The sequence below is a fragment of the Cupressus sempervirens genome, chromosome 1, assembly GCF_028749045.1.
Source record: "Cupressus sempervirens isolate cs-2001-9-10 chromosome 1, ASM2874904v1, whole genome shotgun sequence".
Taxonomy (NCBI): domain Eukaryota; kingdom Viridiplantae; phylum Streptophyta; class Pinopsida; order Cupressales; family Cupressaceae; genus Cupressus; species Cupressus sempervirens.
In genome coordinates this window covers 428,693,557-428,765,645 of record NC_143118.1, presented here as the reverse complement: position 1 = coordinate 428,765,645, position 72,089 = coordinate 428,693,557, and the positions used below count along the sequence as shown (strand labels likewise).

Below are 72,089 nucleotides of genomic sequence, written 5' to 3'. Positions count from 1 at the left end.
CTATGGCACAAGAGGTTATGTCATGTTAATTTTGATAACTTGGTCAATATCAGTAACATAAAGAAAGTTAGAGGTTTTCCTAAGTTGAAGAAACCTATCAATACAATGTGCAAATAATTTCAATTAGGCAAAATGACAAAGTCAAGCTTTAAGAGTAAAGCTCATACCTCTAAAGAAATACTAGAGATTGTTCATACTAACTTGTGTGGACCAATTGATGTGTAAAACTAAAAAGGAGATAAGTACATTATGTTATTTGTTGATGATTATTGTAAAATGATGACATTCATATTTTTGAAATAAAAATTTGATGCTTTTCAAATGTTTAATTGGCACTTAGCAAGAGTTGAGAAAGAAACAGGTAAGAGTCTAAAATGTTTGAGATTAGATAGAGGAGGCAAATTCACATCAAATGAGTTTGAGATGTTCTATAATGATAGAGGAATCAAAAGATAGACATCTGACCCCAGAACCCCTCCACAAAATGAGATTGCTAAAAGAAGAAATAGGTCTATAATGGATTATGCCAAACACCCATGATGGAAAAGAATGCTGCTTTGAAATACTGGAGAGAAGTTGTAAGTACAACTATCTATACCTCAAACCATGTGCAAGTCAAGAAAGGTACTCATTTAACACCTTTTGAAGTATGGTATGGACACACCCAATGTAAAATATTTTAAGGTATTTACAAGAAAATTTTACATTCTTGAAGATTTTAAGAATGATAAACTTGATGCAAAAAGTGAAGAAGGTATATTCCTTAGATATTCCACAAGAAGTAAAGGTTATAAGTGTTTGAATACTAACACTAAAAAAATTGTGAAAAGTCCAAATGTGAACTTTGATGAATATACAAAAGTACATAAGGTTGAACCTATGAAAGAATTAGAAGAATACAAATCATTTATATACTTTTATGTAGGTATGCCTATTGAAGAAGATGCTATAAATCAAGCTCAAAACCAATAGTAAGTTTTAGTGACTTCTGAGTCACATCGTGTGAATGTCAAGTTACATTCAAGAACCAAGCTACATTCAGATGCCAAGTTATAGAATGAAGTGGGTGCACATTCTAATTTTTTAGTGTATAGGAAAGAGATGCTAAGATACTTGATAAAGATGTACATAGTGATTTTGAAGCTGAAAGACAAAATGAAGAAACAAGAGCTGAGCCAAGATTGTCAAAATATGTCAAAAGACATCATCCTATTGCTCAAATCATTGGAGATAAAGATGCTAGGCCAATGACAAGAAATAGATTGAGAAGAAAAATATGTTTGTTGAGCATAAAGGAGCCCAAATTAGTAAAAGATGCATTAGAAGTTGTGGACTTGAGTAAAGCCATGGAAGAAGGGATTGAACAAATAGAGACAAACAATACATGGAGTCTAGTTCCTAGACCAAAAGACAAAAATGTGATTGACACCAAGTGGGTATTTAGAAAAAAGCTAGATGAAAATGATGAAGTCACAAGGAATAAAGCAAGATTAGTTTGCAAAGGATATGCACAAGAAGAAGGAATTGACTATGGAGAGACTTTTTCCCCTATTGCAAGATTGGAAGGAGTAAGAACTTTGCTTTCTTATTGTACATAAAATGGTTTCAAAGTTTATCAAATGGATGTTAAATTTGCATTTTTGAATGAAATATTAGAGGAAGAAGTTTACATAGAACAACCAAATTTTTTTTTTTGATGCTAACAATAAGAACATGGTATGTAGACTACATAAAGCTCTCTATGGTTTGAAACAAACACCAAGAGCATGGTATGAAAGACTTCATAATTATCTTGTAAAGATTGGTTTTGAAAGGACTGATGATAACAACAATTTTTACATGAAGATAGAAAAAGGTAGAGGTATTTTGTTATCTGAAATATTTGTTGATGATATCATATTTTGAGGTCAAGATGCTTTATGAAAGGATTTTGCAAATCAGATGAAGTAAGAATTTGAAATGTCTATGTTTGGTGAGATCAAATTTTTTGTAGGTTTACTATTATACCAGATGAAGTATGGTATATACATTACTCAGTTAAAGTATGTCAAAGAAATACTAAAGACTTTTGGATTGAAGGATTTTAAACTAGTAAGTACACCTATGGTGATATGATACAAGTTGTCAAAGAATGATGATTCAGTTGAGGTGAATCAAACATTGTACAGGTTTATGATTGAAAAATTAAAATATGTAGTACATAGAAAACTTGACATTGCATTATCTGTAGGGATAGTTGCAATATTCTCTGCTAATCCCAGGGAGAATCACTTAATGGTTCTGAAGAGAATAATGAGATATTTGAAAGGAACATAAGAGTTTGGTCTACACTACAAGAAGAATAAAAAATTTGAATTAAGAGCCAACACTGATGCTGAATGGGTTGGAAACATTGATGGAAGAAAAAGCACCAGTGAAAGAGAATTTTTCTTAGGCAAGAGACTAGTTACATGGACTAGTAAGAAACAAAACTACACCTCACACTCTACTATTGAAGCTAAATATGTTGCTACTACTATAAATTGTACAAACATTGTGTGGATCAAACAGCTACTCAAAGGAATGAAGTAAGAGGTCATAGAACTAGTGATACTTTATTGTGATAATACAAGTGCCATCAATATATCAAAGAATCTAGTGATGCACACAAAGACTAAGCACATTGCAATCAAGTATCATTACTTGAGAGAATTAGTTCAAGATAAAGAGGTGAAGATGGAATATGTTTACACAAAGGAGAAAATTACTAATATCTTCACAAAATAATTACCTAAGAATTCTCATGAGTATCTAAGAGGTAAATTAGGGGTGATACCCCTATCAAAGGCTATTTAAGTAACATAAGGACTGCCTTGCATCAAACAAGCTAATGTTTATATGATACAAATTGGTGCAGAGGATCTTACTTTAGGACTTGCCTAAAGTAATCAAAGAGTTGAAACTTCAAATTAGTCACAAGAAAGGCAACATATAGGGAGAAATTGAAGAAATTGAAAATGCCTGTATCTGCATGTTAAGGTGACAATTTTTTGGCATATGTCTTTGGCATTGTTGTCAAAGAGGGAGAAAGTACATTACACTAATCATCATTAGAGGGAGATAATATTGCTGATCAATAGTATTAAAAAAAAGGGGAGAGATTTACTAATTAGAGGGAGAAAGCATATCAGAGGAAGATGTCAAGAGATTGTTGTCAAAGAGCTAAAGAGTATTACTGATCTTAGAGGGAGATAATTGTTGATGTTGATGATTAGAAGAGAACATATGTATAATGAGGGAGATAGAGAAGAATATAAGAAAGAGGGAGAAATCCTAATCTACCTAGTAAGAAGGACATACAAGAAGGATCTCAGATGGAGTTATAAGAAAGAGTTTTGTAACCTAATCAAAAGATGGAAGTTGTTGATAGAGGGAGAGATTTGAATACAAGGAATTATTTTCTTTTAGGTATTGTCTTACTATTTTAATCGAGTCAGTTTGGTCAAACAAGATGTTCATCATTTGATTGACTTAGTTGATTAGTTTGGTTTTCCATCAATGCCAAAGTGGGATATTGTTGAGAATGGATTGAAGAAGCTAGTCAAAGAGGGAGATTGTTGAGCAAGATTGTTGTAGAAGACTATGTGTCTCAGTAATTGTTTTGTTGCTATTTTTTGGTAAAAAAAATGTTTATAAGATTTAGTTACTATCACTTATTTGATTGATGAAGAGGATTTGATCAAACAATGTAACAACAACACCTAGAGGAAAGGTTGAGTTATGATTATGTAATAACGTACAAGAATTAGTTAAGACAGTGTGGACATGATGTATTGATAATCTGCTTAAGGTTACAAATGTTGGCTATACTAAGAAAGGTTAGAAGAATGAGTTAAACAAAGTTTTTCTGCCAAGCTTGACTAAGTGGATAGTAGGTGCTAAGCAAAGTCAGTGCAAGCTGAGTAGAAAGTTAGTTGGAGCTGAATAAAAGAAAATTCTAGTGGATGTCAATCAAAATAGTTGATGCTGAGTAAAGTTTAGTTAATGCTAAGCACTAGTAAACTTCAGTTGATGTCGAGTGATTTAATAGTGGATGCTGAGTAACACAATATGTGCCGAGCATCAAAAGGTTGATAATGTCAAGTTGCTGCATATTTTAAAGATTGTGGATTCAATGAATCTGAGCCCAAAAGTTTGTTTTTTAAGATTTTGTGAATGTGATGGAAGATAAGGATGATGAGATGGTGGCACAAAATTCAAGGTGAACCATTTTGAGGTGAATTCAAAATGGATTCTAGGAGAAGTTTCTAGAAGAGATATCGAATATGGGGTAGATACATTGTATGCTACCTAATCCATCCAAACCCTAAATTGGCTGATGAAGAATGAGTGGAAAAATATCTAAATTTCCTATTTATAGGAATGGTTGGTCATGAAGCAAGGTTTTCATGTGTGAGAACCTAAAGAAGACAAGGAGTCAAAAGGGTTTTGTTTCATCAAGTGACCTAAGAGAAGAGTTTGCAAAGGCATGTTAAGGAAGAAGGCTTAAGGAGATGAATGCTTGAAGGGTGAATAAGCTATCAAAGCTACAAAAGTACTAAGGCCAAGTAGAATGGAGAACTAAACAAAGATCTATAATCTAAAAGAGAAGTTCTAAGTTGTATCAGATCAAATCCTTACTATCACTCTCTAACAATTGTATCAATCTGGGGTAAATCCTTTGGATTAAGATTGACCTAATAGTCATTTATAAATCCTTTAATGAAGTGATATTCCAAGTGAAAGGTCTAAAGCCCTCTAACAAGGCTCACTCCTAATAGGATGATTGAAATCCTTTAATAGGGTCACATTTAACTGTGTGTATTTGTTGGGCATTCATTTTGCATGAGGTCAATGATAGGAATCCATAGTGTAATTCCTCTCTTGAAAAGCAAATCTTTTAAGGATCCACTCCAAGGTTCAGTGTTTGTCTTGTGACGTACCAAAATCCACTCAGTAGAAGATGAATGTGAATGTTCACGAGGAGGCCTTTGCTGGTTCCAAAAACTCTTTTACCTTGGAATCAAGTAAAATTTGTTCAATGTCTCAAAATATCACACCAAAAGAACAATATTTTGTATTTTCTATTTTTCAATGAATGCAACTCTAACAATGCAGCTACTATGAGGTCCTATTCTAACAGGGGGGTTAGCAAAGAAAATAATGAAACTGAAAGAAAATAACATGAAATCAAATAACTTGAAATTGAAATTCCTAAACGGACATAAGCTACAAAACACAACACACTGCGAGTTAAACCTTTTAAGAAATCAATAGGAAACTAATGAAAATAGGAGCAGCGCTTCCTAGAATCCACTGATGTAATCGTCGGTGAAAATCTATAACAAATTGAATGATGTTTCACTCTTTATCAAATCGTAAGGCCACGAAAGTGTGCTCATGCGAGACAAAAAGCTATTTAGACACAATCGGGTGATCTCTTCTCAAGCTCGTTATGTCAATGAAATTCATATATTTGTAGCAAACACCAAAACTAAAAGATCACACAACTAGAAACAACGCAATAAACCTTTGGCTCAATCAAAATCTCATAAATAAATCCACAAAACAATGACACATTCAGGAAAGAATAACTACAATCTGAATGCTAGCACCAAAAGCATAATTTTATTGCATAATAATGGCAGGCATTTTTACATTTTACAATGGGGTATTTATAAGAAATCATCTCCTTAATTTGTGTTGAGAGTGAGAGATATCTTAATGTAATAAAATGCTTTAAAAAAAATTAAAATAAACTAAGTATATACAAACTGACAATCTAATTGGTGCTTAGAGGGACTCCATTCATATTTTATTCATTAATTGGATGCATGAGCCCTTTACATGTCGAAAACAATGAAAGAATGAGAAAGAAAGTAGGAGGAAGCCTTCAATTGAAGTGGAAGTGCATGGAGACACCAAAAATAGAAGTTGGCCCTTTACTAGGCATGTTTTGAAGTTAACTTGCCATCAGAATGTGCTCCTAATGCATGGAAAGTGATATTTTTGAAACTGGTAGTCAAGTGTCGGCGCACCTCTGAATTGCAGAGCTACATGGAAATGTGGAGCTGCGGAGCTCAATTCGCCAAAAAATCAAAGTTCTCAATTTTGAAAATGCTTTCTAGGTTTTGTTCAAATGAGGTTTTAGATCACTTTTTGTATACACTCCATGCCCCTTTCTAATGATTTACACCCTCTTTATAGCCAATTACTTTCATAAACTTGCACTCCCTCTGCTTCTTCAATCAAAAAATCTCAAGGCACCTACATTCAATCTTGCCCCCAATAACTGCATAAGATGAGGAACCTGATTTGCTTTATGTGTCAAACATCTATATCTTTGACCTTTGTCTTCTCTCCACCTGTCAAATCCTTCCCGACGAGAAACCAAGTGATCCAGATTATCCAAGATGATCAAATGTTTGCAACTTTTTCATATTTTTCCACAAATTTTCTAGGCATTTTTAAATGACCTTTTTGGAGGTCTTTTGCTCAAAATTTCAAGTTGAAACCTTTCTTGGTCCCTAAAATTGGGCTACCAAAGGCTCACTGTTTTAGGGATTGAAATTAGATCTTTAGTTCTTCTTTCCAATGATGTAAGCGATTTTGAATTTTGAGGCTCGAGTCAAAAGTTATGACCTCGACAAGTTGAGGATGCCATTTTTACCTACAAATGAAGCAAACATTAGTCCATAGAGTTAACAATGCATAGTAAAGATACACTAGCCATTCAAACAAAATTGGAGATGAATCCTGAAATCTGGCTAAGTCTAAAATCTTGAAGCCCTGAAATTTGGCTAAGCCTGGATTCCTGAAGCCTTGAAATTTGGCTAAGTCTAGAATCTTGAAGCCCTGAAATTTGGCTAAGTCTAGATTTTTGAAGCCCTGAAATTTCCTAAAATCTTTACCTTATCTTCGGGAGGTCTGAAACCTATCTCAAAAGATTTGTCGCATATATTAAAATATATCTTAAGTATTCCTTATACTTAAATGATATATTTTAAACCCCCTTTTATGGCTATTCAAACAAAACTGGAGGTGAAAGGGCAGCTTGGCAAGAGTACATGGTGTTTGGGAGCATGGCAGCGCAAACACTTACAAACTGGGCAGGCACGGCATGGCATGACGCGACCCCTTTTATGGCTATTCAGACAAAACTAGAGGTGAGTGTGTAGCTTGGCAAGAGTACATGGTTTTTGGGAGCGCGATGGCATGAACACTTACAAACTAGGTGCGGCACGGCATGGCGCGAGGCGCGGTGTGGCGCGGCGCACGCGAGTGCAAGGTAGTGTGCGCTAGCATGAGGCACGACGTGGTGCGACGCGTGCAAGCATGAGGCAGTGCGTGTGAGGTGCGGTGCGAGTGCGCATGAGCATGCAGGTGAGGGTGTGGTGTGTGAGTGCATAGGTGCATGGCATGTGGCATTGCGAGCACGCAACATAGTGCGTGGGTTGCACAAGCACGTGACGCTTTTTTTTCAACTCTCCTTTTTCTTTTTTGATTTTTTATGATTTTTCAATTTTTATTTTTTTGTGATTTTTTCAATTTTTTTAATTTTTTTTGTGATTTTTAAAAATTTTTAATTTTTTTGTGATTTTTGAACTCAACTTTAAAATCCTTCTCCTGACTCGAATTGTGAGTCTGAGAGTCAAAAAAAAAAGGGGGTCCCCATTCCTAGTGAGGAATGGGGCATGTGTTGTGGACACCACAACAGTATTCTAACCTTTAATAGGGTTGGCCTTTCACAAGGTATCACTTTAGAAGAGTGAAATGAGTAGCATGTTTTTGGTGGTTTTTCCCAGATTGGGTTTCCACATAAATCATTATGTCAAGTGCGTTGATGAATCTGTTATATTTCATGCTTTACATTTCTACAAGTTGATTTGATAGTAACCTACAAGTTTTAAGTGATTGCATAATCTTATGGATGCATGCATGAGTACAAATGTTTTATGAGTTCACTAAGCTGTGAAAATATTTATTTATACATTTGGACCTTGGATAATTGATTCAACCCCCCAAAGTTATTCTAAAGAATTTCAAAACCATAAGATATAACAAAGAAGTTGATTTTGAAAATCACTATAGAGAAAAGCTTATGCTTTATGTACCATTTTCCATTGATGAGAACTTGTTGAAACATAATTACAAGACATGGCAAGATGCTTTCATTGCCAATGAACAAATAGTATAAAGTAATGAAACAAAGTATACATATAGTGTAAATGAGACTTGGGGAGATGTGGACGATGCTATTAATGATGTGAACATTGCAAATGGAAATGGCCAAGACATAAATGACATAAAGAATTGGAATCATGCAATGAAAGAAGAGTACAACTTACAACTAGATTTGGAGACAATATGCCCAAAGCTATGCACAAGGAAGCTCACAAGGTAATTTGAACTTTTGTCACACCCACACTTGCTTAACAACATAGAATACTATAGCCTTTGGAGGAAGCTTAAAAAGAACAACAAGCCATAGTAAAGGACATATTACTAAGGAAAGAATATATAGATACAACAACAATACATATGTTCGTAATGAAAGGTGCAGGAACTAGGAAGACCTTTACTACAAAGGCAATATACCAAGGGCTCCTTCATATATACAAAAACATAATTGGAAGTGAAATAGAAAAAATTAAGGGCCTATTACTTGCATATATAGGCAAAGAAACCCATAATCTAGGAGGCACAACTTTGTACTCTACACTACTCATTCCATTTAACAAATTTATTGCCAATCCACTAAGTTCTGAAAGATCGAACATGTTAACAAAACAATATAGTCAATTCTGTATCATTACCATTGATGAGGTCTCATTGGTTGGAGTAGGGTTGCTATGTTGCATAGATAAAAGATTTCATGATATAATGCAAGTGCCTACTAGATATTTTGGTGGTCTAGACATCATTTTCTATGGTGACTTTTACCAAGTAGAACCTATACATGACTGCCTAGTATTCCAAACTCTAACAAATAAAAATGACCTATTATATTACAACTTGTGGAAGCTAAACATAAAATGCTACAATCTACATACAATAGTCAAACAAAAATACCACATCTTTACCAATATTCTAAATTGAATACATATTGGATCTCAAACAATTGATGACATAGCATTCTTGAATGGACAATGCTTACGCCCACCACCCATTGACCCAACATTTCTATTTTTGTTTTACAGAAGAAAGGATAGTGACATACACAACCAAAAGGATATTATCCTCTATCCCTAGAGAACTACTCACAACTACTACAACTGATAAGCATGCTTTCTCTGTTGCAATAGACCATTTGCACCAAAAAACAATAGCTTTGGCCAAACAAATACAATTAAAACATGACACTAACATCAAATTCTGTGCTAGAAACTATGACATTTAATATGGGATTATCAATGGAGTTGATGGAAAGTGTAAAGTATAATCAAAAGACACTAACCTAGACATTATTTGGCTACATTTCAATGACCCATGCATTGGTAGATCCCAAGCTAGCTGATTGACAAATCTTAACCAAACATACATAAACAATGGTTGGGTGCCAATTCTTCATCTTACAAAACCACTCCAAAAGAAAAATGCTATCTACAAAACCACTATTAGAAAATAATTTCCTTTACAATTGGCATGCACAAGGACTCACTATGCACAACCTTACATTCAACCCTCTAGAAGTGCACCACCATGGCCTAACATACACAACCCTATCTCGAGCAACAACCATTGACACACTATTCTTGCTCAACCCTCTCAGAAAAAAAAATTCAAGGTGAAATAAAAAGTGACAGAAGAAATGACATGTCTGACAAAATATGTTGCTTGGCAACTTAATAGCTCCCATAGGGCTATTGACAATATACCCTCTATTACAATATCTACACTCAATACTCATTTTTCCCAGCCACATGTACAGGACATCCTACATGATGAAAATCTAATGTCATCAACCATTATCTATCTACAAGAAACCTATCTAAAGATGTTACTAGTCAACAATCCATTTCCAAAATATAATTATTTCATGACACACCAAGTCCATGGCATAATGACATGCATTGATTAGATAGTACATGTGTTAAGTTCTACACCACTACATGTTGACAATGTAGAGGCCCCTATCATCTCCTTACTCCTAAACAACCAAACAATATTCCTTTGTAATATCTATGCCAGACCAACTGCTACACTCACAAATACCATTACAGCTATCAACAAAGTAATGACACTTGTTTCCATCCAAAGCCTTATCTACATTGTTGGAGACTTCAACATTGACATCTTTACAAAGTCAAAAGGCACTAATTTTTTACAAAATATTATGCATTCATACAATTTGTACTTGTTGCAAGAAAAACTAGGCACTTTTCCATGTACAATAATAGACCACTTTTGGATAAACACTTACTCATTTGCACCTGTAGTTCAAAGAGTAGAAGCATACTGGATAGATCATGATATTCTAGTGAATTCCATTCCTACCATTCTCTATCCACCATATGTAGTAAGAAAAATCAAATTGTCTAGCACACTTATGCTTTTCACAATTCACACAGTGCACATTGGCATAGGCCCAAACACAAACAACTTTTCATTTATGTATGATCATTCCAATTGCATTTTCACTTGCAAAATCTAATGAATAAAGAAAAACAATTGTATACTCTTGGTAATCATGAGTGGAACATTAGATACATCATTCATATTGGTGTCCTCAAAGTCATACCTTGAAGAAGACATGGACTAGTTAAGTATGAAGAGTACATTGTCACCTCCTACATAAATCTATCACTCTCACACTTGTTTTCATAAATCAACTTCTACCTCAACTCCTTAATTAGTATTCTAACATATTCCCTCTATTCTATTGTAGCCAACTAGGCAACACTGAGCAAGACAAACACTGTCTTTAGAGCACATATACAGGAAGGAGATAGGCAAAACAAAGGTATACCTACCAAAGTCCATATCTATAACTTATGCAATTCATATCCATTCCAGCTAGCTTATGAAAAACTAAATCATGAATCCTAACCTTTTCTTAACTTAACTTGTTTTGATGCTACTATGTTTTCTTTTCCTACATGGATAGGAGCTCCAAAACCATCATGTCAATGCCACATGGTTTTCATCTTGCACTGAAATTAGCATCTAAATATAAAGTAAATGAATCTTACTAAAAACTAGCATACCTATATATATTGTAAATTTATGTTCCACATAATGTTTTTTATCATTTATCTCTATTGTCTACTATCCTCTACACAATAATACTCAAGCTTTGTCTTTGATCTATAGATGCACAACAAAGAAGGATACAAATAGTCAAGCAAGTAGCCCCCCACAAGAGCCCCATCTAAAATGGTAACAAAAAAATTATAAAAGTGTCTCTTATTAATCTCTTTCCTTCCTATCATAGTACCATTATGTTGTTTCTTTGCTGCTCACCATTGTCCATACTAATTTGAAATTTTACATTGTCTTGTTCCCCTCATTTTGTAGTCGCACTAAATACAAGGAAACTAATTCCCATACAAATAGGGATTCAACTAACTTTACTAAAACCTCATAAGAGATCAGAGTTTTGATGTCCACTTCAAGTTTCATTCAATCTCTACAAACTCTATTTCTTATACTTTTATGTTCTCTCATGTCATAGACAATTAAACATGGAAACCCTACACAATGAGCCTATTAGACCATTTCCACTAAAAAACTACATGGAGAAATGATATTAATTTAAAACATTTTCAACCTATCTTAATCACAAAATTATTTTCCCATTTTATATAGTCATTATTGCTTTCTCCATTCTACTTTCTATCTAAAAAATAACTCCATAGGAAGAGGTCACACACCACATCCCTTTGAGCTGAAGAACCAATGAACAATACAAAGAAAGTCTATTTATTCTCTCTTCAACCTCACCAATATTACAGTTTGTTTCCTCTGCAATTCCCTACCTTTAAAAATATTCTCACATGCTTACTTTCCCTCTTCTATGGAGTTTTCTTAAGACTATGCACATCAACAGCCAGAAGAGTGTTGCTCCACAACTTGTTGCTCAATAGTAAGATAGTTATATTATATTGCCCCTTGTAGATTTCTATCACATTCAACAAACTTTATTGTTCTCCACACCTATGCTCTGTAGTAGCACTAAGAAGCTGGAAACCAAAAGCCTACATAGTGTGGCACCCCAACCTCCACCCAAATGGTATGCCATTTTAGACTCCATTAGCAATACAAACATGTAACATAGTCAACTACCTTCATTTCTTATAGTTTACTGACTTCTATTTTGACAGGGACCTATCAAACATATGACCATGCATCCAACACCCTATACCACACACCGAAGACAACCACACAGAACAAAGGTGTGTATTCAAGAAATGATGAATTATCATCTTAAAGAGATAGTACTTTTTGTGCACCAATTTTTTAAAATACATTGGTGTATTCCTATTTAACATATGCACAAAGAGATAGTGAACTTTCACATACTTATAGGTTTGTCCATATTAGTTTTTTGGCCTTTTAAAATCATTGAATATAGTTGGTAAATATCTAGTTCTGCAACTTTTGTATAAACCTATGAGCTTAGACATTACATGTTTAATATCTATGCCTCAAATATTGATTTAATGTTGCTAAGACAATTCCATGAATTTATGAATGCTAAATATGATAAAATCTGTTAAACATGTATATGTACTTATCTGTCAATCCTTTGATTTTATTACATTTTGATGTTGTTCAATTTGATTCTTATTATTTTGGAGTCTCACCAATGAACTTAAGTTTATGTGAAATATTTTTTAAAAGACATTGAATTACATTAAATCTGCAGCAATTTCGCACAAAGTGAAATCACAAAACTAGGAAAACTAGGAATTTGCATACTTAAATTTTCCCAAGTCTATAACAAGAAGTACTTAAATTTTCCCAAGTCTATAATAGGAAGAGTTGGACTGAAATTCCATTAAAATGACTTATAAATTTCATTGAAATATTCTTAAAGCATTTCTACTAATGAGACCCTTCTTTAGACACATAAAGGATAGGGTGTAATTATTACCAAATCATATTTTATACTTTTCCCATTCATATTAAATCTGCTCCAAGTCATCTTATATATATATTTATTTAATTTACACCTAAGGCATAAATGATTGATGGTAATGTTAAATTTTTTAATCTATCCTTGCATTTCCACTTGAAGGTAAACCTATAACAACTTTATAGCCTATTATACTATCCCTAATGAAGGAAATATTGTTTCCATAAAGTGGGACAGCTTGAAGAAAACATGAAAACTTTGCTATTGTGTAGCCAATGTGGTTTCCCTAGTAGTAGAATTATATGCTCGAGTCAATAATTTTTTATTGGCTTTACAGTAAATTATTTTGACATCAAGTTGACTCTATCATGTTTGATACTCATAAAATGTTTGAAATTATAATAACTAGAACAATTTTAATGTAATATGCCTACATTAGTTTTTAATATATGTTTTCATTTTAATTTTGGTGGACCTTAAGCTCTGCTTAAGATTGTTCATTGTTCTAGCTATCCTCCAAGAGGTCAATTTAGAAGACAATGTTTGTTCATTTCCTCTTAAAACTCTTTTTGAAAGTGTAGGTTGGTACTTCTACTTTCATGATGCCAATTACTATAAATCTAGTTTCAAATTCAATGCAATGCTAACACCAACATAAATTTCCTTCCTCTCCTTGTCCTCTTGCAGCTTGACCTGAGGATCTCACTAAGCTCAATCTAGGATCTTTGTTGAAACTGGGTTGGCTTAGTTTTTGAAGATGAAGTCTTGGTGATCTATGGACCAACAATAAACAAAAACCCAAATACATAGAGTAGAGAAAAACTCATCCATGCTGATCTTGTTGATGCAAATGGCCAAATGACAATTACAATGAACATTAGTAATGCTTTGATAGACAATTTCTTTCCACTATTAATAGTTCACTCCAGCATTCAAATTACTAAGTTTACCGTGCAAAGAAAATCACAATTTGAATGAGGAGATGTGACCTTCTCTCTTGTCTTGACAAGAAAAAACAACCTCACCAATATAAAACCTATTTGCAAGCACCAGCGATTGACATCTGACATGACAATTGCTTGCCTGCAAGACCTTGAATCTCTCTATCATGTAGGCTCCTTTGGTTCTATTTCCACAAGCTACCATAGTAACAAAGGACACCTAGAGGTACATGTCAAAGATGGTGATTCTTTATATGACATGGCCACAATAAATTTCTACCTATCTATTTATTCAAATTTATTTCCAACCTCTAACTATGGAATAACTACTTCTTACCTTGCTTCTATTCACTAACTTCTACATTTCTAGGTTCACATAGCAAGCACCTATATTAATTTGTGGGCTTCTCTGATTTTCCTAATCTCAACATCAAACATGCCCCTAGTCTTCTTAAAAAAAATTGTATGTAATTTTGCACAAGGTTCACCAATCATCTGACCATCACAGTCTTCATTCATCAAACAACTTAATGATGAATGGACCAAAAACCACCTCAAAAGTCTTGGTAGATCCAATTTGTAGGTAAGTACAAAATCCACATTCTTTTCAACTCCAACTACCTTTAGACTTCTACATAAAATACTCATTTGGAACATTGCAGTACATGTCACCACCCCTTGATATTTGACAACTATGTCGAGCTTGACTCTGTCGACTGTACGTGCTATCTAAAACCAATAAAGCCTACATGTCACCACAATTTGTTATGCACATTGCATAGATAAGAAGGAAACATTGACTGCACTTTACATGATGATCTCCTAAACAAACCCTTTCCAAATATTGCCACCATAACATATGAGGAGTACTAAAAAAACATTCAAAAAATGCTCTATGCTTTACAAAAGCTACAACTCTATGGCACATTCATACTAGCTATCAACAACACTATTGTTAAGATTTTTAAGTAGTGACTTGCACCTGCAATAATGCATTAACTTGTACTTGGAAAACACCCTTCTTCCTACAATTCACAACTATGACTTTTGTATTTTTCTGATAAATTTGTTGCTCAAGACATTTCACCTTTAGTTTTGTATAGCACAATAAACACTAGTTTTGTGTATTGTCACTAAAAATAATATGTATATTTAGCTAATATTTAAAAACATTGCATGTTGCTTATCATAGACACAAATCCATGACTTATTTTGAATTGTTCTTGCATTTTTCTATATATTACAACTTGTACTTATTAATTTAGTCCTAGGTTAGTTTGGTGGACTCTTCATAGTCCTTTTGGGCTTCACTTTGGTTGTCTTAAAAAAAATATTTGATTTAATGGTGGTTTTAACATGGGGATTCAATTCTAGCACCTCTTTCATTATATTTGTAGTCTCTATAATGTTGGTTTTAAGAGAATGAAAGTACATGTAGTCGTGGAAGCCATGAATGGAAGGAGAAGGATGCTAGACGGTCAAGTGAGTAGAGCATAGGGAATATCTTGGATGTCCCTATCAAACTAGATCATGTACGTAAATTTGTATCACCAACCAAGCTCTACACCCAAAATATCCATGTTTGTGAATGTGTTCCATAGTATACCTTACAAGAAAATCTATGGGTCACTAACACATTTTAGCATATAAAGAACAAGCATTTACTAGTCATTTAAAAATCCAAGCTTTAACAGATAGTATTACCAAGATCTTTCCCCATTTATAGTGGTAGGGATGTAGAGGAAAAACTAGTTTATAAATATTAAGCACAATGTAGATGGATGGATTGTCCTTGAGTCATGTTCGCTCCCAACCTAGGAATCTATTCTCCTTTTCATTATTATCGAGTCCATGCTATACAAGTTCTTATGAAGAAAAATAGCATACAAGACCATGCAACCCTACTTTTTGAGGGAACTTGCACTCCACTGCATGGAGGCACCCATTGATCTATAAACATAACATGCCCTTGTCCTCTACAAACTCAACACAAAAGTAATTTAGTTTGGTCAATCAAAGGAAAAAGAAATAATGGGCTGGGAAATCATATGCACCAGAGTTTTTCTCAATGGAGAGATGGTTCCCCACCATTCTATAGTGGGGAATTGAGTTTGTTCAGCCAAAGGCCAAAGAAATAATGGGCTAGGTAGTCATATGAACTAGATGCCTGAGTAGGGGGATTCTCTATGCAACATGTCAATTATTGATAGTTGAATCTTCCAATTGCAATAATAAGTGGGCTTTAGGGCCTACCCTACTATTCTAAGCCCCCTACTATTTGGCTAGGGAGGGTATGTTATGTATAGAATCACCTATGTATGTGTGTGCCCCCTAGAAAAGAATGGGCTATATCCCCTATAGAATTGTAGGCCTATGTGGCCTAATAAAATGATGGGCTATTCAATTGTGGGGTAGGGTATCCTATTGCTACTATTCTAAAAGGGGTAGGTCATGCCTATAGCCAAGAATGGGTAGGCACTCCCCCATTTGACCATTATTTTAATAGGGTAGGGCACCTCAAAATGATAGGTGGGCAGGCCCTTCCCTTATAATAGTAGGGGGTATGCAAGGGATTCCCTAGAAAATGGTGGGGTCCTATAAAATTGTAAGGGGCCATGGGCAATGACATCATCACCTAGTATAGGGGTAGGGCCCCTATCTCATACTTTGATCAAGATTTGTTCACTACACATGGGTGGGGGGGCCCTATGCATGCAAAGTCAATCGTATTCTACACATAAAACTCACTATCAGTGAAAACTCTATATGGAAAGGTTAAATAGAAATGGGTGGCCCTAGGGGGTGGTAGTCCCATTTGCCCCCAGTCTCTGAATGGTTGGAAATTTCCCTTTAGATAGTAGAGGAACAGAGAATAGGAATTCTTCATTATTACTCACTCATAAGAGTGACTATAGAAAGAAAGTACTCAAATAGGTAGTATGAAATACCAACATATACTTCATGATTTTCCACTTCTCACTTAATTAGTTGTCTCTTATACCCTCTACATGGGAACCAATTAGTTATTGTTTAGTCTTTAGAAAATGCATTCAAATAAAGTGAACACCTACTAGGTATGTTATGTACAGAATCTGTCCCCACAATAAAATCTCCCGAAACAATCCCCCGGGTAGGTAGGAAGAGATAACTGAGATGACCCTTTATAGTTCCATAGTAGGGGCCATTAGGGAGATTGGTTCATCAATTAATCAGTAACCTTTCAAGGCCTTCCTTACTCACCCTCCTAACATCAGGTGAGCCATCCATCATGGGTGTAGAAAGTAGTTTTAGGAATATCCTTGGCCCCTTTAAATAGTAGGGTAGGGCATTCATGTAAATTTGGTGATAATTGGAGTTGAGATCTAATTTTGGGACTTACTCTCTCTAGATGGATGGGGGAGATAGGGATGTAGTGGACAAGACTTCCCTAACTATATAGATGGAGGGAATAGAAATGTAATAAAGAGGTAAGCACATGTAAATAATTAAAGTCGTATATTTGTCTAGTTTAGCTTTTACCAGGCTATTAATTCCTTACTATTTTAATAGGCACCAACTAGGTCTATAGTCTTACCATTTACTAAAGGATGGGGTGATTTCATAGGTTAGCACCTTTGAAAGGCCAAGTGACAACCCCTTGTAGATGTATATGTATTTGAAGACTAGCATTAGCATTACATGGAACATCAATGTAGATATATTATTTTCCCCCTTCCCTCTCTCTAATAAGTGCAATGGATATGGTGCATTTCTAGGAGTGAAAGAAAATACTTAGTTCACTTAATAGCTAGATCTCTAGGGAGGAATGGAATTGACCATAAGCTTCTATACATAATTGATTAAGCGATGAAGGCACGAGGGGGTAATAGCTTTGATCAATTCATTCTAAAACTATTGTGGAAAATATAAGCCTCAGGTCCACCACATGATTGATCATTTAGAATAGTAGGGTTCACTGATGTAGCCCTCTGCATCAACACATTCTGATTTCATGGCCCATCACCTATCATTCTCCTAAAGGGAAGTTCCTAAGATTATATATGTAACAAGGACCCTACTATTCTATGGCATGATGCTAGACCATCCTTTGCACACACATATCTTTGATAGGTTTTTGCCAGCCAATGTCAAGTAGCTCTCCCTCAACCCCTTTGCCATAGAACAATAATATGAAGGGGGGCACACCTTACTTGCCCACCCATTCCTACAATAATATGCACCCATAAAATTATAGGGGGTAGGGGCCATAGAATTGTAGGGGGCCTTAGAATAGTAGGGAAATTTAGTGTGCCCCTACAATTGTATGGGTTCTCCACTACCATAGAATTGTAGGGGCCCACCTACCCATAGGGCCACCCAATTGAATAGTCGAGGGCTAATTAGCTACTTGCTTACTTCCTTTGTGTCACCCCATATATTTGACAAATGCTAGGCCTCTTCATTCTCAACACTAGAACAACTAGGGATGCATGTGTAAGGACAAGTCCTTGCCCAACTCTATATCTCTACTCACCCCCCCATTGTTTGAGATAGGCCTAAGGCTTACTAAGAATAGTAAGGGCTAAGTTCTAGAGTAGGGGCCCCTCTCCACAAGCCATATTACCTCCCACATGAAATACAATCAAGTGGCCCTTTATTTCCACCCATCCCTTGTTGAATAGGGTGTATGTAATCATTAGTTGTAGGCCCATAAAACCTATTTGGCAGAATTGATAAGTTGAAGGAATTATCATAGATAGTTTTTGAATAATAGAATAGGGTAAGTTCTTCATTTTGGCTTGGCCTATACATCTAATTGTTGGGGTTTTTACATATGTAACATGCCCAATCCTATCTCCCCCCACCACCACATTATAGTTGTTCACCCAAAAGTAGAATTATCAAGTCCCCCCCTGCTATCTTCCTCCCAATCCACCCTACAAGCATGGTGGGTGGGTGGGCCCACTCACCCATGTTACATATAGAATTGCTAATGGCCAACAACTATAGTCCCCCCTTCTCATTTCCCACCCAACCCCTACACTAGTTGTTTCTCACCCAACCTGCATCTTGATTCTCTACGTAACATGTCAGCCATATCTCAGTGAGTCACCCTACTATTCTATGGGAAAAAATTTCTTGAACTCATTGCCAAATGATCGAGTGGGGATAAATACTTCTAAACTTGGGCAATAAGGAAAATCCAAAGGGGGACTCACTCATTGGTATACTATTCCTTATGAATATTTGGCAGTATTCATTTCCATTTAAGAGGAAATAGAAATGCTTAGAAGCCCTACTATTCTATGGGTGGTTGGCTACCTCCCTTATTACTTGATTGACAGATTCATAGTCAAGACCTACTCCTAAGCTAGTCAGCCAAGCATTGACAAGAAGAAGGTCCTACTATGCTTTCATTCAATCCTAAGTAGTATCATATGACAAAAAAAAGATATACCATGATGCTTTTTGTCTGAACAGATATTTCCCTACCCTTCCACTAAATAGTGGGGTGGGGTGGGGGTGGGGTGGGGTGGGGTGGGCCCCTTTGCCTATCATTGTGGGGTGGGGTATATATATGTAATATGCTCTACAATTCTATTGAGCAAAGGAATAGTGTGATGGAGGCCTGCTTATAGTTACCCATAGCCCTAAGGGTGGGTAGATGGAGTTGTCAATTCATATATAAGAGACTACATAATAATATAATAATAGGGGAAAAATAATGGGTAGGCAAGGCAATGCCTATCTAGGCAACTAGGGAAACTTGAATGCAGAACTGAGTTTTTAGTGATAGGTAGGCATGAAAAAGGGAGGACATCTATTCCATTCTTTCTCAATAGATTGCTAGTCAAAAAAAGACAAATCCTCATTTACTTACCATGGCCTAAGGGCCTAAATGCCCTACTATTTGCCAAGGCCCTATCCCTATCCTATAAAATTCACTTATTATTTTATTATGCCTGCCTAGCCCTTTATTATTGTAGCCTATAGAAATAATGGGGGCATATTGTTGCCCATGAAAAAATAGGGGCCCGTCATCTGGGAAAGGGGTTACTGCTAGAGATCAATGGATGTTTGCCACTTGGTTGGCTAGACCTTAACTGAGGGGTGTATACCTGTATCTTCTAGTAGTATTAATGAATGGGGTGGAGAAGAGAGGATCACAGGCCCTACAATTCTAATGGGGTTGATGCCTGTCACCTTTGTGTGTGTAGATGCACAAGGTTAGCTTGAACAGATCTTTGCATGCATTTAGTATTTGCATGAATACACTATAGTTCATAGCCTAGAGATCACCAAACAAAGATAGGTCCCAAGCACCTTTACTTTAGTAGATAGTAGGTGTATCCAATCAGTTGGATAACCATCAAATACAATGAAGACAAGGGCTAGGTAAATGGTGCTATAGCACTCATCATGTTTATATAAGGTCATTGTGGAAAAACCATTATTGGTATATTGGCATTATTGGACCATAAAATTCTAGGAAACAACATGAGGGCACTACTACTTGGTCTTAGGAGCAAAGCTACCTCACCAATATAAACCAAAAATGTGGATGTAGATCAATTGAGGGGCACATACTAGTATAATTTTGAAGGGCTAGTTTGCAATTTTCATTTATTTAGTGTTCATGAATGTTCATGGTTCACCTTTTAATGATCTCAAGGGTAAAATTATTGTTTCCTCTATCGCTGGTGGATCAACAATCTAAATAGAGTCAATTGTTTCTAGATCTACTACTATAGGACCAAATATGATTGGATATGTCTATAAAATGATAGGGGATCTAAAACTACTAGTATTGGTGGGCTAGCACTAATATTCAATCTCAAACTGCTAGTTGTGCTACTATATCTATTGAGTATGAATTTTGATCTGTAGGGGTTTCTTCTCTCCCTTTGGACCTACTATTCTATGGGGGGGGTAGAGCTCGCTAATGATAAGGATAGTAAATTTGGAGGACATTGGGTGGCTATGGTTTAGAATTCTTTATTGGTTATCCTCCCATTACTATTTTTTTCTAAAGATTGTTGCGGTCCATTCAGAGTGTAGTATTTTCTAAATTATGGTCATGCATCTTCAATAGTGTTTAGTTGATATAGCACTTGTTTATTGTCCTCCATTAGGTGGAGGTAGGAGTTTCAAATAATCAATATAGAGTGGGTCAATTAACTATTCTAGATGTGCATTGTGCGGGGCTAGCATAATGCTTAGTCACAAATCAAGATGCCTAGGTTTACCTTGAGTAAACCAGTTGCCTATAGAATAGTAGGGCTAAACCAATAGTTGACCTACTACCATTTACTTTTTAAGCATAGGCAATAGCCATGAAGATAGAGGCTAAGGGTAGAAGGGATGTTAGGAAAGATGGCAATGGGGAAGCTACTACAACTACTAAATAAACTGACTTCGTCCTAGCCCTTGGTTCTTAGGTGGATCTACAACTAAGGGTGGATTCTAGAACTTGATCTTGCATTATCTATACTACTTTTTAATATCAGCACAGCCAACAACTCGATTAATCTGTTACAAGGGTCCTTAGAATAATAGGGCTATGAGATATGCAACTAGAGAATTAGCAATTGGATCTTCTTGCCAAGGTTTTCCATTCATTCTAAAGGTCCCCTCCTACTATTCTAAAGGTTCCCCTATAGGGAAAAAATCCTTCATTGCAACACTTCTATTGAGTGATCACAACAACACATTTCCCTAGCCTCCCCACTACATTGATCAAACCCAAGCCTGCCCCCGCTACCATTTTATAGGCAACTATAGTTTAGTTCTAGAGTGGGTGGCGCCTTTAGCCCCCTATAGGGGGGGAGGCTCCATAAGAGGTTTCCCCCCCCTTAGATTCAATTATGGGAATTTAGGGGTTGCCCTACAACTAGGGGTAAGGGGGTAGGAACTATAGTGTAGATTAATTTGATAGCCCTAATCCAATGATTGATCAACCCGCTCTTTATGTAGAGTCTGTATGCAAAATGCCTTTCATGGATCTATCGCTACATGAACTAAATAGTACAAATAAAATAGCTCACTAATGTAGTAGTTACCTAAGGAACTATAGAAAAAATTGTTTGGGGAGACAAGCAGAGCCCTTTTTTATAGAGTTTAATTATAGCATCGAGAAGGGAGGGCAGCTAAGGTGGCCCTATGGGATGGGCACCAACATCAGTGAAAGAAACACCTATAGAGGAATAGGCTTAAGAGAGAATACATGACTACTAAAATCATCTATAGTAAGCAATTAAAGCTAGGTGATTGATTCCTTCTCACCACAATGTGGTGAGTAAGTAACAAGTGACACCATACTTCCCTATCATTTATTGGACTACTAAAACTTACACCTTGGTGTTCCCTATCATTTATTGTAGTAAAAAATCCCAAGGCCCTGAGTTGGGTTGCCTAAAGGATTATATACGTAATATGATTGGTGATGGGATGCCCATCAGAACTGATAGATGGTTTATAGCTTAGGTGGGTTGGTTTCCTACCTACCTTAGTTAGAAGAAGGAAGGTGGTGTGCTAGTTCTTTAAAATAGAAGAAGTAAGGATTGACAACTTTTTTCTTTCAACTATCTTTAGTGTATCATAGATTATAGGATATGTGAAATTGAATAGATTATATACATAATACCCTTAGAATAGTAGGGACATGCATGCATTCAAAAGTTTGGTCGAGAGGCCAATCTATAAGGTCCTCTTCATCCTATATAGAAATGACCATCAAAAATCATACAAAATGGATGGATAGAAATGGCCTTCATTTGGCACAGTGGTAGAAGAATATCTCACACCCACCCAAATCTATGAATATTATGGGCATATAATGGTTTTATATTGTCATGATGAAGAGCTAAAACTTAGAGATTAAGATTCTAAATAGATCCAGATGCTTGTGTTTTAGTTGATCCTAATAGGGGGAAGTATGACATTCATACTAGTGATCTAGATACTCATGACATCTATGGTAGAGATTGTGACATCTAGTATGTCTCCCCCTTCTTCCCAAAATACCAAATGGGTAGTTCCCTAGTATAGGTGGTTTGTTCCCCTAATGTGATGGTTCATTCTTCTATTTAGGTCAATTCATCCCCTACCTAGAAAGTCAAACATGGTTAATTATATGGATGCAATGGTTGGGGTCCCTATGCATTCCCCATCATATGCATGTGGTTCATTTTGCACCCAAATGCAGTTAGTTCCCAAAATGATGGTTCAGGTCCCCTATAGATGGTTTAGTTTGGTCCCCCACTATTTTTCATTCCTATAATACATACATGTGTGGTTGTCATCCTCCATATCAATTCATGCCCCATATCATAGTGTTTTGGTCTGGCCCATCTCCCTCAGCCAGACATAATCATATTATTGGGGTATGGGGTCTCTAGATATGTGTATGTGATAGTGTAATTCCCTGTATGGTGGTTCATTCTTCCATATATGGAAATTTGTCCCCTAACACCTGCGTGTGATTCATTCCCCCGATGCCCTACTATCTATTGGGGTTCCCTGGATGACCTACTATTCTATGGGTGGCCCCCCAAATGCAATAGTTAGTGCCTCCTTTTGTTGCCCAATTATTCCATACCAATTCAACATCTATGCAGGCCATTTATATGGGTATTTATATAGGATGATATCTAGTTGAGCAAGGTAAGCTATCTCCATCTATCTATACGGGATGAGATATGTTCCCAACAGTACCAAGCTTTTTCCCACCATAGGCTAAGAATCATGAACCAATTCCATACCATCTATTATGTCCATACAATCAATAGGACACACTAGGGGCATCTTATGGAACCTATATATGGGATAATCATTAAATATGTGCAAGATATGGGGCATCTTATGGGGCTTACTATGGTTGGAAAATGTTATGGGATAATAAATGGTATGTACAATCTATAATAACTAAACAACATACAAATCAATGGGATACACTATGGGAACACTATGGTATCCATACCAAGATACATACCAATGGCTAGATCCATATGATGGAGAGATATGATTGGTGGTAGGAGGCCTAGAATAGGGTCTTACTATATAGATAAACATGAGAAGATGTGGTTTATGGTTCATCACCCTTCCTAAAAACACTTTATAGGATTAATATAGATGGCTTTTATGCATCACCCCTAGCCACATGGTCAGTTTCATAGGGAGAAGGGTTGGATGATGGGTCTGAATTCCACCTTATAAATAGTAGGCCCTAGTGATTTAGGGCATGATGGTCCCCCTGCTATTAATTAATGAGTTCAACATGGAGGGACTCCATTCTTTTATCATATCGATCTACAATTTAAAAGGATCCCACGAGTGAAGCCACAACTTTTTAAATAGGGAAAAAGTCAATACCTTTATTTCTACAAATGGCTATGCCTCACCCTATTGGTGGTGATGAAACCCCTACCTTTATCTATTCAAATTGGTACTAAACCCCCATATACTTTAAGGGCAATCCTATTAGAATAGTAGGGTTCCTACCTTTGTTTTATGTAGGGTAAACTACCTATGTGCATCAATTGCTTTTAACACCTTAGCTGCTACCTCTATAGAAACTAATCACTTAGGATATCTATAGAGGTTGGATGACAAGATTTACCTTATAGTAATGATGGCAGTGCAAGTCATTATTTTCCTAACATAAATCTACTCCAATCAGTTATGGGTCAAGCTCTCAAATTGGCTCTGTCTCTCATGTCTTTGGTGCTAGTTCTTCTAGAGCTCACTCAGGTTAACCAGCTAGGGTGGAATTACTGCTAGGTATTCTTCAACTAAACCATCATCTTGATATGGAACTTGAATAGGTGAATTCACTTACCTATTCATAGGTAAGTTTTAAAGGCTATGGCTTTTGAAATGCCTACAGGGTAGAAATTATATAGAATTTTGGGGGTTATCAAAATAATGGGCACTTGCAATGGCAAAGGAATTGGATCAAGCTCAATAGGATCTTCTTGAATAGGGATTGGGTCTCGATCTCACTTTGTGAGGTCAGTAATAAGCTATCAAAATGAGAAGGATTTGAAATATGGTGGTGAGTAGTCTATAAGTATGTATGTCAAAAGAATAGGCCCTAGGTGAGATGCTAGTGAATGTGCATCACTTCATGGTACTTTTACTATATTGGGATGGGGTCTGTGCTAAATGAATTGAATAATCTCTCTATAACTAGGTATTGATCTCACTTTGATGTTATTGGTTTGGAAGCTTCCTTCTTTCATGCCTTCCATATTGGCTGCTTTATCCACCACTAAAACTTAGGCAATCAGCTAAACTCCCTCTGCCCATGCTTGCTCAGATATTTGGGTCTACTACCTCTAGCCCCATACCAACATGCTATGAAATGATAGTGACCCTTCTTCTAGCTTCCAATGTAGTTTCCTTTTATACCTATGCCTATGCCCTTCATATGGGGTAAAGAATGGGTTCTTCCCTCACTCACCGATCAAAATAATGGGGCTTAGGCTTTTGATCTACCTAGCTATACCCTTTCCTTTGTGGTATCAATTGGTGAATGGATTTGTTGAATCATATAAAAGGAGGCCTATGTTGTGATATTTTGATCCTTTTCCTTTGTTCTAATCCTTCATTCTTGGCTTGAATGATTTTCCCACCTATAGTAGTAACATGGTTGTTGCTCAGATTTTGGTATATGAGGCAAGTGGGTAGGCTAAGTGGAGCTCAAGGTAGCATTAGGATGTGTTATTGATAGATATTTCATGAACATCGATCGTGTTGCCCCTACTATTCTATGGTAGTACTATATTTAGATGTGCTATGGTTGGATCACTACATTTGGATGTACTATTGAGAAGGGTAAAGGGTAGTACAGGGATGATTCCAACCTAGGTAGGGACAGGGACATGGATTTAGGAGCATGCTAGTTGTTGGCCTAGAGTAGGTGTTTGGATAAGGGAATATAGAAGAAAATAAGTAAAGGCCCTACTATATATTAGGCACCCTACACCCAAAAAATATAGCACAAGGAACTACATTCCAAACCACAAGCAACTTTGATCCAATGGGAAATCAAACAAGACAACATTTATTGGTTGAGAGCCACCTAGGAATTACTCTCCATATCCTATAGGAGGTTTTCTTGGCTATGCTTGTCAAATCTATGGTGAGTTAGTACTACAATGGTGTCACCTTCCCCAACATATTCAACATGAAAACCCTTGCTACTTCTCACCTGACCATATTGCTAACTAGGAAGGACACGAATCCTTGAAGCGAAGCTACCACATACCACTCTAGGAAAGGGGCACAACTAGAATCAATGTTTTTCCATTCGTATGTGTAATCACCTAAAAATGGTCATCTAGAATATTAGCCCCCTTTTCAACATTTTGGCTAAATTAATTTAATCATTTATCTAGACCAAATTGCTAATAATCAATTTATTTGATTATAACCTATAGTTTGACTATGCTATCCTAAGTTCATTATTTGATTAAAAGAACATGTCCCCTTTTAATTAAATAAAAGACCCCATTCTTCTAACCCACTTAAAGTGCACACATAAAGTCCTTTTTCTATTTTACAATTAAAAGAAAAGGCTTTGTGACTTTTGTCTTATATGACAAGTCAACTTATATTCTATTGGTTGACTTGTGTGTGCACATGGATCACTCCTCTTTTTGAATTCCACCGTTGATCATCCACCATCTTCATCTTGATCTCTACCATCCATACATCTTTAAAAGGGAGAGAGCTTTCCCACTCAATCCATCCATCTTCTCACTTGCTCTCAATCTATTTGCTTTGCTAGATGTTAGAATTCTTTTCAGATCCTAACATCATCTTCCTAATGTTCAATACTACCACTATTAGGCTGTACATTTAGGACTTGCTATCTATTTCTGCATTTCATTCTTTGGAATCAGATATCTATATCTATCATCGCCTACTTGGCTTCGATTTTCTTTGACATAATATGTTCCCAGATTGATCATGCATTAGTCAAAGAGGGGAAAACAAATGTAATCACCTAAAAATGGTCATCTAGACTATTAGCCCCCTTCTCAGCATTTTGGCTAAATTAATTTAATCATTTATTTAGACCAAATTGCTAATAATCAATTTATTTGATTATAACCTATAGTTTGACTATGCTATCCTAAGTTCATTATTTGATTAAAAGAACATGTCCCCTTTTAATTAAATAAAACACCCCATTCTTCTAACCCATTTAAAGTGCACACATAAAGTCATTTTTCTATTTTGCAATTAAAAGAAAAGGCTTGTGAGACTTTTGTCTTATGTGACAAGTCAACTTATATTCTATTGGTTGACTTGTGTGTGCACATGGATCACTCTTATTTTCAAATTCAACCGTTGATCATCCACCATCTTCATCTTGATCTCCACTGTCCGTACATCTTTAAAAGGGAGAGAGCTTTCCCCCTCAATCGATCCTTATTTTGAATATTGTTATGCTGTAGGTTTTCTAATAGGTTTCTTTGGAGCTTTGTGGAGAACTTCTATTTCTTGTCTACATTCTCTCATCCATGGCATCATGGCATTCTAGCTTAGCTTAGCTTTCATTTTCACATGTAGCTTAATCTCACATAGCTTAATAATGGTATTGTAACACTCTCATACATGTTTTAGCATAGCTTCACTTTGCATCTCATTCTAGCTTAATTTTTATTTGCATTGCATTCTTGAGGAACTCCTTGGGACATTTGCATTCTTGCATCTTGTCTTTGGAACCTCCCATTGCATGGTTTACTAGCAAGAAGAGTATCTCTAAGGCTCATTTAAGAGCCCTTGAACTTGAAATACACTCTCTTGCACTCCATGGATAGGGAGATCTAAGCCGGCATCCAAGCATTCCAAACTCATGGAATCGTTTGGATAGAAGGGTTTAGAGTGGGACACTTTCGAGTGTACATTTTTGGCGCCCACCATGGGATAGCTCTAAATCATTCTATCTGAGGTTCTCCATAGATTGGAAAGCTCGAATGCCGACTTAGAGCTCCCTAGTCATGGAGTGCAAGGGGCATACAAATGAACACATAAGAACTCTCAGCTAAGCTTTAGAAATGCAACCCTTGCTAGTAAACCACAAAATGGGAGATTCTTTAGACAAGAACAAGAGTGCTAGTGTCAAAGAACTCTTGGATCATGCAATGCAAAAATGAAACTATATTAGGATGAGATGCACAATGCAAGCTATACTAAAATGAGATGAGAATGTTACAAATCCAACTATTAACCTATGTGATCTAATTATTTGCAAAGAAAAAACTACACTAACATGCAATATGATCTTAAGACTAATATGATGGAATGAGAGAATGAGACAAGAAATGAGAAGTTCTCCACAAAGCTCCAAAGAAACCTGTTAGAAAACTTGCAGCATGACAATATTCACAAGATGGATTGATCCTTTGAGGGGGAAAGCTCTCTCCCTTTTAAAGATGTACGGACTGTGGAGATCAAGATGAAGATGGTGGATGATCAACGGTTGAATTCGAAAATAGGAGTGATCCATGTGCACACACAAGTCAACCAATAGAATATAAGTTGACTTGTCACATAAGACAAAAAGTCTCACAAGCCTTTTCTTTTAATTATAAAATAGAAAAAGGACTTTATGTGTGCACTTTAAGTGGGTTAGAAGAATGGGGTCTTTTATTTAATTAAAAGGGGACATGTTTTTTTAATCAAATAATGAACTTAGGATAGCATAGTCAAACTATAGGTTATAATCAAATAAATTGATTATTAGCAATTTGGTCTAGATAAATGATTAAATTAATTTAGCCAAAATGCTGAGAAGGGGGCTAATAGTCTAGATGACCATTTTTAGGTGATTACATTTGCCCCTCTTTGACTAATGCGTGATCGATCTGGGAACACATTATGTCAAAGAAAATCGAAGCCAAGTAGGTGATGATAGATATAGATATCTAATTTTGAAGAACGAAATGTAGAAAAAGATAGCAAGTCCTAAATGTATAGCCTGTTAGTGGTAGTACTGAACACTAGGAAAAGATGATGTAAGAATTCAAGAAGAATGCTAACACTTAGCAAAGTAGATAGATCGAGAACAAGTGATAAGGTCAAACAAATGTTCCTAAGAAATAGATAGTTGTAGCAATCAGTGATAGAGTATTTTTGCCCCCTCAGGATCAAAATTGAAATGAGGTAAGGGGATGCAAAAACTGGCTAGACATGAGAAAATTAGAATAGAGCAATGTCCAAGATGACAGATAGATTATTAGAACCCAAGAATGACTATAAGAAATTGATAAAATGCCCTAGTTTGACTAGAGTTGACCTTGAAGGATATAGCATAAAAATTAGGTCAAAATGAGTAGAAAGGTGATTTTAGACATGAAACAGTGAATTCAAGTAGATATACATTATGGAAATGATGAAGACGTGAAGAAATGAAGATGCCCCAGTGATGATTCAAAGATTAGACCTCAAAAGGTCAGCTAACTGCCCAGAAGAAAGTAGAATTTTAAAAGACAATTTTGACCATCAAGATGAACTCTAATTTGGATTTTGATCCCGAAAATGAATCTAGGACATTGAAATTATTTAAGAGGTCAAAACTTTATATAATGTGATGATAAGATAGAAAAGAGATGAAGTGAAAGATTAAGAAGGTGAAAAGACATGAACAAGAAGAAAGTAAAGAAATATATGAAAGGAGTTAGCTGATATGTCCACAAAAAAGATGAAGAGATAGCTCTCCCCATATGAGAGAATGCAAGACTAATCTAGAAAATGAACCTAAAATGCAAGCTAATATGCAAAGTGGTTTACCAGCAAGAAGTGCATAACATTTAGACTCTTAATTTCATCATTGAGCATTTATTAGGGACATCATGAGATCATAAAACCATCACTAGTATAATTATGAAGATATGAATATGATCAATATTAGATAGGTATGTGGAAATCCAATCTAAGCATCAGAGACATGTAAGTCAAGAAAACTACACGATTAGATTTCCTAGGTTTAATTTAGCAAGATTACACCTGTATCAAGGCATAAGTGCCGGGATAAACCTTGAGTGTGGTCTTGCGAAATAGTCAAGGATGATACATTTATAAGTCAAAGTGTTGAATAGGACAAGCACGAATGCTTACAACACTATAGACAAACAAAGTATACCCACAAGCAGAAATCAAGAAAACATGCCCCATGCCCCCAGTCTTCTAGTCAATGACATCCTTGAAAGACTATTAGGGATGGAACATATAGTAAAGAAATAATCATAGACATCACACAAAGTAGATAAAGATCAGCATATCTCAGTCATTTAAGTGTTAAGGTGTGTGTGTGCAAGTCACTTGGCCATTTCTTCAAGACTTGATTATGATAGTGAGAAATATCGTGACATCAGAGACCGTAGGTAAACTATCTGTAAAGTGTTAAAAAACACTTGATGTCAAAGTGGGGGAAGTGTTGAGAAACACTATTTTGTGAGTTGTCAAAGAAACCCTAATGCACAAGAATACCTCAATAGGCTAAGTAGCTATGCCCTCGAGATGAGGACAAGAAACAATTCCAAGACAGGAAATGTGTAGTGAAGTGGATGATTGAGACTAATAGACATAGGTGCAATGGTTTTGAGTAGCTCCTGTTTTCAGGTTTTCACCACTTGACAGATTTTTTCAGGACTTTTTTCAATTTTTTGTATTTTTGTATTTTTTATTTTTTTGGTGATACATCAAAGTGCCTATTGCTAGGTTTTCACTAAGAAGATCTTTTTTTCAAGACATTTTCTGATTTTAAAGATTTTTTTCAAGATCATATATGATTTTTTGTGGAATTTTTAGAAGGTTTTAGATATCACTAGTTCTCAAGCAAGATCACATCATTTTTTCCCAATGTCTAGAAAGGTATAGGATATGATGGAGCAATGAGCCAATGGATAAGAAAAGATGGATGAAAAAGAGTATGAAGCAAGTAAAAGTGATCCTCAAGGACTGACTCCTCAAGAGTACCCAAGCTAGGGAAAGAGGTGAAATAGTCATATGAAGCATGTTTTGGATAAGCAATGGAAGTAATGAGAAAGATAGCATGTAAGATAAGCAATGAAGCCAACAAGTGAGATAGCATGAAGTGTGTCATCCAAAAGAGTAGCCATCTCAAGAGACCTATGAGAACCATGTTTCATTTATTATGATCAAGACCAAGGGGTCAACTAGATAGGATAGTGATGGGATAGAGTAATAAGAATAAAGCTCAAGATAGAGGCTATGAGTGAATTGGAGAGCACAATAGAAAATTTGGTGGATAAGATAGCCAATATGCAAAGATAGCTCAACATTGTCAAGATCAAAGAGAGAAGAAGGGATCGATGGATGATAGAAGAATTACGCATGATGCTTGTTTGCCAGGTTTTCATCATGGTAATTATCTAAGGTGCCACAAGAAGTAGTTTTCACCATAGGATAAATATATTTCTCTTTACTTTTGCTACCAAGGTGCCACAAGAAGTAGTTTTCACCAAGGCACATTTTCATTTTTATTTTTCTTTTCTTTTTTTATTTTTTATTTTATTTTTTTTGAATTTTTAGAAAGAGCTCAAGATTTTTGAATTTAGATAGTGCTCCTATAGGAAAGATAAGCCATGATAAGCCAAGACCATAGAAAGGTATGCTCAAAGATGTTGATAGGGTGATGAAAGGGAAATGGTAGTAGGAAGAATATATGGAGGATAAGAGTTCATGTATAGAAAGGAGGTGTAAGCTTTAGAGGATTTCATGTGGGTAGCTAAAATATTGGACAAGATCAACATTGACACACACCTTGAAGGGTATTGGAACAATGGAGGAATAATGGATGAAATAGCTTGAGATTTAGATGTATGAGGTGGTAGAAAAGATTTGGAAAAAAGTGGAGTGGAAGGCTTTGGAATATTTTTAGGAAGATTTTTGGAAGAAGATGGCATGGGAGACTTTGGAAGCTTGAATGTCAATTTTGAAGTATTTTCAATATTCAAGTCTTTTAAAAAAGACTTGGGAATCCATATAGCTTTAGATTTTCCTTTGGATACTTCAAAAAACATTTCTTCAATAATGGGTTTAGGAACCCATATTTTCTTTAATTTAGCTTTTTTAATAGTGGACCTTTGTGGTCTCTTTTTTGCATTCTCTTTCTTAGCATTCACATGTCGATTAGATGGGACATAGTGATCTTTCTTTTTCAATGGATTCTTATGTTTATTCTCACTTCCAAAGGACTTGGGACTTGTGGGTGAATAAGGATGATATGACTGGTTTAGATGTATAGATGGGTGAAAAGTCATCAAGGATGAGTGTCTTTGTTGATCTTGAGGTATGATGGGAGAGCTAGGGAATGAGCTAGGAGTGAAAGTAGGAGATGGAGGAACATAAGACCCCAAAATGGATGGAAGGTTTGAATTCTTTAGCTTAGATGGATAAGGACCAAGGATAGATTTAGAAGATGCAAAGGGATAGTGGGAAAGGATATCAACATCTTTAGAATGAGCAACATGGTCAAAGCCATCAATAGACTCATGAGTACCTTTGATAGGAACAACATTTTTAATAGTAGTACTTGAAGCTTGAGCACAATTTTGAAGTGGATATGGAGAAGTAGAACATGAGGGGATGCTTTGATCTTGACAAGTAGCCTTGGATAGCATATGAAGAGAAATTTTCTCATAATTTTCAGTAAGCTCAAGAGAGATAATGGAAGTGGTATCTTCATCATACTTAGGAGGTGGACAAGTTATAGGAGGTGAAAAAGGTTTACTCTTTAGTGACATGGAGGATATCATGATCATCTAGATTTTGTTGAAGTTTGGTAGCACAAGGTTTAGATCCCATAGTTTTAGATGCAAAGCCAAGCATAAAAGAGCCTAGAGGATAACTTGATGTTGAAACTATAGGAGGTAGAGTGTTCACTTGCCAAGATAGTAGAGAGAGATTAAAGTTACTTGTCAAACAATATGTCCAAGAAACTTACGACATGAATGACTGAAGTCAATAGCTAGGCAAGATGCCCAAATAGCCAAATAGATAGAGCAAGCGGGGTGACAAGTGAACAACTTTCCCAACCCAAGAGTGTAGTCAAGAATTCAAGGTAACCATTTTAGCAAAAGGATAACTAGAAAGCATGCATAGACCATGAAGACAAAAAGACCAAGATCACTAAGACCAAAGAGCCACTTTAAGCATGTTTAAGAACTAGAGACATAGAAAATAAAAATCAAATGATGAGACTCCCCTTAGCAAGCAATAGAAGAAAATGTTTACATTTGATGTTTTGACTTGGTTGACAAAGTTTGACAATAGTTAATAGCATAGCAAGTTTGATGTTCAAAAGCAATTTCTTTCCAAGCAAGATAGTGACACATGAAGTAGTCTTCAAACAATCAAGCAAGGGACAAAGCAACCTTGCATGATACAAGCATATCTGAGGTCTCAAAAGAATTTCTTAGAATTATCATCATGTGTATGTTCAAAATATTTTCACAGGTATACCACATTCGAGAACACATCAAGAAATATCTACCTAAAGGACATGGTTCATTACTCAACATCTTGGCCCACGCTTGATGCTCCTTTGCCTCACACCAAGTGGTTTCCCACAAGAGATATTGGCTTTGTCATGGAAGTTCCATAAGCACAACCAAGGGAACACATATGGTGAGTGTAAATCTTGGGGTGATCTGGGTAGTCCACTAGGATCAATCCTTGCACCAAGAAGTTGAGTCGCTAAAAAAGGTAGTTACAAACTTATGGTGTTTAGATAGGGCTTCCGTTTATAGTGTTCCTCTTGCTCCCAATTACAGGACACCTCACCTTGCGATGAGTAACCAATCTTGCAATCACAAGAGTACCTTAAGCATTCTTGCCTAGTGATCTCTCTATGGTCAAAATCCCATAAGCGATCACACTAGGTGAGGACAAACACTACATCTACCAAATTTTTTTGTCCTTGGTAGCCTTGAGTTTATAGTGGGTTGGAAGAGCCAAGTAATCGTCTTGTCCCCACTTGGGTCGTTCCTCTTAGGTTGTCTGAGAGCAGGCCCTCTAAAGGATTCTAACTACACAAAGTGGATCAACTTTTTGAAGTCAAGATTTCTGGTTCACCACAAGGGTGAAGAGCATACTCTCCTATTCCAATCATTTTATTCCAAACATGCCAAGAAGATTCAGTTACCCCTTTCTTTTGAAACCAAATGGCAAGTCAAAATTTTTGATTCACCACAAGGGTGAAGAGCATACTCTCCTATCACCAAAAGATCCCAATTGTAAGTTTTAATGTGCTTAAAAATAAACAACTAGTATATGCCACACATGTAAAAGTAAATAACAAGTAAAATTTGGTATTTATGTGTTGGAAAACCCTACAAACAATCATTAGTAGCCCTTGTGCATTTGAAGCTTTGACATGCGTTCCTTTTATGCAATGTTTCAATTTTTTTTCACAAGGATGGCAACTTGCAATCACAAGTTGTTAGCACCACAAGTTAGTGTGAAATAACATAAAATAATTCAATAAAAAGTGGTTAGTTGCCTCAAATATCAAAGTTATCTTCCAATCAAGTGTATGCAAAGAAAGTGCAAACTAATCACAAATGCTCTCATTTTCACTCTTTGATTTTGACCTAGTCAACAAGATTGGACTTGTTTGCTATGATTTTGGATCCAAAAATAGAAATGAAAAGAAGAGATCCCTATTAAAAATTAGAGAGATTTCCAAAAATGCAAAAAAAATTTAAAAATCTCTTCATTTGCGCTCTAGAGATCAATTTTCTCAAAACAAGACAAATTTATCAAATCACGTTTTTGACCCTTAATATGTCCTCAAAATTCAATAAAAAAAGAAAGAACCCCCATTAGAATTAAAAACCCTTTCTGAAAATGTAAGTTTTTTTGAAAAATTCACTGATTTGCAATTAGAAATAGCTTTTTATGAAAAAAAAAGAAAAACTCATAACTCTCAAAAATCATGTCAAAATGCTCTAAAACTTAGATTGAGACATTTTGAGCACATACCCAACTTGTAAACAAAAATTCAGAACCAAACTCCAAGTGGTTTAAAAGATATGATCAAATCTTTAAACCAACTAAGTTTTTGGCCTTCAAACCAATCTACTTATGGGTTGGCCTTAAAACCAAAGTGATAATTCTACAAAAGCACTTGATTAGATCCAATATGCTGCTGTAAAAAACTAGAGATGAAAAATAAAAGCAAATGGAGCTAGAAACTTGATTCAAGCCCCATGGTGGGCGCCAAAAATGTACACTCGAAAAGGTGCACTTCTCTAAATCATTCTATCCGAGGTTCTCCATAGATTGGAAAACTCGAATGCCGACTTAGAGCTCCCTAGTCATGGGGTGCAAGAGGCATACAAATGAACACATAAGAGCTCTCAGCTGAGCTTTAGAAATGCAGCCCTTGCTAGTAAACCACAAAATGGGAGATTCTTTAGACAAGAACAAGAGTGCTAGTGTCAAAGAACTCTTGGATTATGTAATGCAAAAATAAAACTATATTAAGATGAGATGCACAATGCAAGCTATACTAAAATGAGATGAGAATGTTACAAATCCAACTATTAAGCTATGTGATCTAATTATTTGCAAAGAAAAAACTACACTAACATGCAATATGATCTTAAGACTAATATGATGGAATGAGAGAATGAGACAAGAAATGGGAAGTTCTCCACAAAGCTCCAAAGAAACCTGTTAGAAAACCTGCAGCATGACAATATTCAAAATATGGATTGATCCTTTGAGGGGGAAAGCTCTCTCCCTTTTAAAGATGTACGGACGGTGGAGATCAAGATGAAGATGGTGGATGATCAACGGTTGAATTTGAAAATAGGAGTGATCCATGTGCACACACAAGTCAACCAATAGAATATAAGTTGACTTGTCACATAAGACAAAAAGTCTCACGAGCCTTTTCTTTTAATTGTAAAATAGAAAAAGGACTTTATGTGTGCACTTTAAGTGGGTTATAAGAATGGGGTCTTTTATTTAATTAAAAGGGGACATGTTTTTTTAATCAAATAATGAACTTAGGATAGCATAGTCAAACTATAGGTTATAATCAAATAAATTGATTATTAGCAATTTGGTCTAGATAAATGATTAAATTAATTTAGCCAAAATGCTGAGAAGGGGGCTAATAGTCTAGATGACCATTTTTAGGTGATTACAGTATGGTGGGCCTAACACCTGACACACCACCACATCTTAGTTAGTAGGCCTAGCCAATTGGGGCAAGATTTCTCCCACTATCTAGTTGAAACTTAGTGTAATATTGACCAAAGAAGGAAGGTGGGGGTGGGGGAATGAAAGGTGACCTGATGATTGCCTTGATACTAGTAGTACTTGAAAGCTAAGTTCACATGACTCGATATTGGTACTCAAAATCAACCCTACCCTGATACTCACTATTCATCACCTATTCTATTATAGGGGTGGGTGAGAAGATATAGTTGCGGTGGGTGGCAATATATATATATATATATATATATATATATATATATATATATATATGTATGTATGTATATATATATACATATATGTATATACATATATATATATATGTAGATATATATACATATATGTATATACATATATGTATATATATATACATACATACATATATATATATATATATATATATGTATATATATATATGTATATAACTATATATATATATATGTATATATGTATATATATATATATGTATATATATATGAGAGGTCTATTATGGTGTTGGGTGGGGAATGGAGCTACATGGATTAAAGCCTACTAGAGTCAATATGGTGGCCCTATATTTTAAGGGTTAATGGTTTATTCTATGTTTCCTAGATATGAGAAACAAATAAATAGGTCTCCCTAGTTTTGTTTCATAGATGTAAGAGATGCAAGGGCATCTATGAAACAGAGGGCATCTACACATATTTGCTTCTATTAATAGGAAACATAGGTAATGAGAAAATAGAAGGAAATCCTTACTATTTCCCTTCCTCAACATTGCCTCACTAACTAGGAATTGATAATGAATGGATGAATTGATGCATGTACAGTCATTGAATATTAATCAATTTGCTTGGGAAACTGAATCTGCATCTGTATCTGGGACTACACCCAAAACTAGGATTGGTACTAGACTTCATGCTTCCTTGACATGTGTGACTTCAATGAAACTAGAAGTATTCATTTCTTCACTAATGTGGCCCAAATAATCTACTAATGTGGGAGGACCACCCAGGCACTTTCTATCCCCCCCACCTCGGCAGGCTCCTACAAAGGTTTAGGAAGGAGATGGGCTAGGAGGTCCATAAAATTCTAGGGCTCTCCTAAAATTTTTAAAGTGCCCTAGAGCCCTTCACCCACCCACTACCATAGAATTGGCTACCCTCTCCACCCTGCATAGCCCCTCTTTTCCATTATTTCCCTACTGGGGCTTGACTGGGGGTTGGCAGGTGATTGGTTAGAACAATATCCTAGTAACACAAGGATTGGACATCCCTAAACAATGATTCATTGTTGAAATTCATCATGTTTCTACTTAGAACATCATACTAGAATCATTTAATGTATCAATCCAAGAATGAAAACTTGAGATAGTGACTGCAAAGTTTATGCTTTAGTTCTTCTCAATAGTCATCACTACTATGGTAAAAGTAATTACTACAAGAAAATTATAATAGAAATTGAACTTATAGATTAATTCTCATCTTGAAGGAAAAACATAATAGTAAATAAATAATGCTTTAGAAGTAAAATTATACTACAAGATACAATCAATGGTTCTCTTAATAGTAACTGTAAGAACAATAGTACTTAACAAATCAAAGGGAAACTTAACCGAATCCTACTTAAGCATGAACAAAAAATTCACCTTCCATGTGGGCCCCCATAGAAGTGCGAATGAATTATGACTTAGAGATTGAAGTGAAAAATGACACGTATTCATTCAATAAAGCATGGACACAATATAGAATATCAAGATGCTTTACTATACTACTTGATTACAACATGAATTTCTCAGAAACATCTAACTCTTTGGAAACATAAGTTCTAGCTTATTTAAAGGAAACTAGGAAAAATAGAACACCTACAAACTAGGTCTTCCATTACATATCATAATAAATTTTTGTTTTGGGAATGACAAAATCATTTATGCAAGAAGATAAGCCACATTCAATGCTTCAAAAATATAAGAATGCTTGGCAACTAAATTTTCTTGAACTAAATCAGCAACTGCAAAGCGATGGAAGGAGTGGAGCTATAAATTAACTCTGAAACAATCACCTACCTTGAAAGATCCACTCATCCTTTAATTCATGCTCCTTGCTTGACTTTTTCTTCCTACAAAAGGTTAACAGAACAATATCCAAACATGAATCCAAGGCATAGATAATAATAAGTTTTTCCTATTTTAATGTAGCCTTGTCACATAATTGTAGGATTAGGCCCTAAAATAATATAGAAGGGTCCCCTACCCCTACCCCTACTATTATAAGGTAAGGTAAGGTAAGGTAAGGTAAGGTAAGGCATGGGTGTTGATTTGACCCCCATGTAGAGGTAGGTTAGTTGCTATACTTTAGTTGCAAACTATTCACCTAACACTTGCGTACACAAGTGTGCAGGTACCCTAAGTGGCCTTGCACTCTGCACTTTTGAAACCTCAAACTAATGATAGATAGGCAATCAGAATTGCACCTTCTAGGAGATCATCCCCCAGGAACAACTCAAGAGTGACATTGTGCATACATTCAATTTCACTAATCGTACTCCCAAATGGAATTAGGCACTCAAAAATATCTAGGAAGCACTTTCAATGAATAGCCAAAGTACATGAATGCAGTCTAAAATTAGTGGCCCAAGCAGACTTGGGGACCAAGCCTAAAATATTAGGTGGGAAGAATAGTGCATCCAATTCCACTATTCTACACAACGCATAAAATTTAGAAGCCCTTAGAATAGTAGAGGTGTTCCATGACAAAGTCCCTATAGGTAAAGGGGAGCACATTGTCAAGGACATCGAAGTTAAAGGGATGCCTACTACAAAAATGAGGCCCTCCTACCCACCACCTTTTAAGTTTGTTCAAGTCAACATGAGAACAGACAATGCACCAAAGATAGCAATAATTGGTGACTATTGGGGAGCAGATGCATTGGTGCAAGTCATTATGCTTTTGTGTGAGTATGCATACCCCATAGAATTTTAGGCACGAGGGTATCATGAAATGAGATTACATCCATCGAGAAAGATGTAGATCAAGCTAAATCTAGATGCCAAGCTAGTTTCCAATAAAATGGTAGGGGTTGGGTGTGGTACAAGGTGGGCCCCTACGGCTCTATAGGTCAGGTGGACATGAAGCCCTTTAGAATATAGGCAGCCACCTATATTCTAAAGGGCTTCGTGCCCTAGAAATCTAAGGCCCTACCATTTTCTAAGGAGTTTCACCCATAATGTAAATGGCCCTACCCCCTACCCTACCCTACCCTATATTAGAATGTAAATATAAATGGGAATGGTAATGGTGCATGTAGAATGGGTAGGTGAGGGTAGGGGCCTACCATTATAAGAGTAGGAAAACTAATCTACCTCACCATTAACCAATGCCCTATTGTTCTAAGGGTCTACCCCCTACATCACCCCCCTATTATATTTATTGTAAGGTGAGTAGTAAATTAAGAAACCTACCCCAAGCTATAGTTCTATGGTCCCTACTTGGGCTAGAAGCACCCATAGAGCCATAGAACTATATCATGGGGGTGGGGAGTAGGGGGAAATGAGATAGAATAACATCAATCAGTGCCCTAATCCTACTATTATATGGTATGGATAAAACTTCTATAATAAGGCTATAATCGAGGGGGAAGTGGGTTGGGTGGGAATGATAGAGCCTCCCACCGACTACAATTATGCTATTTCGATGTGCCCAACTCTAGTGATTCTAGCAACTATCGAGTGTAGGGGTATAGTTATTGACTACTTGCCCTCCCCTACTATTCTATGGCATGAGGACAAAAGGGACAAGCTAATCACCCTATTATTCTATGGGGCAACAAGGTGGGAGGAGGCTATAGTGCTTGATGAGTCTAAAAAAAGCCTTTATATTGTTATGTTTAAGATACTTTGTGATACTCTATTTATCTTTGTTTTAACACTTATAAGCTTATGTTTTATAAAACTTTGATGATTTATGGGGTAGAAAAACTATGTCATCTTTTGCCTAAGTTATATCTAATATGTAGTATTTCATATAAATATCCAAATGTGCGTTCTTATGCTTGAATTTTGTTTGATGGATGTTTATTTGCAAATATGTCTTATATCGTAACTAACCTGATGATAAGGATTAAAGGATGAGCAAAAGAATCTAGAAGTTGGTTGCCGACAGCATTCAAGGAGAAACGAGCATCAAGGAACAACCACAAAAAGGAAGTTATAACCACTCCAAGAAACATGGTAGTGAATAAGGAGGAGCTTTTAGGAGCCATTACCTTCTCTGCATTTATGTTGTAACAAGTGGATACTAAGACTTCATTGCTCCCTCCTCAATTCTATTATCCTTCCTTTCCGCTTTCAGTTGTTCTCCTATATTCTCTCCTGTAGACTTAACTTAGGACAGTTACTTTTCTGTTATGTAATAAGTTTTATCGAGTAAGAGAGAACACTAATTTACAGTTTGTTGCAGTTGTGTTTTACAATTTTGAATCATGTAATGACTGATTAATGAAATGAATTAGTTCTCTTTAGCTTCTATCCTGCATTGGTAGATTAGAGAAGCCAACCAAGGGGGCCCACTTGGAAGGTGGATTAGATTAGGATAGAATAGATTCATTTTACTAGCATTAGCAGTATTTTAAGTAAAACATAGCTAGTTAATTCCTTCCTATAGCATCACACTTCATGAACGTTCCTGCAGCATCTGCGAGAATAGTCTAGTGGATGAGTCGAGATGGAATCTCTGTTATCTTGTCATTGTGTTTTCAAAATTCATAGATTTAGTATTTTCCTTTCGAAAACAATAGTGTAGTTTCCTTCCTTTTCATTTTTACTTTCCTGTAGCACAAGCATAATGACTCATCAAGGTACCTAGTGCACATACTATGCCAACCATTTCAAGTATACGTCCTTGGGTTGACAATCTAAATGCACCTCATGGTAGGGGAAAAGTAGTCCTTAGCTTGAATAGATTATTCCTAAGCCAGGCCTAGCGCATGACTATGGAACACCTATTGTGAGGCGGTTCATTTTTGGCGCCGTTTTCGGGGATGGTGTCAAGCTAGGAGCATTTTTGAGTCATAGTTTTTAGATTAAGTTCTTTTACCAGTGTGAAAATTTTAGTTACATGCATCGAAGAGGAAGACAACGAGATGAATATGGAAGATTTCTTCCACAAGGATCTGTTAATTTGAATGAAGAAATTGAAGAAGAATTTGAGTTGACCTTTGAAGGTGCAAGTCCTGTTTTCCCAAAGTATCATCATCAAGAGCTGAATCCCTAGATATATCTGGTCTCCAACCTTTCACTAAAATAGTGATCAGTCTTCTTGATAACACTACCTTGAACCCACTAGTTGTTAATCATCTAGTGCCTAACATTCCTTTTTAGCAGCAACCTCATAATCCAGTCCCACCATTCATGGCACAACCTACTTTTCCATTTCCACTTCCAAGTCTCATAACCAATGCCAATCTCAAGAATATACCTCCCACTACTCTTTCGAAGTTCTATGGCCTTGCAACTGAAGACCCTGATACCTTCTTTTTTGATTTTGACATCCTTTGTCATAGTTTTGACTACAACATTGATGCCCATAAGCTTAAATTATTTCTAGCCACATTGAAAGAATCAGCTTTACGATGGTTCATGGGCTTAGGAGCCAACGCAGCTGCGAATTGGGATGAAATGCAAGCCTTGTTTTTGGAAAAATATAAAGAATATTGCGAAGCCTCTGGCACAAGAGGAGATGATATATTTAGGATATCACAGAAGGAGGAAGAAACATTAGAAGACTATGTTTCTCATTTTTATATACACTACAAAAGAATCCTCAGCACACATTGTCTGAAGATTCCCAAAAACTAATCTTTCTAAGAGGAGTGAATGAAGACTATTTGGAAGCATTGGACTTGATGGCTGGTGGAGATGTATATCAAGCTCAATGGGATGACCTCAAAAAGATATGTCAGAACTACTCAAGGTCAACCATGAAGAAAGGTTGAGGACTCTGTTCTACAGTTACAAAAGGAATTAGTCAAGGCATTTCAAAACTTGAAATATCCAATTTGTTGTCAGATTTCAAACAAGACATCATTAATGATGTCGCTACACAGTTGGATACAATGACTGCAAAGAAGAAGCAAGCAGAGGCTAAGTTACAACTAGCTGAGTACTATCCTCATTGTCGAAAGAAAAAGAAGGATTGCCACTGTAAATTGGTTGCAAGCATGGAGAACCAGCATCTTCCAATTGGATATGTAAAAATAGATGGGGATGATGAGCAAGTATTCTTTGTTGGTCAACGCTGACCATGGGCTCAATGTCAAGGTATGCCTCAAGACCCCTTGCAAAATTCAAATTCATATGGTAATCAATGGGAAAACTACAATACCCAAGGTCCTCCACAAAACCAACCCAATTGGAATAATGCTGGGCAAAATAACCCACAACAGTCTTAATGGTTTCAAAATTCCCAACAACCTTGGCCTGACCAGCAGAATAACCAATGGCCCCAGAACCAATGGCAACCACCCCAAGGGAATTGGTAATCTCCAAACCAATGGAAGGGATCTCAACAATGGCCTAACCAAAATATTGGTGCTCCACAATTACCCCCTCCAGCTCAACAACCTGCTTTAATGCCACCACTTGTAAATAGTGGACCTCAAAAGAAAACATAGCTACCTACACAGCCTCAACCAAATCCAAATAGTCAACCACAACATCCCATGTATAGTGTTGATACCTAGCAGTACCCTGCTTATGCCCTAGATGTTGCAAATATACATTTAAGATCTGGAATGACCTTACTAGCACCAAAGCCACCTCTTATAACTAAAGTATCAGACTCTCCTACAGCATCAAAACCTTTGGTTGATGAACCTGTTGACCCAACTAATGTTACCATACCAATACCAGTTCAATCAGCAGTAGAGTCTCCTTTCCCAGACCAACTAATACAAAAGGAACCTGAACAAAGCAAGGAACAACCCTTTGACATTGTTAAACAGTTGAAGAATATGCATGTCCAAATACCTTTGTTTCAAGCTATTAAGGACATTCCTGCTTATGGAAAAGATATAAGGGAAGCTTGTCTAAATGATGCAGAGTTACACACCGGAAGTGTACTCTTGGTCTAGATTGCACTTAGACCCTTCAAACAAGCCAAACTTGCTTCTAGCCTTAAGAGATCCTTAAAGGACCTTCCACTCTTGGCAAATAACCTTCTCACAAGGTTTGACAACCTTCTCAGTGCAAGGAACAGGTAAGCAAAGTCTGCTCCCAATTTGCTTTTAGAAATAGCATCCCACAACTAGGCCAAAACATGGATCTATGCTTTAGGCCTCTCAACCACTTGATTTGATGGTTAACACACCTTCACATATCCCAATGTACTCTGAATCAATAGCTTTTCAGATTCCCACACTTTTGTAATACACCCAACCAATACCTACCTAGTAAATCCTAGTAGGTCAGCAAAACCTGAGTTTCAGCCATATCTTTTGATTTCCCCAAACGACTTGGCAAATAAAATAGAGTTTCAAATACCCTTTTGACTTCCCTTAAAGACCTCCAAATCTTAAAATCTCACTCCACTCCAGCATATCCCAACCTATGCGAAACACGCAGTCCTAATAGGCCTAATTAGGCTTGGTTTGTTAAGAAAGTGTAAGGAAATGGGTACACAAAAAAAGATACTGACTTGGATGGTGTTAGGGAAGGTCTAAGACTTCCAATTCAACCTTTGGTTGCACTCCAATCAACCGAACTTCACAATTCTACTTCCAAATCTGCATTTCGAGTTCAAATTCTATGCCTAACTTGAACTAGGGCATCATTGAAACTTGGACTCCCACCATGGAAACTACTCCTACTTCTAGAATCAACAAATGGTACATGTCTTCTCTCAGATTATTGGGTTTTGTACCCCTGAGGCCAATTAGGTGCACTCTAATGGCTCATTTGCACAAAACCTTGATTTTATGGAGGGTTTGGGACTGGTTTCACCCAATTTGCTCTAACTTTGTCCAAACTCCTTCAAATCACTCCAAATAAAATGCAAAGAGTCAGTGGGACATAAGACTCTACAAATCCACCATTAAACTTCTAGTCTCACGTCCGTACCACACGTGCAACCTCTGAAAACAGCGAATGAAACAGAAAAATAGGGAGTTCTTTATTCATCCAATGAGAAATCCGTACAAATGAAGTTCCTCTGTTCTTTTGGGAATAGGATCAATATATTTATAGCCTAATGACACCTAAAAACCGACCTCCAAGGCAGTTAGAGGTCGAATGTAACTGATTTGCAAAAGTTGCACAGTTTTCTTGCAAAAGTTGTCAGCAACTTTTTTTCAAAACTGCCGATATGAGCAACTTTTCATATGAAGGCTTCAAAACACATTCTAAACGTGATATTATTGAGCATCATGGCTATTTAGGCCATATGAAACCCTCCTAAACACCTAAAACATATATACCCTATAGGCTACTTACATCCTTGGTTTATAGGGTCACCAAATAAGATGAAGTGCCTACACAAATGGGCTCATATTTATTCAAACCTTGCATAAAACTTCATAAAACTTCTAATTACATCCAAAGAGGTATGAGGAAGGAAGAATGAAGACAAGATGGAGTTTTTATCCATTCCTCTAATACCAAGCTTTGTGCTCTGCACCATACTACCCCTCTCCAAAAGAACTCAAGTCCCTTGAGTTGGGAATGGTGTTAAATTGATAGCCTGCTTTCTCTATCTTTGCTTGAGTCATCCATGTTGCATCCTCCTCAGGTAACCCAGCCCATTTGACCAAGTAGGTATAGTATGTGCCTCTTCATGTCTCCATAGAAACTCTCTTGTCCAATATGCACTCAATTTGGAGTTTATGTGTCTTTGGCAATGCAACATCAGTAACCTGCTCTTCCAGACCTGTACCTGCATCCACAATATCAGTAGGTTCTTTGAAAGCAAACAAATCAGAGACATTAAAGATTGGTGACAATCCAACATCCGGTGGCAATTCAATTTTGTATGCATTGTTCCCACATTTTTGTAGGATCTTAAATGGACCAATTTTCTTTGCCATCAACTTGGTATGCTGTCCCTTTGGCATCCTCTCCTTCTTCAAATGGACCATGACAAGGTCTCCAACCTTAAACTGCAAATCCCTTCTTTTCTTGTTGGCATGTTCTCTGTACTTGTCTGCAGATTTAGACAGTCTATCTTTCACTTGGTGTTGTACCTCCTTCATCACTTGTGCAAAGTCTTGAGCTTGGGCACTTCTCCTCTCCATCTGACTGACATCCCTTAACTCTAGTACTCCCCTTGGGTGTTCACCATAAACAATTTGGAATGTTGTCAAACCAGTACTTCTGTTTATTGAATCATTGTATGCATATTCAGCTTGTGGTAATATATTAACCCATGATCCACCATATTTTTGTGCTAAGCATCTTAGTAGGTTCCCTAGTGACCTATTTGTTACCTCAGTCTGCCCATCTGATTGAGGGTGATAGGAAGAAGAAAAATTAAGATTTGTTCCAAGTCTTTTCCAAAGAGTCCTCCAAAAATGTCCTAGGAACTTGGAGTCTCTGTCTGAAACAATAGACCTTGGTAAACCATGGAGTCTTACCACTTCTTTGAAGAATAGACCTGCAATGTTTGAAGCATCATGTGTAGTTTTGCAAGGGATAAAGTGAGACATTTTGGAAAATCTGTCAACAACCAAAAACACACTATCATTTGCTGCCTTAGTTTGTGGTAATCCCAATACAAAATCCATGCTTATTGAATCCCATGGTCTGTCAGGGATAGGTAGAGGAGTATAAAGCCCTGCATTTGATGAGTGCCCTTTAGCCTTTTGACAAATTATACAAGATTCCACAAACTTTCTTACATCGGACTGCATTTTTGGCCAATGGTAGAATCTCCTAACTTGCTCAAGTGTTTTGTCTAATCCAAAATGACCAGACATGCCCCCACTATGTTTTTCTTTGATTATATTCTCTCTATATGATCCCCTAGGAATACATAATTGTCCCCCCTTAAACAATAAATCATCTTGAATTAAAAAATCAGAGAGCTCTGTGTGATACCTGCCTTCCATGCTTTGGCAAACTTTATAAATCTCTTTGAAATCTTCATCTTGGATGTATAGATCCTTCATACCTTCTATGCCAACGGTTTCAAGTTCAATTGATTGAACTAGGAGGTTTCTTTTGCTTAGGGCATCAGCAACTTTGTTTGTGATCCCTTTCTTGTGCTTGATTGAGAAAGTATATGCTTGGATGAACTCCATCCACTTCATGTGCCTTTGATTTAATTTTTCCTGCCTGTTAAGAAAGCTCAAAGCCTGATTATCAGTAAAAACAATAAACTCCTTGGAAAGTAAATAATGCCTCCATCTTTTTAAGGATTGGACCATAGCATACAACTCTAGATCATATACTAAATATTTTTGCTTTGCTTCATTTAACTTCTCACTAAAGAAGGCTATTGGTCTGCCCTCTTGACTCAATACACCACCAATAGCTTTAGTGCTTGCATCACATTCTATGACAAACACTTTGCTGAAATCAGGGAACTTTAGGACTGGTTCTTGTGCTATCTTCTGCTTCAGCATTTGGAAAGATTCTTCTGCAGCATTAGTCCATACAAAATGACATTTCTTGCCCCCCTTAATGGTATCCACCATTGGAGCAGATATCCCACTAAAATTCCTTATGAATTTTCTATAAAAATTACATAAACCATGGAAACTTTTAACCTCACCAGCAGTGGTAGGAGATGGCCAATTTATTATAGCTTCTACTTTGGAGGGATCCATTTTCAAAGAGTCCTTAGAAATAACGAAACCAAGAAATATCAGTTCATCCTTCACAAATATACACTTTTCCAAATTGATCTTGAGATCTTCCTCATGCAATCTTTTTAGGACCAAATCTAGATGTTTGAAGTGTTCCTCTTCATCCTTGCTAAACACTAGTATGTCATCTAGGTATACCACAACAAACTTGTTAAGGAAAGGCTTAAGTACCTCATTCATCAATCTCATGAAGGTACTTGGGGCATTTGATAGCCCAAATGGCATCACAAGCCACTCATAAAGACCCTCAGTTGTTTTAAATGCTGTTTTCCACTCATCCCCTTTTCTGATCCTTATCTGATGGTATCCACTTTTTAAGTCTACTTTGGAGTAAATTTTAGCCCCTCCTAAACAATCCAACAAATCTTCCATTCTTGGCATGGGAAACCTATACCGGATGGTTATCTTGTTTATAGCCCTTGAGTCCGTACATAGCCTCCATGTTCCTTCCTTTTTTGGTGCAAGTACTACAGGTACTGCACATGGACTCACACTCTTCCTAATCAGACCCTTAGACAGCAACTCTTCTATTTGTTTTGCTATCTCCTCATTCTGTTCTGGAGTCAACTTGTATGCAGCCTTATTTGGTAAAGTGGCCCCTGGTATGAGGTCTATACAATGACTCACCTCTCTCTCTGGTGGTAAAGTAGATGGTACACTCCCTGCCACAATCCCATGATACTTGTTCAGCAAATCCCTAACCTCCTTGGTTCCTACATCATCTTTTTTCAAATCTGCTCTAGGCTTGACTAGGTTCCTTGATTCTTGTTTTGGTCTTACCACTATTGCAAAGTAGGGTGTGTCCTTTTCTTTTATAGTTTTGAGGAATTCCTTCTCCCCTACTAAAGTCACACTACTAACTATATGGTCTGATTTGTTATCATCAGGCAATGGCCTCATTGTATACTTAACACCTCCCTTAGTTATTGTATAAATGTTGGTTTCTCCATCATGCCTTGATTTTACATCAAACTGCCATGGCCTCCCTAATAAGAGGTGACATGCATCCATCTCAGTGACATCACACAAAACTTTATCAGAATACTCTCCTAATGTGAACTCCACCCAAACTTGTTCATTTACCAATGTTTGTTTGTCTTTTGTCAACCAAGAAGCTTTATAAGGGTATGGGTGTGGTATCCTAGGCAACTTTAATTTATCCACCATTTCTTTAGATGCTATATTGTCAGTTGACCCTGAATCCACAATTAACTTACATACCTTTCCTTTCACCTTGCAATGTGTCCTGAACAATGTTTTCCTCTGAGGTGGTTCAGCAGGTTGTGGTACCTTCAAAAGCATCCTTTGCATCATGAGGCACTCTTCAGTTTCAGGATTAGCAAGTCTGGAGGTTGTGGTGTGATAGGATGAGATGCTTTGCCCATCCTCTTCTTCTTCTTGCAATAGATTAATTCTCCTATCTCCGGGTCTGCTGCTGTCTCCTCCTTTTTGGGGACATCTAAAGGATTGATGCCCTGTCTGATTGCAAATAAAACACCTACCAGTGAAGACCTGGCCTCCTCTGCTCCTGTTGCCATTCCTTCCTCTATTGCCATTATTGCCTCTGCCTCTAAAAGATCCTCTTTGACTGGTATCCATATTCTGATTCTGATTTTCATCTCTGAAACCAGAGCCTCTGCCTTGAAATCTGCCTCCTCTTCCTCTGAAATTATTGCTACCTCCTCTTTTGTTGGTGTTTGAATCACCTCTCCTCTTATGCTTCTCTTCAATCTTCAATGCAAGATTAAAACACTGGTGTATAGACTCCAAATTTACCAATGTCAATTCATCTTGAATAGAATACTTCAAGCCACTTACATATCTGGCTAGTTTTTGTTTATTTGTCTCATTGACCTTGGCTCTTAATGTTAAGTTATGGAACTCTTGTGTGTATGTGCTCACATCAAGATCCCTTTGTTTGAGGTTATGCAACCTTTGGTTCACAAGGATTTCATAATCCTCGGGCACAAACTGCCTCTTAATCTCTGCTCTTATTTTTTTCCAAGTAGTTATGGGCTCCTTGCCATCCTCAGCCCTCTCATTCTGAACAAAATTCCACCAGCTTAGTGCTGCACCCTTCAACTTAGTCTTGGCAATCTTTACTTTTTGGCTTGGTGGAATATGGTCACATTCAAAGTGATTGTCCATGGCTTCAAGCCAATCAATGCATTCATCAGGATTGAGTTTTCCTTGAAATGTAGGGATCTCTCCACCCTTGACTCCCATCCTTTCTAGTGCTTGTAAGAGAGGCCTTTGATCAGGTGGTACTACTGCTGCATTGTCATCTTGCTCCACCTCTTCATTTTCTGATTCATAGTTTTCTCCTCTCTTCAACTTACCCTTGAGTCTCTCCAACTCTCTCTTGACTACTCTGTTCTCTTCTCTAAAGGCCCTACTTTCAGCCATTTGTTCTTGTACTATCTTGGCTAGTTCTGCATTTGTGACCCTCAGAGGGAGAGCCCTCTCTGGTCCATCTTCTCCTTCAGACATGATGAAAACAGGTCTTAACCTGCTCTGATACCACCTTGATGCAGAGTTACACACCGGAAGTGTACTCTTGGTCTAGATTGCACTTAGACCCTTCAAACAAGCCAAACTTGCTTCTAGCCTTAAGAGATCCTTAAAGGACCTTCCACTCTTGGCAAATAACCTTCTCACAAGGTTTGACAACCTTCTCAGTGCAAGGAACAGGTAAGCAAAGTCTGCTCCCAATTTGCTTTTAGAAATAGCATCCCACAACTAGGCCAAAACATGGATCTATGCTTTAGGCCTCTCAACCACTTGATTTGATGGTTAACACACCTTCACATATCCCAATGTACTCTGAATCAACAGCTTTTCAGATTCCCACACTTTTGTAATACACCCAACCAATACCTACCTAGTAAATCCTAGTAGGTCAGCAAAACCTGAGTTTCAGCCATATCTTTTGATTTCCCCAAATGACTTGGCAAATAAAATAGAGTTTCAGATACCCTTTTGACTTCCCTTAAAGACCTCCAAATCTTAAAATCTCACTCCACTCCAGCATATCCCAACCTATGCAAAACACGCAGTCCTAATAGGCCTAATTAGGCTTGGTTTGTTAAGCAAGTGTAAGGAAATGGGTACACAGAAAAAGATACTGACTTGGATGGTGTTAGGGAAGGTCTAAGACTTCCAATTCAACCTTTGGTTGCACTCCAATCAACCGAACTTCACAATTCTACTTCCAAATCTGCATTCCGAGTTCAAATTCTATGCCTAACTTGAACTAGGGCATCATTGAAACTTGGACTCCCACCATGGAAACTACTCCTACTTCTAGAATCAACAAATGGTACATGTCTTCTCTCAGATTATTGGGTTTTGTACCCCTGAGGCCAATTAGGTGCACTCTAATGGCTCATTTGCACAAAACCCTGATTTTATGGAGGGTTTGGGACTGGTTTCACCCAATTTGCTCTAACTTTGTCCAAACTCCTTCAAATCACTCCAAATAAAATGCAAAGAGTCAGTGGGACATAAGAATCTGCAAATCCACCATTAAACTTCTAGTCTCACGTCCGTACCACACGTGCAACCTCTGAAAATAGCGAATGAAACAGAAAAATAGGGAGTTCTTTATTCATCCAATGAGAAATCCGTACAAATGAAGTTCCTCTGTTCTTTTGGGAAGAGGATCAATATATTTATAGCCTAATGACACCTAAAAACCGACCTCCAAGGCAGTTAGAGGTCGAATGTAACTGATTTGCAAAAGTTGCACAGTTTTCTTGCAAAAGTTGTCAGCAACTTTTTTTCAAAACTGCCGATATGAGCAACTTTTCATATGAAGACTTCAAAACACATTCTAAACGTGATATTATTGAGTATCATGGCTATTTAGGCCATATGAAACCCTCCTAAACACCTAAAACATATATACCCTATAGGCTACTTACATCCTTGGTTTATAGGGTCACCAAATAAGATGAAGTGCCTACACAAATGGGCTCATATTTATTCAAACCTTGCATAAAACTTCATAAAACTTCTAATTACATCCAAAGAGGTATGAGGAAGGAAGAATGAAGACAAGATGGAGTTTTTATCCATTCCTCTAATACCAAGCTTTGTGCTCTACACCACTAAAGAAACCTGGAAGGAAGAAGAAGGATCCTACCACAGTTCATGTTGTTGGACACTTAGCTGATATCATGTTAGGAAGAGTGCTTTCACCAAAATATTCTGACCCAGGGAGTCCAGTAGTAAGTGTCAGCATAAATGGTCAATTTGTTAAAAATGCCTTAATAGATTTGGGAGCTGCTATAAATGTGATGACTAAAGAAACCATGAAGAAGTTACAAATAGAAGGATTCAGGTCTACACCAACTATTCTGTAGCTTGCAGATAGTTCCACTGTCATTCCTGATGGAATGATAGAAAATATTGTTGTGACCTTAGATTCCTTAGAATATCCTGTGGACTTCATGATTTTGTCCCCTAAAGTAAACTTATCTGGCTATCCTGTCATTCTAGGTAGACCATGGTTGGCCACAGCTAATGCAAACATAAATTGCAGATCAGGAAATATGACCATATCAAATGGCCAAGCAACCAAGCAATTTGATCTATATCCTCCTGCACAACCATTACCAGATTTGAGTACATCTTTTTGGCCAGATTTAGGAGATGAAGAAGAAGAGATAAATTCCATAGTACAACTTATGGTGTTACATAAGCAATCTTTTCTAAAGTTGCAAGAAGAAGATTTAGTAATCCAGAGCATCCTTACCAACACTTTTGTGGCAGGAAAAGATGTGTCTAAAAGCTCTGTATTAGAATTGATTACATATGAGGAGTGTGATACAAGTTGTACTTTACTTAAGGAACCTAAAAATATTTGTTCACTACTTCCCTGTGAATTAGAAGGAAGCCCAATCTCTAGAATTGCTATGGTAGAATCTACTATTCCTATTGAACTGAGTAAAGGCCTCAAACTGCATGTTAACCCCAAATTGACATCTGTACAGATGGAACAATTAAAATAATTGCTTTAGAAGCATGAGAAGACTTTTTCTTGGGATTATGGTGATATGAAAGGATTAAGCCCTACACTGTGTACCCATAGGATATACATTAATGAAGGTTATCTACCACTTCGTCAACCTCAGAGGAGGATAAATCCAAGCCTCAAAGAAATAGTCAAAATAGAATTGCAAAAACTGCTTGATGCTGGCTTTATCTATCCTATATCTGATAGTAAATGGGTATCACTGTTGGTTATAGTACCTAAGAAAGGAGGAAAATGGAGAATTTGTGTAGATTATAGGGGGTTGAATAAGGCTACTAAAAAGGATCATTTTCCTTTACCCTTCATAGATCAAGTTTTGGATACACTAGCTAGAAAGAAGTACTTCTCCTTTTTAGATGGATACAGTGGCTATAATCAAATCAGTATTGCTTCTAAAGACCAAGACAAAACTACATTTACCTATCCATGGGGTACTTTTGCATACTCTATTTTACCATTTGGTCTTTGTAATGCTCTTGCAATGTTTCAACAGGCTGTAATTAGTATTTTTGCTGATATATCACATGATTGTATGAAAATCTATATGGATGACTTTACAACATTTGGAGTTACTTTTGAAGAAGCAATGATAAATCTTGAAAAAGTTTTGGTAAGATGTCAAGAACATAATTTGGCACTAAATAGTGAAATGTGTTTCATGTTCATGCAAGAGGGTGTGGTACTCGGTGATTTCATATCTACTGTAGGTATACAAGTAGACCCAGCTAAAATTGAGGTAATTCAAACATTACCCATACCCACTAAATTAAAAGATATCAGATCTTTTCTAGGACATGCTGGATATTACAAGCGTTTTATAAAAGGCTTCAGTAAAATAGCCACCCCCTTGTACAAGTTGCTCACCAAAGAAGCTGAATTCGATTGGACACCTGAGTGTGATAAAGCTTTATTGTAGCTTAAGCAACTTTTGACCACAACCTCAAGTTTACAAGGCCCTGATTGGAACCTACCTTTTCACATATATACAGATGCTTCTGATTATGCCATAGGTGCAGTTTTAGCACAGAAACACTCAAATCTTGAAAATGCCATTTATTATATTAGTAAGAGTCTTCATGGCCCAGAACTAAATTACACAGTGACTAAAAAAGAATTGTTAGCAGTAGTCTATGCTCTAAATAAATTTTTGCATTACATCACAGGTTATCCTATCTATGTTCATACTAATCATGCAGCAATCAAATATCTACAGAAAAAACCTGCTATAACTGGTAGGTTAGCAAGATGGTTACTATTGCTACAAGAATTTGACATAACCATAGTGGATAAGCCTAGAAAAATAAATGCCTTAGCTAATTATTTGTCAAGAATCAATCATCATGATACTGATACTACTCTGGTAGATGATGCATTTTCAGATAAACATTTGTTTCATATTGCTATTAAAGTTCCATGGTATGTAGATATTCCTAACTATATTGCAACTAATAAGACACCAAGGCATTTTTCTTATAAGGAGAGAAAGCTTCTCATACAAAAAAGCTTCCATTTCTCATGGATAGACAATTTTCTATTCTATACTGGACCTGATCAAGTTATGCGCAGATGTGTAAGAGAAGATGAGATATATGATATTTTGCATGCATGTCATAATGAGCCTTGTGGAGGACATTTTGCAACTAAAAGAACAGCTTTCAAAATCTTAGCCAATGGTTACTATTGGCCTACCCTTCATAAAGATGCAATCAATTATACAAGGAAGTGTGACCAATGCCAAAGAATGGGTCACCCAACCAAAACAGATGAAATGCCTCTGAATCCTCAAGTGGTGTTAACACCATTTGACAAATGGGGAATAGACTTCATCGGTCCTATTGATCCTCCATCCAATGGGAAGTCTTATATTCTAGTTTGTACAAACTACCTAACCAAATGGGTCGAGGTTAAGGCTATGAAGCATGCTCGTGATGAAAAAGTTGCTGAATTCCTGTATGAAGAGATTTTACATGCTATGGAGTTCCTAAAGAATTGGTTACTGATCAAGGCACACAGTTTACTTCCAACCTAATTTCAGAGTTGATGAAAAAGTATAACATCAGGCATCATAGATCCAGTCCTTATCATCCACAAGCCAATGGACATGCAGAAGTTACCAACCGTGAGCTGGAAAATATTCTAACTAAAATAGTCCATTTGCATCATCGAGATTGGACCAGCCGGTTACAAGAAGCTGTTTGGGCTTATAGAACAACTTGGAAAACCACTACCGGATTCACACCATTTGAGCTTTTATATGGGAAAGTGACAATGCTTCCAATTGAATTTGAACACAAGACTTTAAGAATAGCCTTGACCTTAGATATTGATCTTCCTACAGCACAAAGAGAATGCCTCCTGCATCTTAATTCTTTGGGTGACATGTGTAAGACCTCTTTAGAATAAACTGAACTGGTGCAAAAATAGAGAAAACACTGGCATGATTCTCATATCCTCAACAAACAGTTCAAAGTTGATGACTGGGCATTATTGTACGATTCCCACTTTAAAGATATGCCAGGGAAGCTATAGACGCGATGGTTAGGACCATATCAAATCATCCATGTCTTTGACAATGGAATAGTTCAACTAACCACAATTGATGATGTGCCTTTCAAAATGCTGATCAACGGTCATCGACTTAAGCTTTAAAAATAGCCTCAAACAAAAGATAAATTCATGCAATAGTTTGAACAATCGGATCCAACAACAACTCAAGTATCTCTTCCTGCAGCAGAAGGTGAAAACCTTCCGCCTGCTCCTCTTCAAACTTAATTCTAATTTTCATGTCCATAATAATAACTTCATGCTCGCATAAAGTCCATTTTCTTTTCATGATATTTCTTTCCATTCATATCTTAATCTTCCATCCACCCACTCCACTCCATTTCTTAATCTTCCATCCACTTACTTTCTACATAATTAAGTTTTTGCATTTTCAATCAAATTTGCACATATTGATGGATGCTGCCATTTACATTATTTCTGCCACCTTTTCTTTGGTGCATGTGACAATCCACTTCGTAGGTATAAACATTTTCAAACTATTATTCATTTTTAAGTTTGCAGATTTTGTTAATTATATATAATACTGCATAGTCTCTATAATTACGGCGTATTCTAGTCCCTCACCCATACTAGTCTGACAAGTGAGGACACTTGTCATAAAATTAGCAGGGGGCAGGGGAGTGTCATACTATCCAATGACATGCCTGATTAACTATGATGATTTTCTAAAATCTTGGCATTACCCCTTATTAATGAGAACTTTTTGCCATAAGTATGCCATGTCAATTGTTGTACTCCCACTTTTTGAATGAATTTTTTTTGTCTTTGTTCGAACCAAATTTTTCATGCTAAGCCATGATGTGACCCATTTTTAAAATTTTGGCATTTGAACCATGTTTCTAGACGATTTCCACGCAAATTCATGATTTAATTTTACCTAAAGTTTAATTATGGCACATAACAATTGGTTATGGCCATTAATGTTCCCAAAAAGAAGTGGTGAAGCGTCTGAGAAATAATGCAGAGTCTTGAAGTTTGCATTTAGAAAGGGAGAGAGAAATAGAGTAGCAGAAGAAGTATCAAGAAATGGGAGGAGGTTTACAAAGAAAAGAGCCGGTTGAGCACATTTTGTTTCTCTCTGACGTAGAAGCAGTAAGAAGATTCAATGCATGCGGGTGGTTAGGTTATTGTTTGAATTTAACAACATATGATGAAGAAGTAGCTGTAGAATTCACCAGGACATTTGATGAAGGTGAAGCTTCTGTGTGGGGTTCGATAGTAATTGCAATAGAAGAATGAATTGCAAAAGTAATAGGGTTACTTTTTGTCGAAGAGCATTATTTGAGCTCGCATGACGCTAGGTTAGCAAGGGCCCAGCTCACTACCCCACATGACCCTCAATTGGATGTTACAAAGCAGGGGTGCAAGAGATTGTCTTTGCCACCTCCATACCCTGACCTAGGAATGCATGTCATCAGGTATTTTACTTGTGAAGGCAGATTTTCTCACTTACATGCACACCATTTTAAGTTGCTTAGTTGTATAAGGCACAATATTGCTATGAATCTTCCAATTTTTTTGTATAATATGCTCTGTATTAGTGCAGAAGAGACTCAAAAAGGGAAAGATAATTATGTCACTCACCATGCCTTGATTAAGTTGTTAATAGAAAGGTCTCTTAGGGATGTATCCCCTTTGACATGGGATGACTTTGTGAAATTCAAAACCCTACAACCCCAAGTTGACCCTAGTGAACGGCAGGGTGAGAAAAACTTAGTTCCCAGTAGTGAGCTTGCAAAACAAAATATTGAGGGAGCTAAAACAGAAAATGCACAAGGGATTGAACCAAAATTTGCCTCCACTCAAGAGAATGTGCCTCCACCTGAACAGGACATCCCTAAACCCACTACTAGTAAAGCTAAAAGGAAACGGAAGTCACCAGAAGAAGTCGTTGCTCAACAAAAACCTAGTCCTGCAATTAAGCAACAGAAGAAAAAAAAAAAAGTTCCTGCAACAACTAATCCTACAGTAGTGATACCAAAACAAAAAAGTAGGCAAAAGACAGTAGTACAAGAAGAGACTCCTTTGCAGAGAAGCCTTAGAATGAGAGGGAAAATTTTTAAAGATCCTATATTGTCTAAAGCACCTGCTCCAGAGTCTCCTGTACAGATAATTTCTAACCATTCTCCCCTTCACACTGAGATGACAGAAGCTTCTGGTAATCCTCCTGTAGCATGTGAGCAAGAAATTAACAAAACCTTAATGGATTTACCAGGTGTTTCAAGCCATGAGAATGAAGTAGTTCCTGAATGTCATGATTCAAATACTGCCTTAGTCCCATATAAGTCAACATGGATCAATAGTTTGGCGAAACATCTATGGTGGGAATAGAAAAAGAAAAAGGATTATGAAGAGGATAAAAGTGTCATCACCTTGCAAAAACTCCTTTTCCAATTATATGGACAACATTTATTTGTTGAATCTCTATGGAAAGAGGAGAAGAAAAGAATGAGCAAGATCATAACATCACAAAATGAGGAGATTGAAGAATTGAAAGAACAACTAGAAAGACAGAAACAACGCATGGAACATGCACTTAAATTAGCTGATCAAGCTCTTGCTTGTAGACCACCTCCTCGAGTATATGCTTTTTTTTTGGAAGAACAATATATTTCATTTTAGTTGATGTTAACCCTTAGAAATGTAAATTCAGAATCCAAAACCGCACAAGAGTTTTATGGGCTATATCAAACCTTACCACCATGGCAGCAAAATCTATTGTGTGAGTTCTATATTCATAATATTGTCATTCCTACAGAAACTGAGTGGAATCCTTTTCTCTATATAGGAGATGTGTATTTGAAAGCTTTTATGTCATGGATGTCTAATGAGGCAAATTATGACAGACAAATGGTTAATTACAGAGATGAGGAGAGAACAAAACCTTTACCCTTGAGGGCAGAAAGTAAACAACCAGAAGAAATGCTTCGAGACTGGTTTACATTAACCTATGGGAAGAATAATCTAGAAGTTAGAAAGAAGGTATTTGCAGCTAGAGCCAAAGTGTATGCCGAATATGAAAACTTGCCCTACTTTGCATTCCAAAGAGCTATGACTGGAGTAAGAAGTAGATGGGCACGGTTACTTGATTCTCTCAAGAAATCAGAGCCACACAGTCCTATTAATTTGGAAGCAGCGCTATATAGAGTTCCAAAATATTTAGAACTAGAAAAGCAACTAAGGCCAGAGCTATGGTGTCCTTTGACCATGCAACCTCCAATGCTTTTATGGCCCCTATATGATATTGATGTTGACAAACTTGATAAGTTGTAGGAAGACCACATGCAAGAAGTATGGGAAAGGACCAAAGGATTCTATTACACCTTCAAGAGTAGCAAAAAGGGAAAGACAGAAGTTGGGGAGCTCAGATCTTTGACAAAGAAGTGTAATGCTTGAGGACAAGCATTAGTTTAGCAAGGGGCAGATGATGAGTCTAAAAAATTCCTTTATTTTGTTATGTTTTATGATACTTTTTAATACTCCATTTATCCTTGTTTTAACACTTATAAGCCTATGTTTGATAAACCTTTGATGATTTATGGGGTAGAAAAACTATGTCATCTTTTGCCTAAATTATATCTAATATGCAGTATTTCATATAAATATCCAAATGTGCATTCTTATGCTTGAATTTTGTTTGATGGATGTTTATTTGCAAATATGTCTTATATCATAACTAACCTAATGATAAAGATTAATGGATGAGTGGAAGAATCTAGAAGTTGGTTGTCGACATCATTCAAGGAGAAACGAGCATCAAGGAACAACCACGAAAAGGAAGTTATAACCACTCCAAGAAACATGTCAGCGAATAAGGAGGAGCTTTTAGTAGACATTACCTTCTTTGCATTTACGTTGTAACAAGCAGATGCTGAGACTTCATTGCTCCCTCCTCAATTTCATTATCCTTCCTTTTTGCTTTCAGTTGTTCTCCTATATTCTCTCCTACAGACTTAACTTAGGCCAGTTACTTTTTTGTTATGTAGTAAAGAGTAGATTCCCTATATATGTCGAGATTGGCTCCTATGTGTGAAGCTTTGGTTTTTAATAAGTTTTATCGAGTAAGAGAGAACACTAATTTACAGTTTGTTGCAGTTGTATTTTACAATTCTAAATCATGTAATGATTGATTAATGAAATGAATTAGTTCTCTTTAGCTTCTATCCTACATTGGTAGATTAGAGAAGTCAACAAGGGGGCCAACTTGGAAGGTGGATTAGATTAGGATAGAATAGATTCATTTTACTAGAATTAGCAGTATTTTAAGTAAGACGTAGCTAGTTAATTCCTTCCTGTAGCATCACACTTCATGAACGTTCCTGCAGCATTTGCAAGAACAGTCTAGTGGATGAGTCAAGATGGAATCTCTGTTATCTTGTCATTGTGTTTTCAACATTCATAGATTTAGTATTTTCCTTTCCATAGCAGTAGTGTAGTTTCCTTCCTTTGCATTTTTACTTTCCTACAGCACAAGCATAATGACTCATCAAGGTACCTAGTGCACATACTGTGCTGACCATTTCAATTATACGTCCTTGGGTTGACAATCTAAATGCACCTCATGGTAGGGGAAAAGTAGTCCTTAGCTTGAATAGATTATTCCTAAGCCAGGCCTAGCGCATGAATATGGAGCACTTATTGTGAGGTGGTTCAGTACTAATGCCATTAATAGGAAGATTTGAGCCGCAATTGCTAATCTAGTTATAGTATAGGGTGATATATTTGCAACTAGAATTAGAGGAGATCCATCCAGATTCTTGTGGTGTAGCGAGACTTAGTCCCCCCTATACTATTAAAGGGTCAATCTGGTCAATCAAGCCCTATATTTGAAAGGGGATATAGGTGTAGATGTGAAAGTGGTAGAGGGTTTGTTAGTCTCAACTAAGATGCAAAGGATTTCCTCTATTATTATATTCTTGCTAGGCTAGCTAATCTATCTGGAAGGATCCTTCATTCACCCATATACCAATAGCTAGAACTCTAAAGAGCTAGTTTGGCCTAACTCACACACAAGAGTTAGGTTACAAGATAGAAAGAAGTGAACACTTTATAATAGTAGGATATAAGTGATAAAGTAGGGGCATCCTCAACTAGCTAAAAAAATTCTATACAAAAACTTTCACTCATTCTTCACTGAACACTAAATAGTTATAGCAGCCCCACAATTTCCTAAACTGCCTATAGAATAGTAGGGCCGATGGGTTCAAGTTAGAGATCCTGACCAATGAAAAATTTCTATTACTCATTGATGGCAGGATGAGTGTCTAGTCTAAAATTCCCCCTAAATAGATTATTCTCGAGACTAATGTTCTCTTTTAAAGGATAGTAGTTGTGAATAGATTGACAAAGTGAGTTATGCTAATAGTTACAAAGGATGGTCAACAAGCATAGATTATGGCTATTAAGCCCAACTATATCTAATAACCAATCAAGTAGTTTATGGATTATGCAGTCGAGCCTGTAGTCCTCTTGTTTGATGATGAAGCCTTGTCTTGGATCACCCCCTATAGGGTGAGGCCCTACTCTTCTAAGGGTAATATAATCTTCCCTCCCCTTTGAATATTCTAATTTGGTTGGACAACAATAGAAAAAAGGGTCTGGATGGAGCCCAAGGAGGAGTCTTAGCCATTTCAAGCTCCTCAACCATACTTAATGAATGAGTGCCTGAGGAGCATAGAGACCCCATAGAGCTTGGGCATGAGGGCTAATCAAAGAACTAAAAATTCATGAGGTTATCTTGGGCACTACATTCAGATGAGTGAGGAAGGTAGGACCCCATAGTATTTCCTACCATTCTATAGGATGAGCCATTAGAATAGTAAGGCTGGGAGGTAGGTCCAATAGAGGGGAGGTAGGGAGATCAAGGAGGCAGGGTGATTTGAGTAGCTATTCTCTACTCGACCATCACTGTTACCTAACCATGGGTGCCCTAGGAAAGAAGATACTTTGCTAACCAAGGGTTCAAGATGGCTCCTATAGTCCCTAAAATTCTATGGGTCTAAAACCAATGCTTGAAAGATAAACAAATCCAGTTATCCTTAGGAATCACATAATAATAGACCCTTAAAATATAAGGGGTAGGAGGAGATAGGCTAAACCAATGAGAAAGTAGTTCAAGTAACCTTCTTTCTTTGGATCCTCTAGTTGTCAACTTAGCCATAGAATTGTAGGGAATAATCTCAAAGGGGGGGCAGGGATGAGGAACAACCAGCCCCCTTTAAATAATAGGCACTCTTAATCAAGCTTGCCTTCTGGAGAGAAGTTAACACCTATCCTAACTCAACAATGCTTCTATATCTAAGGGCCAACAACTATAAATAGTTGAGGATGGTCAGTTGCCCTCTACTCTATAGTTATTGAAGGAGTAAATGAAGGATCAATAGAGCCCCTATATTTTAAAGTTTCCTATTCTTCTATTATTGTAAGGAAAGGTAAGGTAGGCAAGATGAGCCCAAGAAACTATAGGCACTCATCTAAATACTCGTGAAGATGAGGATAGGTAGGACTTCTCTTAGTATCCACTCTCGAGTAGAGTGAGGGAATAGAATGGAGTGAGTGATGTTGGAACAACTTATGGATCAAGGAACTCTTTTCATTTTGTTAGAGCAGTTGTTGCAAAATTGTACCCTACTCACTAATCTAACTAATGATGTGATATTAGCAGTCGACATTTAGAAGTCACTATAGTTCCAACTAGACACTAGCATTATTTCTCCCTATCATGAGAGAAGTGATTTGGAGAGAGAGATAGCCATTCTACAAAATGAAATTGTGCAATTTCTAACTAAACACAAGTAGGCTACTCTCAGGCATTAGGAGCTCATTTAGTGGTTTTCTTTCTTTAAGAAGAGATTAGGTAGGTAAAGGATCCCTACTAACACCAACGTGGCCCCTATTAGATTATTTTTTTGTATCGGACATGTTACATCTAGAATAGAATCTTGTTTAGTGTTTGGTTCTCTCTTGCATTCTAGAATCCCTTGATCCCTTTAATATATTGGAGGGCAAACTAGTAGCATAGGTAGGACTTCTCTTAGTATGCCACTCTCGAGTAGAGCAAGGGAACATAATGGAGTGAGCAATGTTAGAATTTGCAGCTATTTATATTTATCTAGTAATTAGTTTTCTAGTCTCTTTGATCCTACTTAGTGTTCCCTTCCTATTTACTTTCAATGGTTGGACTTACCTGGAGAAATTATTGGCCCACGAATGTGGTTTCAATCCCTTCAGTGATGCCAAAAGTCATTTTGATATATGATTTAATTTGATTTCCATTATACCTATTACCCATGATCGAGAAGTAACCTCCCTTTCCCCTTGGGTAGTCTCTCTCAACAAGATTGATTTGTTTACATTTTAGTCCATGATGGTGTTCTTATTGATTTTGATGATCGGATCTATCCATGAATGGAAGAAGGGTGCTTTAGATAAGGAGTAACCAATGATTGATGGGCAATGAATGATGGGGCAATGGAGGAAAGGATAGGAAATGAAGAGTGATACCTACATTCAATTAATTGACTTGTCATGGTAGGGAGGATAAATGGCACATAGACCATAACCGATCTTTAGATCAATGTCCTTAGAAGTGAGGAGTATGCCCATGTGTTTTGATGAGAACACCAAAAAAACCTAATCCAACCCCATGTAAGATAAAAAAAATGCAATTGAGAAATTGACATGATATCTTTGCAATTATTCTAGGAAAAGGTCATAATCCATAGGAATATCCTATTGTGTTGATTAGGGGAGGTAGAGTGAAAGATCTGCTAGGTGTAAAATCCCATCATATTTAAAGAGTCAAGGATTCATTGGGAATTTTAGTTCGAAGAAGGGGTACATCAAAATACAGTGTGAAAAAGCACAAATCAAATGATAGACAAAGCTAGGTCCATTCCTCTATTCGCACACCCTACTCCTTTATGTTTTTCTACCAGGGGCCCAACTGCATAGAATAGGGTGGGGCCCAACTGATGACAAGTCCATACTACTAATAACTATAGTTCTAAGGGAGATTCTCAAAAAAATTTGGTAGGCAACACCATTTATGAAGAGAGAATGTCGAATGGGATCCCTCCCCAATGATTCCAATGATTTTGAGAGGGGGGGCCTTGCCTTTCAAACAATTGGCAGTCGGTAGTTGGCATCATTAGAAGTTGGGGAGGGGGATCAAACCACTCATTCTATTTTCCAGTTCCAAATCAATTATCCTTGATTCTAGCTTGGCAAAAAACAAGGGATAATACATCAAAATTCTTTTATTTACTAGGATAAGTACATCATTGACTAGATTGTTCAGAAATTTCCCCTTTGAAAAAACAAATACATTTTTATACTATTTACTGCTGTAAATTTTCTTATTATATGTGGTTTAACAAAGAATGTTATTGAATAATATTAATTTAAACTGGATTTGTGTTTTAGAGTTGATTTTGATTTATTATTATATCTATCTATGAGATGGGATCTAAATCTCCATCTATTATTTACTACTCTCATTTATTAGAGCATGTCTTAGTTGCTTTCACTTACTATACTTCTTTTCCTTTCAATTATTGTACTCATAGGCTTTTCCTCAAACTTTTTCCTTTCATTAAAAATTTTGAGATCAAAGCTTATTTTTATTTTTGAAATAGTTATAGTTTTTCTTCTCCATTCACCAATAGCTCACATATCTCCCTCACTTTGCTCAATTCTAATATTCAAAACAATAAAGTGCTTTACTCAGACCCCAAAACCTAAACTAGAAACCACCCTATAGAGTGCTACTTAATTTACCCTCTAAACCTAAAATATTCTATAGATATTTTATAGGGAAAACAAGGAAAACTTCTCTAATATTTTATTTTTATTGATTGCCAAAAACTTATGATCTATGGACTTGATTCCTTTTTGTACTAATTTGGCCATCTACTCTGCAAATATTTTTCTTTCATCATAACATTTGGCTCACATTGCTAGTAGTTTTAATTTTCCTTTAAATTATTTCTTTCATTGCCAATACAAGTTCTTTGTTTTTATATTATGCTTGTTTCTAGCTCTAATTACATACCATACATGCTATAAGTTGAAATTTTACAAATTTTAGTATTATACCAAAATTTCTCACAAAGTTTTGAATAATTTGCAGCATTCAACAGATTGTTTACTTTTTTCTTATCTTTGTCTCTCTGAACACTATACTAGGCATATAATAACAATAAAAGTTTAGTATTCCAATTCTCTTTCTTATGAACACTTAGCAATATTTATCTATTAGATGTCTATTTCTTGAATTCATGTTCTTGTAAAAGAAGTGACTTCCCTCTGTCAACGTGGTGACAAAATGGGTAGGCTTTATTTATTTCTGTGTGAAGCCTGTAGAATGCATAGTTCAGTTATTTTACAGTTATTAAAGCTGCAAATCTACTATCCATGTTTCTAGCTTGGCAAAAATCAAGGGATAACACATCAAAATTCTTCCATTTACTAGGATAAGTACATCATTGATTGGATTGTTCATAAAATTTTCCCTTTGAAAAAATAAATAAATTTTTATACTACTAACTGCTGTAAAATTTCTTATTGTACGTGGTTTAACAAAGAATGTTATTGAAGAATATTAATTTAAACTAGATTTTTGTTTTAGAGTTTATTTTGTTGAAGTATTCATTCCTCCCTGTGTGGAGTCCAAGTATCCCGCTAGTGACTAGGTCTTTTCTTATGCAAATATTGTTAATGATTCAATTTTCTAAATTAGTATTAGAGTCATTCACTTTTGATCACTAGCTTCTACTTTTTTGAATATTGTAGTTCACTTCTATATCCATTGTGAGTTGATAGTTTTAACATGATTTCTTCAAAAGTTGAATGACATATTGTTATTTACATATTTTATTCTATTTGAATCTTATGCTTTTAATCATTAGTAAACACTTGGATTTTAAGTCATGTCATAGTACTACACCATGATTAGTGCAAGAATATGCCTACTCTCCTTTTCAATCTAGTGGGATTATGTCATATCATCCACTATTCTCTTATATTATCCACTACAACTACATTGAGAGCTGATTCAACACTTTGATTCATCTAGAAGGTTGTACTAAGTTCCTTCGTACAAAAAAACTTTTCATAACATCTCATATCATTTCCCAAGACACCTTGCCACTAACTACACCTACATCTCTAGACTACACCTACATCTCTCAAGCCATTTAATCAAACTTGTGCTTCTATGCACTTATTATCCTCATTAATTGACAAAATCCTTTGAGACATTGACTAATGACCAAAAATTGTATCTTTATTCAAACTAGTATAAGCTTCTCACCTAGTATTCCAACCTATGGACAACTGTATAATACAATAAATAAAGCATCAATAGTACAATGACTAAATTTGTTCTATCTAATGTCAGGCTTTGTGCATATCATGGGAAAACTAAAATCAGTGCTACAAAAAACTAAACCAAAGAAGCATGTGATAGATGCAAAAAACACTTGCAAATAGTGATATGGTATTGTTAACAATTGATAAAGTCTTACATGACAATAACATGTTTAGGCTCAAATCATTTACATACAATGTGGGCGACTACCTTTTTGACTCTTTCCATATCTTATTCCATATGTGATATAGTTCAACAAAAATATGTAATAGTATCATTGACCATTTCTTGCATTGCCTTAAAAACAATGATCATGAGGCTTTGTTATCTTATAGTTACAAACTAGACCCACAAACCTCATATGAACCACATGGCCTAACTAATTTGGATACATACATACAGAGAATGTGACTATCAATAATATCTAACACAAGTTCTAATGAGTGTGGCCATTAGGGGGATATCTTCTATATTAAGTGGCTCTCAAAATGGATAAATATACAAGTTCGTGTCTAGTTTTCTACAAGAAAGTCAAAGTACTTGCACTTCAATGATAGTTTCAAGAGCAATGCATATTCTATTCTATTTCATGATCAAGACCCTCTAAATGGACACTTCAAACCACTAATAAAAAAATGCCAATTTCTCCTTACCCAGGTGCTTACTTGTCTACAAAGCCTTTACTTCCTTGTGCATTTACCAATGTTTTTTCAAAGACTTTTCAAACTTCTCAGTCTTCTTTGTGCAAAAATGCATCTTCAATATTAGATTGTGGTGATAGTCTTTTCAATGCAATTGCCATTTTGATGGGTGGTGAGTTTGATCATCATAGTCTTTGACGATACATGGCACAATCATTTTTCAATATGATTATGAGTAGGGACAAAAAAACATTGGAATGCAAACAAATATGTATTCAATATGATCTCAACATGACTTGTGGTGTTGCAAACTAGGAAACATTCATTGCACAAAATGGATCCCCATATGAACAAAGTAGGATTGAAGGAGATGACTTCTATTTTGAATGGCTCTCCTATATCTTGCAAGTGATGATAAGAATTTGGTTAGCAATTTATGTTACATGGATCCAAGAATATTGCAAGTGTAAACAACCATCAAATTTATTCAATATTATGCTGCACAAGATCAATGATTTGCACACACATTATAGTGCACAAGGGGTGTAACCTATATTGCAAAATGCTCAAAGCACCCAACATTTTTCAACTACAACATTGGAAAAAAAAATTCCAAGAGTCAACACAGATGGTAGTAAGTGAACTATTCAAGCTAGTACACATGTGCATGCTACTTCCTCTATACTAACAATAGAAGCCTTGGATAAAGGCTTTACCAATAAAGAAAACATGCAATCAGATGGATTAAAGAAACCTCTTACAACCATTAAGAGAATCTCACACAAATTGCTTAGCAAACAAAAAATTCATGCAACTAGTACAATTAGAAGAAACCAAGGTAGAAGAAGAAAACCACAAACATAAATCACTTCTTACCTTGAACAGATTTAGGACACATCAAAATATAAATGTGCAATTTGTGTGCAACTTAATTTCAAGAAAGGTATGAGAGACATCAGACTAGATAGAGAGGGTTTGGAACTATGAATATGGTGATGCTAGTGTCAATGCCAACTTTCAATCCCACCCAACTTGTCTTATCCCTTGCCTACCTTTAGAATAGTAGGGCCATCCCAACTTCGAGACCTCTAATTTTATGAACCAATGCATGCTCATATTCCTTGTCCATAAGCACCATGTCCAACCATGTTCATAAGCACCATGGAGAGATCATACTATATAAGGAGTGCCCCTTTGAAATCTCACTATTAAATTTGGACTCAATTTTTGATGAATTTTGGTCAAAATTTTGAACCCAAGCTGGTCAAAATTTTGTCCAAGCAGTTCATCACTATTTTTCTTGTCAAGACTTTGACCAAATTATAGGTTGGTCAAAATTTTTACAAATACATTCATCAAAAAAAAATTTGTCTCTACTAACATTGATTATTTATTTTTGGTCAAAATTTCAACCAAATATTGGTCAAAAATTTTCAAGAATTGGTCAAAATTTTGACGGTGGAAAACTTTCAAGAATTGGTCAAAATTTCCACGAATGTTTGGTTGAAAAATTTCAATTTTTTTTTGTAATTTTAACCAATTCTTGGTGGAAAGCTTTCAAGAATTGGTCAAAATTTTGACTAATGTTTGGTGGAAAACTTTCAAGAATTGGTCAAATTTTCCACCAATTTTTGGTGGAAAACTTTCAAGAATTGGTCAAAATTTTAAGAAATTCTTGATGGAAAACTTTCAAGAATTGGTCAATATTTTGACCAATTCTTACCCATTCATGGCCAGGATGCCATGGCCATGACCAAAGGGTTGGTCAAAATTTCAACCAATTCTTGGTGGAAAACTTTCAAGAATTGGTCAAAATTTTGACCAATTTTAACCCAGCCCACAACCACGATGCCATGGTCATGACCAATTATTGGTGGAAAACCATGTGGAGATGGTTGAAATTTTAACCAAACTAAGTTGTTTGAAAAAAAATAGAGCAGGTGAATCCCCTACCGAATGCCTACCCACAAACTCTCTTAGATCATCTTCTTGGACCAACTTAATTTCAGAAGAGGCTTGGTAGTGGTTGCCATTCTATAGCACATCTATTTAGTAGTTTTGAAGTTGATCTAATGGTGAGCCCTTGTCTAGCAATAGGTGGTTGCTTGGCACTCTAGCATTTTTTTATGAACCTATCATGGCTAATGGGAGAGACTCCAATAGAATCAGTGTTGGTGTTCAAGAAAGACACATTTTTTGGATTTTGAATATTGGCATTAGCATCCTTTCTATTGGAGGACCATGAAGCATCTAGATTTTTATGCAAGGACTCCCAAATTTTTTCTCTATGAAACTTCATTGGCATAATTTATAGAATGGTTCGACAATGGTTGTCGTCGTGGTTACCTAGAAAGCAATCTGAAGGGCGAGCTATCATCTAGTAGTTTGGCTTCTTATCATGAGTGATAAGGGAGATGTTTCCAAGAATGAGAAAAGGATGAATGCAATACCAAATTCCAAATGAAATCGATGACATTGGATGTATAAGAGCAGAATGAAGCAACAAACCATTTTCTATGTGCGGCTTCCTAAAGATACTTTTTTTTCTCACTCCATTGGTATAAATTTGGGAGTGTGGTTTGACAATGGTTGTTGTTCTAGTGTGTCATTATGGTGATCTCAAAAGTGATGGCAAGGGTAGAGATTGCATCTAGCACTTGGGATGTTTTTGCAAGTGAGCAGGGGAGCTTATATTGTGAAAGCCTAGTCAAATAGAGTAGAGCTATTAACACCATCACCAACCACAAAAGAATTGTTAAGAGCAGAGTCTGAATTTGCAAACCATTAGGGGCGTCAAGTTTGATATTCTTAGGGAGGCCCTTGAAAGAGTCAACCACCACAAGGGTGCACATGAAGATCTTCCATGACAACAAGGTTTCAACATAAATGGAATCATTGTTGTGACAATCACTAGAACTCAAACTCTCATTGGACCACTACATCCATAGGTCAGCTATCTTCATTGGGCAAACATATTTGTAAGACATGTGTCTTGATGGGACTATTGTGCTCATAGGTTGTAGGATTTCACTTGATTGTAATAAGAGCTCACCTTGTTGACAAATGTGTAATAATTTTACATACATGAAAACAAAAAAATCACTAGCAAGCCTCTTTGGCTTGTTTGGGTCCTTGGCTATCTTTTTCTTATCCTACTTTTACTAGATCTATCCTCTTTGGCAGTGAGCTTTTGTTTTCCAATTTTCCTATTAAAAGTAAGAAGAATCAAGGACATTTGTTGAAGAATTGAGGATGTTAAATTATCTAAAATGCTTCATGAAATTAATTGATAACTATTGCTAGAAATTTAGACAAACCTTGCTTTGGAAAATTTCAAACCACCTAATGTATTTTAGGAACTTTATTTTGTTCAATCACAAGTGCATTGTTGTATATTTTACACAATACTTGACCTATAAAAGAGTAGAACTTCACAAGCTGATGAGAATTATCAAGATCATAAAACCACACATATTTTCTAGACAATGAAGAATTAACATGACTTTAATCATTATTGAAGTTGTCAGTCTCAAGGTGAAAACATTAGTTGTTGGTGGAAAATTGGCAGATTCAAAGTACTTCATAGTTTGTTCGCACTCTAATTTTTCCAATGCACAATAATCAGACACAATCTCCAACCCTTTTCTTTATTGGGACTTTTAGCTATCCTATGTTTTCCACAAGTATTTGTAGGTAGTCCAAGATATCGAGATGTCACCAACATACTAAAAACACAAAAGAACTGGTTCAAAAAGGGCTCCTAGAGAAAAGAACTAGTAAAGAAAACCTTCGTTCATTATACCCATCATAATACAAAGTGCAGAAGAAAGTACTATCTGCATCAAAACCTATCTACTACCCAAAAAGGAGCACAGGTACATATTTGTGCTAAACATCTAAAAATCCATGATTGATTCCTATACAAAAATCCCCAAACACAAATACATTAAGGGCTCATGTATAAAGGATCCTATCATGCATAAGAAGAACCAAAACTTATACATATAAGCCCAAAACCCATATACATTATATACACCAAGGGTGCTTTCCAAGAGTTAATTACATAGTGAAATGAGGACTCTAATCTTATGAACCAATAGAAAGAAGTAGTGACCTATAAGAAGAAAACCATAGAAGCCATACAAAGTCCAAAAATAAGCCCACAAGAATGTTGAGATTTGAATAGATCCACCAAGATAGTTGAGCTAGAATTGAAGAAGTTTTGTGACAAAAACAAGACTATAGAAGCAACAAGGGAGTTGTACCCTTTTGTAATCCCAATCATGCTTTAGTCTTTTCATTTTCTTCCCTTCATTTTTTCCAAACTAAGAAGTTTCAAAAGTCATCATTATCTGTTGATGAGATTGACAATACAACTTTTTCAAGCTAATGAAGGTAGTGTTGAGCCACCCTTGAGAAAGACTTTTTTAGATTTGAATCTCTATCATTATGCCATTTATTCCACTAATTTCAATGAAATTTTGGTTTCTAGAGAACACCTATCACAGTGCAAATGTCCATGTTCAGAAATTTGATGATTTAAACCTTTTTCATTCCAACAACTCTATGATAGCTTCTATATAATCATAAGAGTTTTGCGTTGTAGTTGAAAGGTACACTAAAAAACTAGTGATCCTTCTATGTCAAATAGGAATACCAATAATTATTAATAATTGGCAAACACTAATAATATATGTTAAATGGTATCTAAATTATATCCCAAATAAAATATATTCACAAAATAGAAAGATTGATTAAGATGGTGGACGGTACCAAAATAGAGATGGAAATGACCAAAAGCGGTTGAAGGACAAGTTAGCATATGAAGCCCAATCAATTCCTAAGCCATCTCCATATGAGAATGAATCTCCACTATCATTGTTGATTCTTAGGTAACAATTTGATGATAAAGGTTAAGACATCTGCAAATGTTAGTTTGACACATGTTTTGTGTCATGAATATATTGTGGGGGAGGTTACATCATATCTAATAATGGAGCATGAGATCACTTACTTCTTTAAACTAGAGCATATGGAATATAATGGTTATGGAGATATGTTAAAGATAGAGCACTTTGGATGGTAGTTGTTGTTTACTAAGAATTATAATCAGCCATTTAGATAACTGCCATTAAACTTGTTGTTAGTGGGCAATTACTTGAAAACTTAAATATCTGAAGAGATACCTCTCTTCAAGAAATTCTCAGTCATAGAAAAGGATGTCTATTTTCCCCTCTTAGAGGATTTATATTGATAGACTATCAATTGTTATAGGGCATCAAAGACAAGAAGAGAAATCAATGAAAAAGGAACCATAAGCAGTAGACATATATTTGGGATTAGGCTCTCACTAATCTAATTTAGGCTTGTTATAATTAGCATTTAATCATCTGAATAATAGCTCTTGTGAACAAAGAGGGTGTAAGGGATGGAGGAATCTTTTCTTCATATCTTATTATGGGAGCCTACTTTATATATGAAAAGAAAGTAACAATTAGCAAAACATGGCAATTGCCTTTTAGGTTGAAGGAGAATTATCACCCAAGGACTGGTTATGGTCAGCTAATCCATTGATAAGTTATTCAAGGAAGATCCACAATTAACATAAAGAAAGAAACCATTGCATATAAGATAGCAATTAGCATACATTGGCAATCTTAAATAACAGTTAATGAAGGAAAGGTGTGATTAAATGTGAAATATAAGATATATACATATTAGGTTTTTTTATTTAATGATCCCAATCTCAAAGTGGCCACCATCTTCAAGGGCTATGGCACCACCATCTGCTACCAAGATATCAGGATGTCACAAACATACTAAAAACACAATTTTTATTTTATATATTAAAAACACCAAATAAGTTACACATCTTTTATTGAAACTAATATGAAGAAAAACTATAACCAACTTGACCTTCATTTGTTGCCTTTAGTTCCAACTTCTGGAATGGACTAAAATTTTACCAGTCAACATGCTAACTCAGTATTTCTCAAAAGATGGATTATTAAATGTGACTAAATGGTAGCCAAGTAATTATTTCATCATAAAATGAAGCCATGAAAGAGTTATGTACCTATTGTTTGGATCATAATCAAAAACTTCAAATAATATGCAACTTTATGCAAAAATTAATACTAAACTCAAAACATATTTAAGATAAACTTGCTGAAATAAGAAATTTTTATTTTAATATATTGAAATAATTGAAACTTTTCTTTAATTGCATCAGAGAATATTATCTTTGTGATTTATTCTTCACACAAAATCATTGCATATGACCAAATTTAATTTTTCAAATATATTGATAGTCATCACCTTCTTCTTACTCTCAACAACCTTTGGAGTTATAAGAGTCAACACCCCATTT

General features: G+C 36.2%; 1 protein-coding gene across 1 annotated transcript; it reads right to left on the bottom strand.

Moving 5' to 3' along the window:
- Positions 1–45,078: 45,078 nt before the first annotated feature.
- On the bottom strand, positions 45,079–49,599 carry LOC149578105 (uncharacterized). Its single transcript, XM_089799356.1, has 2 exons — positions 47,602–49,599; positions 45,079–47,082 (listed from the first exon to the last, which is right to left on the bottom strand). Exons 1-2 carry the CDS (start codon positions 49,597–49,599, stop codon positions 45,079–45,081), a joined length of 4,002 nt encoding a protein of 1,333 aa, XP_089655482.1.
- Between the last annotated feature and the right edge of the window lie 22,490 nt (positions 49,600–72,089).

What these genes read in the sequence shown, in the direction of transcription:
- LOC149578105 (XM_089799356.1), bottom strand. Translation starts at nt 49,599, where the DNA reads ATGTCTGAAGGAGAAGATGGACCAGAGAGGGCTCTCCCTCTGAGGGTC. An exon ending in AGGGTCTGATTAGGAAGAGT is followed by an intron (nt 47,083 to 47,601) that starts GTGAGTCCATGT and finishes GTTATTTCTAAG; the next exon opens with GACTCTTTGAAAATGGATCC.